This window comes from Orycteropus afer, unplaced genomic scaffold (genome assembly GCF_000298275.1).
Source record: "Orycteropus afer afer isolate SDZICR_OR568_19922 unplaced genomic scaffold, OryAfe1.0 scaffold00247, whole genome shotgun sequence".
NCBI lineage: Eukaryota > Metazoa > Chordata > Mammalia > Tubulidentata > Orycteropodidae > Orycteropus > Orycteropus afer.
The window spans coordinates 3,011,046-3,062,315 of record NW_006921834.1 but is presented as its reverse complement, the minus strand read 5'-3'; the positions used below and the strand labels follow the sequence as shown (position 1 = coordinate 3,062,315).

Genomic DNA, 51,270 nt, shown 5'->3' with positions numbered 1-51,270 from the left:
GATTTACAGCCTTGGGAACCCTATAGGGCAATTTAACTGTGTTCTACAGGATCACTATGAGTTGGAATCTACTCTACAACAATGCTTTTAGTGCAAGAAAAAGCGAGAAGCCTTTTCAATAATTTGAAAGCAGCACGTGCAGCACATGAAGGTAATTGTGATGAAGATTTTGTTGGAAGTAGGGTTGGTTCAGTCTTTCAGAGTGAAATTTACATAACAGTGAAGGGCCAGTAGGAATTGTCCATAAGTCAGCCGTTCCTATCTGCCTGAAGTTAACAAGCACCTCAGGTGAATCTTATACATGACTGGCATGTTTAGAAGCCTTCCTACTCTGAGTCCTTCAGATACTGCCTTAGTTCAGACCTCATCAAGTACCACCTGCCCCAGGATAACTGCCACTGAATGATCTCTAAGTTCTTCCTCCTTCCCCCAACCCATTCTCCACCTAGTCAGGAAAAGGATCTTTTTAAAACAAATTGACCAGTGTAGCCTTCCAACTCTTTGGTAGTTCAATGCTTTGCTCCCTCTTCCCCTCCCAGCCTCACCTCCCACTGCTTTGGTGTTCAGGCCACAAAATACTGAAGCCCCACACCAAGCTACATCAGGTTTTGAGCCATGGGACCTAATGATAATGGCTAACTCTTATGGAAAGCTTACTTACCTGCTTCTGAAAGGTCACAGCCTTAAAAACTCTATGGAGCAATTTTACTCTGCACACAAGGGGTTGCTATGAGTTAGAACAAACTTGAAGTCCAAGCTTTTCTTCCATGGCACCTATGAGTGAGTTCATGCCACCAACGTTTAGGTTAGTGTTGTTGTTGTTATGTGCCGTGGAGTCGGACCCGACTCACAGCGACCCCTCCTTGGGTTTCTGAGGCAGTATCACTACGGAAGTAGATTGCCCCATCTTCCTAGTAGTTCAATGCAAATTGTGCCACCCTGACTAAGGCATGGTGTTGTTAGGATTCCCCTGATGCCCTGGCTAATAGGTTCCAGCTCCACCCCTGGCCCGTACACTGCCTGGAAGGGGCTTTACATCATCAATTTCTGGCATCTAAGTCTTACTTTCTCCAGGAAGTCTCCCTGTTTCACCACGCTGTGAATTAATGCCCCTCTAGGAGCTCTGGTGGCCTAATGCCTAAGGCATTTGACTGCTAACCAGAATGCTGGTGGTTCAAACCCACCAACAACTCTTTGGAAGAAAGATTAGGCAATCTACTTCCGTAGAGATACCGCTTCGCAAACCCAATGAGGTGTCGCTACGAGTTGAATCGACTCCACGGTTTTTTTTTTTTTTTTTTTTTTGGTTTGGGCTGCCACAGCCCCGTATGCTTCCTCTGTCACGGCTTATACTCCTCGACCATGGAATCCCAGGGCCTCCAACAGCACCTGGCACGCAGATAGGTGCTTGGTGAGTTGAACCACTGCTCTCCCCACCCCGGAGGATCGTTTTTAGGGACATAACATACACTACTACCTATCTACGTAAATTTTTGAACAAACTGAGGCTCAGAAAATGGAAATCACAATGAGATGCAGGCTCCAAATCCTCAACACATCCCAAGAGACCTCATAGATTGTTATGCAAATTATAGTCCAACGGAGGCCAGACACACAGTTGAATGTCCTTTGGAAGATGGGAGGGCTTTCGCCTACAAGCCGGGACTTTGCTTCTGAATGACCCAGAACGAAGGCCCGGGGTTCTCGGAGCGTTTGAGCGCTCTCGCCTGGACAGAATTGCGGTCCTATAGGGACCAGCATTGGCTCACCGAAGGCTAAGTTAAGGGCCATTTAAAGCGGAAAGGAAGGGGTTACGGCCACAGCGCCCCCTCCCTCTTCCCGACCTCCTTCCCGGACATCACGTGGCGCGTGGCTGGGAGTGGGGCGGGGGCTCGGGCGGCAGGAGGAGGGGGTCCGGGTGGGGAACCGGGCTGAGGGGAGGAACGCAGAAGGTAAGGGAAAGCGCTGGGCGCTGCGGCGTAACCATGACGACTAAGCCCGAGGCGTCGCGTGAAGTCACCAGGACAAGATTAGCCCAGGGTCACGTGAGCGGCAACGGCGGGGGTGGGGGAGGGGGAAAGGGGTGGTGGGTGGTTGGAGGCTGCGCCTGGGCCCCACCCGTGACTGGCCCAAGTGGCTGGTTGCTGGGATGCGAGGGGGCATCGTAGCTGTGAACCTCGACCCCAGCGGTCGGCCCCATCTACAGCCCTCCCGCCCCGACACCCAGATCATATGCAGACCTATCTCCGGCTGGGGAGCCCAGAGGGAGAGCGATTGGTGTGGGCGGGAGGGGACTTGTGAGGCAGGCACTGGGGTGCAGTGCCACATAGACGGATAGCAGAGTTAGGGAGATAGGACCCAGAGGGAGAGCCGGCAGCGACGCACAGAGACTGGGACAGTGAAACCCAGAAAAAGTCAAGCCCGAGGATGGATTAAAAACTGGTTTTAAAAAACACAGGGCACTAAGAAGAGTTGAAAGGGTGCTGAAAAACAGATCATCCCTCCGTTACCAATTCGTTTTCTGTCTAGAAGTCCAGCTTTGAGTAGGTACAACACCTGGCTTTGTAAGAAAAAATTCAGCCTTCATTTGGCAACTAGGAGGTTTAGGCATAGAGAGGGGTGACATGCTTAGAGACACCTGAAGCCTGAAGCCGGGCCTCCCTCTAGGTTTCCCCAGAGACCTCTTTGGTATCCAGGGCCAGCAGCTGGGGACAGAAGCCATTTCACCTGTTTGTCTTTTGGGGCAGTGGGAGTAGCTGAAGAGGTAGGAATGGGACCAAGGAAAAGAGGGCATCCAACCAGGTTTAACCCACCACCACCACCACCACCCCTGTTCTCAGGCTAAAGACAACTGTTCCCAGATTGACCTGAGAAGTAAGGGGCCACAGAAGCTGAGTCTAGGGAGCAATACTAAACTGGAGATTCCTCTCCCCCAGCACACACACACTCTGTTTCCTTTATCCCTGACCTGCCAGCTGTATCCCACTGCTCCCTGGCTGGGCCTTGGTGCCAGGGCTTTGGTGGGGATAGCACTGCTAGAAGCCCCTGGCCCAGACATTCGGTCACCCTAGGGGAGAGAAGCTGTCTCCCAGACCATCAATTATGCAGAGGGTGGGGGAAGGGCAGCAATGTGACAGGAGGGGATGAATATTTCTTGTCAGTCATTCTGTTAACCATATTTACCAAGTGCTTACTATGCAGAGCTCTTTCTGGGGGGAGAGGCTCTTTGTTTACCCTGGAAGACCCTACTTCAATTTCCCCATCACCTAAATCAGCACAGGGCATGAGATGGCCCGTGCCCATGAGCCCCATCCTTGATGCCAAACTCCTTTGACTAGAATTCAGCTACAACATTGTTTTGCTAGTGGTTTCCAAAGTGCCCCATCAGAAGGCTGCAGGGGTGAAGTGAGGACAGGTGTCACCCACCATTTTCCTAGGTTCTGCCTGAGATGTTTGGGGGCCTATGGCAAGGGAACCCTTTGAATTCTGTCTCACTCCTGTCCTGAGAGCAGAATCTCGGTGCCAAGCTGCTGGTCTGGCTGTCTCAGGGGCTCAGTTCAGAAGCCAGGCCATCTGTCTAAATCTTGGGCTCTCAGGGCTCAGCACTCGGCAGGCCTAGACCTCATTTGCCACTCAGGAAAAGCTACCTGTTCTCTCTTGAGTGGGGCAGGAAGGGGGGACTTCAAAGGGAAAGGAAACTCAAGGCTTTGGAATCCTACCTCCCACCTCTGTAGGTTTTAAGACTTTAGGAAGATACAGGACTCTGACCCTTGATGGCCATGCCTCCTATCCACTTGCCTTCAACTTGGTTTTGTTTTGATTTTGACAGGGTCCCTGGTGCTGGCCTCAGAGCTCTTCTAAGATGGAAAAGAACTACAGCTTTTCCCAGTGCCCTCAGGAGGGGGAAATGCCTTCCCCTGAGAACCTGGGGAAACCAGGAGATCACCCCTAAGTCCAGGTCCCCAGCCTCCTCCATGTCAAGCCCTGAGATCCTAGCAGTCACCACATCTTCCTTTCAGGAGGGCAGGCAGGGAAGGGACTTGAGGCAGGTGAAAAGGGCAGTACTACTTAGGAAAAAGAGCCAGCTTTGGATTTAGACACCAGGGCCACTAGATCCCCAGCTTTTCCACTAATTAGTTGCAGTACGATAACCTCTCTGACACACCCAGCCCTACCTTATCAGGTGGTGCAAGTGAAGTAGGATGATGTAGGGAGTGCAGTGAGCGTGCTGCCTGGCTCCTTGCTCTGCCTTCCTGGTTGGCTGGACACCAGGTCTGTCTTTGTGGATCCTGAAGAGGCCATCTCTTCTGCCTGACCAGATAAAGGGAGACTTGGTCTCCAGCCTTCTAGTACCCCAGGACAAATCTCGACTCCAGGTTCCAGTGCGACCAGGTCACAATAACAGTGGTGTGCTGGAGCCCCCAACAAGTCCTCTCCCAGATCCTCAGTCCTCCCTCTGCAAGTCTTGCCGTTCTACCTCCTCTGGTCTGAGGGGAAGGCCTGATCCTCTACACTCCATCCTTGCCTCCTGGAATTTTCTCTCGGTAGCAGCTCCACCACTAAGACCTTCACCTTGATCACGTGCCCAGAATCACCCTCAGCCTCACCCACTAAGGTTTGAGGGGAAAAGGAGGATAAGAGCAAGGCATGATGGGCCAGGCCATTCACGTGGGTCCTTCCTACTCAGGACCTCAGGTGGACCTGGAAGAAGTTTAGCGTATTTTAACAAGAAGTTCCTGACCTGAGTGTGCATATAAAAAGATCTGGAAGGACAGCTACCAAGGTGTAACAGTATCTAAGGTGGCATTATGGGTGTTTTTATTTTCTTGTTTTGGATAATTGTATTTTTAAAATATTTCACTCATAAGCTTGAATTGCTTTTTAAATAAATGTATCTTAAATGGAAAAAGAGACAAAAAATACAGCATGCTTATCCACTCCTGGCATTTAGCTGAGGACAATGGTGCTTTAGAGGGAAGGTAGCTGGTGTGGTGGGAAAGAGACCAGGCTTAGAAATTAGGGAGGCTTGGGTTGAAAGCTTTTCTGTGATCTTTGCCAGCTGGGTGACCTTGAGTAAGAGACTTCTTAACTTCCATTTCATTATCTCTAAATGGGGACAGTGGTACCTCTCTCATATGGCAATAATGCAGTATAAGATGTGGTGGGTAAAAACACAAGCTCTGAGTTAGACAGACCTGAGTTCAAATCCTAGCTCTGGCCACATATTAATTTTATGACTCTAAACAAATGACTTTGATGATAACAATACTTAACTCTTCAGCTTGTTATGAGCATTACTGAAATGATCCATATAAAGTTCTTTGTCCACACTCGGCACATAGGAAGCTCCCAATAAACATTAACTGTGTGGAAAGTGTCTAACACATAGTAGTGGGTTCTTTATTTATCCTAGTCCTTCTGGGAGCAGATGATCCCCATGGTCCAGCCTCTGGAGTCACCCAGCCCTTCATGAAGCCCCTGTGTCCCCTGATGGGATCATCTCAACACTGTCCTGCTGCCCAGCAGGAGCTCCTGAAGGGGCCAATTCCCGGAGCCTTTCTTTTCCCTAGACCCTGGGAGGGAGAACTACACAGGGTGAGCCGTTAGGAGCGTCCACGGTGGTGGGTACCAGAACTTAGGCAAAGGCAGACTGTCACATTATCACCACGCAAGGAAGGTCTGGAGAACAGCAATTGATTTTTAGAGAGCTTCTGCCATTCCCAGCTGTAAGGAAGCCTAGGAAATCCTGAGCCACTTCCTTAACTTGAACTCCCTGGCTCCCCTGCCCTTAACTGGGTTTAATTAGGGGGATGAGTATTTGGTTGTGTTTTCATGTGTGAGAGTTGGGGTATCAATCTGTTGGTCTCTGCATGAATTACCTCGGTCCTCAGTGAATGCATGAATGGCAGGCTTGAGAGGGCAGATACTTTTTTTCACCCTTAAATACAGGATACAAGGGAGCAGGGGAGTAGGGCCTTAAAGCCCAGGGAAACTTAAAGAAGGACTTTCTGAATCACTTCTGCTTGGCTCAGCTTGGTATGATTCTCTAGCTGAAAATCATACTCCCAGATAATTGAAGTTCATCCTAAGAGGTGGAAGGGAATTCATGTTTAGAAGGAGTAGTTGCCTGTGACTCTTGAGGGCCACGGATGGGGTGAAGAGACCTCATGTGCATGCCCTCCTGGTTGAAGGCCACTCACCTATTCTCAAGAGGTAGGTATATTGGCTAACAGGTGGGACCCCCTCAGTCATAAGGGAGACTCAGTATTTCCTTACTCTGTCTATAGAGTTTCTGACCCCTTGTCTTCTCTCCCCACAGTCAAGGCCATAGTTATCAGAGTCTCAACTCTGTGGAAAGGCTTCTTGCTTATTTTTAACCCAAGGAGTCTGAGGAGTGTGTGGGGAAAGGGAGGAGGTTCTTCACGGACCTGAGCTGGGGGAATGGGTTAGGGTAGGCAGAGAAGATGGAAAAGAAAAAGAAAGCCACATATGGATGGGGGAGGGGAGGATGTAACATCTGGATGGAGAAGGTGAATGCCACAGCTGGAGGGGATCACAGAAGGGGTGGGGGGCTAATGCCTGAGCATCCAGGAACAGGTGCATTCTGACTACAGTCTTCAGGACTAGCCTGGTGTGTGTGTGTGTGTGTGTGTGTGTGTGTAGTGGGGGGGTGGGTACAGCAGGCCTTGCCCTTCCTTCCTTCCTTCCCTGGAGGAAGCCCAAACTCTCCCTCCTTCTCTCTCTCCCTTCTTGAGAATGAGTGGGAAGAGAGGAAATGTTCTCTTGCCCTCTGTCCTTTAAGTCTGTCCCCCACTCACCCCTTCCCCTCCTCCCCCTGCAATACAGTGATTTCCAGCTCGGGAAGCCCTTCCTCTCTAAGCTGGGCCCTGGCGTCCCTCTGTTCTGTCCCCCTCCTTCCCATCCCCACAGGCAACGGGTCCAGGTACCCGGTTCCCCAATCCCCACAACCTCAGCATCCCCACGCCACCCCCTCCCCCACACCACATCTGCATCCCGACCTTCCCTCCGCACCCGGATCCCAGGACCCGGGCCCATCCCAGCCCCCCACCCCTCACAACTCGGCCAGGCTCTCACCTCGGGGGCTCGGCGGCCGCAGCACAAAAGGCGGCGCTGCTGCAGCTCCGCTCCGGATGCTGCTCCCGCCTCCTCCTCCTTCTCCTCCTCCTTTCCTCCTCCCCCCCGCTGCCCTCGACCGGACCCAGGTCGCTGTCACAGGGAGGTTCGTGCAGTGTTCGGGAGCACAGGTATCAGCCCCAGCTTTTTGCCCCCCCCCCCCCCCCGACCCCTAGCCCAGTCCCTAGTCGGCTCGAACTCCCGCTCCTTTCAGGGCCCCCGCCCCTGGCCCCCCGGGACGGACACGCCCTGAGCTGGGGATGCTGCGCTGGAGCCGTCGGCCTCTTAAAGGAGCCCGCTGCTGCCATCCGGCGCTCTCCAGGCTCGTCCCTGGCCTGTCTGCGCCTTGCGCCTCCCTGCTGCTAGTGTTCTGTGGCGGTCCTACCCTGGGCCTTATGCTGATTCCGTGGGAGCCCCCATAACCACTCTTAGAAACTCCCTTCCATACCCTGAGACAACAGCCCCTCAGATGGTACCCCATGCGCTCTGGCATTCCTCGCCTGTCATACCGATCTTGTCAGCTTTCCTTCCCGGAATTGTCATCACTCCAATTCCACCTAACGCCGTGCTCCTCAGCTTTAGGCCCCCTCCCTCTCAATGATCATTCCAAGATTCCCTTTAACCGTCCAACCCTGGCTCAGGCTTCCCTAACATCTTCTTAGGACATTCATTAGCATCAGACACTTTTCGTGATTTCTGTCTCCAAGGTCACAAGATTTCCCCTGTATCTCTTAGCCTAGTGGTTACAACACTTAAAAAACAAAACAAAAAAAAACACTTTGGGGAGTGACATATGGACCTCTGGGGAAAATACATGTTCTGTTCTGCACTCAGATCAGTTTTAAGTCGAATCCCCTCTTGCTTTGCTTCATTTGAGAAACCCAAGCTCCACGACAGAGTCCTTCTCATCCTGTCTCATCCGACAGCCTGATTCTCAGACCTCTGAGGATTTCCTAGCCATTTAAAGAGAGGGTAATTAGGGCTACTCCAAAAAGCCTTTGGAAGTGGGGTGATGGGGTGATGAAAGACAACTTCTATGAAAAAGAGCAGGTTCTGAAAGACAGAAGACCGAGAGCCAGGAGGCCAAGAGGTGAAGTAGAAAGTTCAGAGAGGAACTTGGACGTACAACAGTCCCAGCGCCCTGGTGTGGAGAGGACAGCCCCCCTCCCGCGTCCAGGTTAAGGCCCACCTTCCCAGACTGCAAAGAGCAAGAATCCGGCAGCAGCCTCGCCGCCGCACCAATCATAGCCTTTCCTTAAGAAAAAGACGGGGTCAAGAGGGGGTGGTGCGAGACTCTTCCTTTGTTCCCGCCCTTCTAGGCAAAGTAACCAATCCCAATCTGCCTAAGGAAGGAAACGCAACCGGGGATAACCAATCACGTCCCGAATCTTCTCGTGCATGTTAGACCCTGCCCCTTCAACTGCGACAAATGTGGCACGGCAACTCCTGGGTATTGTAGTTCTCTCGGAATTCAAACTGCCCCATTTTAGAATTAGCCCTTACCGCCCCGCCCCAGCCGCTTCCACTCCCTGGTGCGCACGTCCACAGCTTCACAGTACGAGGGGAAAGGAAACACAGAAGGATTCAGGACGATGTTTAAAAAACAAAAAACTCTGTGGTCGCTAGCGACAGAGAAGGGAACTGTTCCTCCCAGAAGACGGTGCAGGTTGCCAGGGCGAACCACGCGAAGGGTTGTGGGGCGGATAGCTGCCTTCCAGATGGAGACGCATGAAGTAGGGTGGGCGGGAGACTCCATATCCCAGCATGCTCCGCGGCAGGCCCTACCGGCCGCGACTCGGGGCTTGGCCCCGGCCTTAGCTCGTCGGCGGTGTATTGGGGCGCGTGGAGACTGCAGTCACAGTGGCGCCCGCGGGGACGGAGGAGGGAATGAGTGAAGAGGAGCAAGGCTCCGGGACTATCACGGGCTGCGGGCTGCCCAGGTGAGGCGCTTCGTAAGGAGCACTGGAGGGCGAAAAGCGTGGCGGAGTGTGGAGTAGGGTAGCGGCGCGGCCCCAGCATGCAATTGGCCTGAGTGTTGTTCCCGGCAAGCACTGGGGCAGTGGGCAGTGATTCCCGGCATGCATTTGGTAGTGGCCCCTGCTTCCAGCTCCAAATAGTTTGGAGTTGTCCCGTTTCCCAGACTGCCTTGGGGCACTGGGCTTCATGCCCCCGACATTCAGTGCATTTGGTGGGTACTGGGTTTCTGGCCTGCACTGTGACAGGGGACATGCATTTCCAACCTACAGTGGGGTACAGAATCCCTGCCTTAATTCAGATAGGAACTGTCTATTCCCTTTCTGCCCTGGGGCAATGCCCTGCTGCCTAGCCTGCACCTCTACTTCACATTGAATCTAGCCAGTGGCTGCTGTATCGCCAGGGTACCCTGGACCCTGTGTTCCTATAATGTGCCTGGGTCTGGTATGACAGTGCTTGGCCAGGTGGGTGGAGGGAGGGAAGGTGTGATGTGGGTCTGTGCCCCTCCCCCCAGTATAGAGCAAATGCTGGCCGCCAACCCGGGCAAGACCCCGATCAGCCTTCTGCAGGAGTATGGGACCAGAATAGGGAAGACGCCCGTGTACGACCTTCTCAAAGCCGAGGGCCAAGCCCACCAGCCTAATTTCACCTTCCGGGTCACCGTTGGCAACACCAGCTGCACTGGTGAGGAAGGCTTGGGCAGCCTGGCTGGGGTGTACATTCACAGGGCCCTATGGCTTTGCCTTTTGGGGTTTATTCACAGTCCTCTTTCCCAGGGCCAGTGAGGGAAAGAGAAATTTCAGGGGAGAATTCACCGACTGGATTGGGAGAACAGGCTGTGAGGAGGTAGAATAGGACTTGGGAGAGTTAGAGGAGAGAGTAGGACTGCCACAATGATCTGGCAGATTATCCTTGAGGAAGAAGTAGGAGGAGATAAACTGCAGTAAGGATTTGGGGTAGGGTGTGCACTCTGTGCTGGGCTAACCCAGGTGTTTGACCAAGTTGCCATTTAATCTTCACTCTAACTCAGTGACGTAGGTGGTAGATCTCTGTGTTGAATATAAGGAAAACGAGCCTCAAAGAGGTTAAATGATTGGTGCAAGTTCACACGACAGAGTGACAGAGCCCAGCTTTGATTCTAGAACCTACCCTCTTTCTCCTTTTTCAGCTAGCTCTACTTATTGAGGGAAAACAAAGTGCAGAGAAAGACCCTGTAACCAAAATGTTTGAACTTAAGACATTCTGCTTGGCATGGCTTTTGACTCCTGCCTGGGAGCTAGTAGATGGATAAGGGCCCTTCCTTCCAGCAGTTAGTGTAACACTTCTAGTCTTGGGCAGGAAGAGGTTGGTCCAAAGGGGTTAGTTTATTTCTTGTGGCTGTGAGGAGAGAGGCTGGATGTGCTGGTGGCTGCTCTTCTGTCCTCCTGGTGATCTCCAATATTGTTCCACCCCCTCTCTCAGGGCAGGGCCCCAGCAAGAAGGCAGCCAAGCACAAGGCAGCTGAGGTGGCCCTCAAACACCTCAAAGGGGGGAGCATGCTGGAGCCGGCCTTGGAGGACAGCAGGTGAGGGAGGAATAGCCGAGGCATCCTAGAGGTTCTTCCAGGAACCCAGGCCCCAGCCCCACTCTCTCTACCCAGTAGACCACCCTGCCTGGCCTCTTCCTGAGTGTTTGCTGTGGACCTGAGCAGAGTGCTTTCAGAGCTGCTGCAGTGAGGGATTCTGCAGGGAGTGGCCAGTCCCATGGAGGGATTGTGGCTGTGGTTTGGGCCTGGGTTAGGGAGGCAGAGGGGTGGAGGCTGAGCCTGAAGGGAATTGTGCCTCACCATGCCTTCTCTTTCTTCTCTTTCCCTCTTCCACACCCACGCTGGAGTTTGTTGCTTCTAGCATTCTCTGGTAGGAAGAGACCCCCTCTCCCTTTCCTCAGTCTTTTTGATTCACTCTTTTGACAGCAAACAATCCCAGAAGGAAGAGCTGTTGGTTGAACTTCCCTGAGCCTTTAGCTCAAGGGGGAGAGGTTCGCTTAGGGGATGGGCAGGTCAGGAGGACCTGGGTCCCCCACCCTCCATCCCTTCTACACACAAATGTGAATCAAAGGCTCCCTTCCCCTCGGGAAGTTCTTTTTCTCCCCTAGACTCTTCACTGCCTGAGGACGTTCCAGTTTTTACTGCTGCATCGGCTGCTACTCCTGTTCTGACTGCTGTCCCAACCAGGTATCTTGTGTACCCTAAATGCTTAAGGTGAGGGAGGAAGGGATCCTGACTTCCAGCGCCCAGCCTTTGGACCTAGGCTGGTCAGGGCATGAGGAAGTCTGAGAGTAAACACAGGATAGACTAGTTGGGACCAGAGCTTGAAGAATTTGTACTAGCTAGTAAGCTCTCGGGACAGGAAGTAATTTAGGATTTTTAAACAGCCATAATGGTGGTGTTGGACTCTGTTTAAGGGTCTCGCAGGCCCCATTTTTTTCTGGGTTGACCACATGATGATTCCATGTCTGAGTCCCATCAGTTACTTCCCAGGACTGGATATATAACCCCTCTTCCACTGGTGAGATGCTAAACTTACAGAATGGGAACGGTGCTGGGAATCAGAGGAGGCCTCAATGGTGGGAGGTGGAAGCAGACGAGAGCAGGAGGGAGGAAGGCTAGACATTTGGATAAACAGTTGCCTGCCTAGTGGGAAATAGGATAGAGCTTAGCCACAGAAGGAGCCATCTCCCTCAGCTTTGGTCCTGGGCCTTTTTCCTTCAGGAGCCCCCCCATGGAGGTGCAGTCCCCTGTCTCCCCTCAGCAGTCTGAGTGCAACCCTGTTGGTGCTCTGCAGGTGTGCCCCATCCTTATTTCTTGTGCATGTATGTCTTCCTTTGAACCAGGGTTGTGAGGAAAGCTTCTGTGTTTGGGAGGGGTGTTTGCCCTCTACTGGAGGCTTTTTCTAGCCCCCTTTATTCCTCATATAATCTACAGCCTGAAGCTCCCAGGGCAGGAGAGAGAATTATCAGCATGGATACGAAGGAGTCTTTTCTTACTCAACCTTTGTGCATCACTGTTTCTCTACCCCTTCCAAGGAGCTGGTGGTGCAGAAAGGCTGGCGATTGCCTGAGTACACAGTGACCCAGGAGTCTGGGCCAGCCCACCGCAAAGAGTTTACCATGACCTGCCGAGTGGAGCGTTTCATTGAGATTGGTAACTGGGCAGAAGGGGGTTCTTGAGCTACTATCCCCAGCACACCAGTCCTGGCCACTGGGCAGCTCTCAGCCTCATTGCACAACCCCAGCTTATCTTGCTTCTTAAGTCCTGGGCTCAGTGTCTTCCTCATAGCTTCTTGTACCCTATTCGTCCCTCTCTCTTTGGGTCAACCAATGAAGTACATAAGCAGGTCCTCAGCGCCTCTTTCCAGTTGACATCCCTGTGAGGGGACCCTCCAAGTATGCACTGGGTGGAAAGTATTGGCCCTGTTGGGAATGATAATCTGGCACCCTCTCCCCACATGCAGGCAGTGGCACTTCCAAAAAGCTGGCAAAGCGTAATGCAGCGGCCAAAATGCTGCTTCGAGTGCATACAGTGCCTCTGGATGCCCGCGATGGGAATGAGGCAGAGCCTGATGATGACCACTTCTCCATTGTGAGTGGCTTGTGTGGGCCAGGTGCTGTGGGCCTTCCTCCATGCCAGGGCATGGTACTAGGGACTTGGGTCTGTAACTCAGGAGTGAGCCTCTCCAGCCCAAGGCCTGCTCCTGCCTTATCTCCGGCCAGAACCAGGGTTCACGGTGCTCTCAGCCTCAACTTGTCCGCCAACCCAGTAAGTGCTGTGGGGGAGCTAGCCCAAGGCCCTGTGGGCTTCTGTTGCTGGAATGAGGAAGGCGCCCTGGCCATCTAGTCTAGGGGCTAGTAGTTGTGGGGACCACTAAGGGACTGATGGGGAGGTAAGATGGAACAAGCACTCTGGTCTTTCCTTTCCTTGGATTTTGAATGACCCACAGCTGCTGGCTACATCATTCTCATTGTCTCCACCTTGTCAGGGAGTGGGCTCCCGCCTGGATGGACTTCGGAACCGGGGCCCAGGCTGTACCTGGGATTCTCTGCGGAATTCCATGGGAGAGAAGATCCTGTCCCTTCGCGGCTGTTCCCTGGGCTCGCTTGGTGCCCTGGGCCCTGCCTGCTGCAGTGTCCTCAGTGAGCTCTCTGAGGAGCAAGCCTTCCATGTCAGCTACCTGGATATTGGTATGGCTTTTTGGGGGTCAGGAGTTGGGATTGGGAACCAGATCCGAGCAAACCTGGCTGGGTATAAGGGAGTTGGCAGGAAATGAAGAGAATGTAAAGGCACACCACTCTGGTTCTGCCTCAACACCCAGCACTGCCTCCTTCCTCTTTTTTGCAGAGGAGTTAAGCCTGAGTGGGCTCTGCCAGTGCCTGGTAGAACTATCCACACAGCCGGCCACTGTGTGTCATGGCTCTGCAACCACCCGGGAGGCTGCTCGTGGCGAGGCTGCTCGCCGTGCCCTGCAGTATCTCAAGATCATGGCAGGCAGCAAGTGAAGCCCCAGCTGGACTCACAGAGGTGCACCCTTTGCCCCCTGCTCTTCCTGACCCCTGGCCTGTGTATCTGTACCCAGCTCTGGTGCCCTCTGGAGGTGCCCTCTCTACCTCTGACACAGACTGCCTGCCTTGAGGCTGAGGAGAGCACAGGGCAAGGAACCAGGGACCATAGGGCCACAGCCTACCTGGGATCCCTCCTCATTTTATTGGTGACGATGAGTGGAAAGGAAATTGAGGCTCTCCCTGGGATCCCAGAATAAACATGCTGCTCCTTGGATTCTTAAACCTTGGTCTCTTTCCCCAAGTGCTGATGGCCGAGGATAATGGTTAGCACCAGATCATTTCCTGTGTGTCGTCTTTTTGCTCCTTGGTTTACCCTGTCTCTGCCCCCCAACACATCCTCCTGTTTCCTGGTGGCAGGAGGTGGTATGCAGTAATGTCTCGGAACCCCTGTCTGCTGCATTCCTGGTGAGTTTGTTTTGGTGGAGATGAAGGGGGCTCCCTCCCAGCCTGTTAATCATAGACACTTAGATTTAGAAGCCAGAGTCTTTATTTGGGGAAAACATGGCACTTTTGGGTATGGATCTTGCATGCAAACATATCAGGGCATGAAAAGTCACTTCTTCCCAAAGCGTTGGGGGGCAGCAAGGCTCCAGAACTGGGAGCTGAGCCCCTCCCCAGCCCGGGGACTCAGCCGTTCATTGCTCCAGGATCCCCGGGTATTTCTGCCAAACCTTAGAAGAGATTCATCCTCAGATGTAGGTCTTCCCAGTCACTGCCCTTCTGTAGCCCCATTCCCTTTTCCCTTCTTCTGCCCGTCTTTTCCATCTCCATCATGCCCAGCTGTCCCTTTCAGACTCACCTTTGGGGCTGAAATAGGAAGCCTGGGCTCCGGCCAGGTGTCTCTATGGCCTGGAGCAGGGAGCGCAAGAGTGACCTAGGGGTGTGGTGTCTGTTGTCTTCCTCCTGTGGCATGGGCATCAGGGGTGGAAGATGGGTAAATGCTTTAGACATTTAAGTCTCAAGGGGAAGGGAGTGGCTTACAAGGAAGTTGCAGGGGGCTGAGGAGCCATTTTCTCAGATGTGAGGACCCAGTGAAGACACTGGTAGCCTGAAAGGTATTTGAACCTGGAGTGCAAGTCTCAAGCTGGGGTAGAAGAAAATGGCGAAGGGGATAGGGGTGGAGGATCGCACTTACCACTAAGGTCCGGTCTCCTTTATCCTGGCTGCCTGGTCCTTCAGCATGGCCCCAGTCACTTACTAGCAGCAGAAACACCAGCAGCACGGCTGCCCGCCTGGAATCCATGCTACCATCCGCCTTCCTACAGCCACACCCGCCTCTTATACCTGCTGTCCCCCCATGTCTCCCGCCCACAGCTGCCTGAGGGGGAGTCTAGAGTAGGCAATGGAAATGCACGGTTCCATTAAGAGCCACCTGGGACCCCCTCCCGCGGCCCTCCTGGGACTCCCTGCTCTCAGCCTCCTGCCCCTAGCCCCTAAGCCTGGAGTTACAGATATTATTAGATGCATAAATCCTGTCTCCAGAGCTCAAGAAGAATCATTAATTGCAGATGCTTTGTCACAGTCAGGCCCTGGGGGGACTTATAAGAACCCCCCCAATCCCTCAACAGGTTGGAGAGCGCCAATTGATCACCTCCCCTCTTGTAACTTCTGGAATAAAACAGAAAGTGCTATCAGGAGGGGCTAGGTATTAAGTCCTGGAACAGAAGGTGAGAGGGAAAAGCCACAAACAACTGGGTGAGGGCGAGACTAGACTGGCCAAGATGACCCCCGCCTGTCCCTGGATGGCTTCAAATCTTTACAGATAGACCCCCATCTTCACTTGACAGTGCTGCTTAGGACCTGCGTCATCTTCCTCTGCAGCTGAAGCACTGCTGCCACCCTGTGGTCTCATTCCTTTAATGCCAGGTGTAGCCGTTTTCTTTCTCTAGAGTAAACGTCGAAATCAAACCCATAGCCATCAAGTCGGTTTAGACTCAGTGGCTCTATAGGACAGAGTAGAACTGCCCCATTGGGTTCCCTAGGCTGTAATCCTATGGAAACAGACCACCATGTCATTGTCCTGCAGAGTGGCTGGTGGTTTCGAGCCATCAGCCTTTTGGTGAGCAGGCTAGGGTTTTAACTACTGTGCCACTAGAACACCTTTTTCTGGAATAAAACTTTTGAAAGAAGTTTAGGAGGATAAACTTATGAGGATGGGATGGGGTGGGGTGGAGGTCCTCAGGCTCTGCCTCCAGAGTCTGAGTCATCTGGCAGCATACTGTCAGATTGGGTGACTTTGTTCTGCTTTAGGCAAACTCAGAACCACTACTCAGGAAGGGGTCCTTCAGTTTCCTTCTTAATACTGTCTACTTACACTATCTTTTCCTCAGCACCCTCACCAATGTGGTCCTCTAGCTTATTCTGGAGTCTTTGAATCAGCCTGACCTCAGGCAACCAATATAACCTCTCTAAACTTAAGTTTACTCACCTAAAACATGGGAACATTAAAAGGAATTACTTCCTAGGGCTATGGTGAGGATTAAATTACTTTTTGTCATTCATTCAGCACAGGATCTGTCATGGAGCGAGTGTCCTCACAATGTTAGCTGTGATTATCCTCACACACCCCAGTCCCGGGGAATTTATCGTTTCCTGAGAGTCTTCAGACAGTTTTATCTTTGTGCCAAGCTGGATTCAGTCTCCTGCTGAGACCACCAGACGTCTCAGTTTGTCCCACTGCATCACAGAAACATCTCTAATCTCTTTCATGTCTGAGACCACTTCATATGTTTGAAGACAATTCATTCTTCCATTCTCTTTTTTGCTCAAGGGGAAACATCCCCCTCTTTAAAGCATGGCACCTAGAAACCAATTTATACTGTTGTTGTTGTTATGTGCCTTTGAGTCGGACCTGACTCAGAGCGACCCCTCCTTGGGTTTCCGAGGCAGTATCACTATGAAAGTAGATTGCCCCATCTTCCTTCCCAGGAGTGGCTGGTGGGTTTGAACCGCCAGCCTTCTGGTTAGCAGTCAAGTGCCTTAGTAAGCACTATGCTACCAGAGCTCCCAATTTATACTTTAAGATTTGTTTATTAGGGCAGGTTTTGCTCTGGATGTGATGTTCTAGATACTATTTATTAATGCAGCCTAAGCTAAGGTGAGCCTTTTTGTAAGCTTGTCTCAAAGCTAGTGTCAAGCATGGAACTTGACACTTACCATCATTACATGACACCACATCTTGTAACCGACTCCCCCCCCAACTGACTGCTTCTTAAAAGGCAATATGGAGTCCATGCACAGACAGTTCTGGGACATATATGTTACATCACATCTTGTTCTTTTAACTTTTTGTGATATGGACCAAAGTTTAGAGCAAATTCATTTTCCATTCAGTAGTTCATACACATCTTGTTTCATGTCATGAACTGAAATCTCCACAGTGTAACAGTTCTCTTCTCACTTCGTCCCTGTGGTTACCTTTTCCCTGTGTTGTCCTTTCCTATGCATCCCTACCGTCTTAGCTTTCTGCCTGTGCCAGTGCTGCCTTTCTGATCTCCCATGGTTGATTGTTCTAAAGGGTACACCTCCTTGGTGTAACTGTTCATCTTGTAGGCCTACTGTTTGCCTGAAGTTAAGCCATGGGAGTGAGTTCATTTCCAGGCCTGAAGGGTGACTAGGGGCCATAGTCTTGGCAGTTTCACCAGTCTCCATCAGATCAGTAAACCTGGTCTTTTTTTTTTTTTAATGCTTTTGAGTATTGTTCCACATTTTTCTCTCACTCGTAACCACAATCTCCTGTTTTGATTCCTGTTTGAGTGGTTATTAACTGTTCTTTCTGACAGTGGTACAGAGGAGCAGGGTTGCAAGGATAGGTGAAGCATTGGAAAAAGTGGCTCGGGGGCAGACTGAAGTCCGCTTTAATCCTAGCTCTTGCACTTCCCTGACTTGGGTAAATGTCTTGGACTAAACCTCAGTTCATCATCACTAAAATTAGGCAACTACTGTTATCAAGAGGTTGTGAACAGAAAATGACTTAATACAGAAGAGCAGAGCAGGTACTCTAATGATCTCCACCCTGCTGCTCCTCTTGGTATTTCCCGATCACCAATTACAAGTGTGTCTGAACTGAAGCTGCATTAAGAAAGGGGCTGGTCTCATCACTTTTTAAATAATTTCTTTCCTACTGTGAAACCCTCAGAGGCACCTGCTACCTCTTTTGTCAGATTCTTCGGCCTGGCTCATGGTCCTCATTTGTCATGGTAATTGTAAAGGAATACGCAGATGCATCAAATTATTAGTGATTTCCCCTACACCTTTTTACTTCCCACAGTCCTTGGTTTTTCCTGTAAACTCTCTCTTACAGGCTTCTAAATACATTCCACCTCTCATTTCCAGAACCACCTCTTCCCAATATCCATAGAACTCAGAGCTTCACTTTTTGTTTATGTGTGCATTCCAGTCCTTGTCTCCTGTCAGGCTGGAAACTTCTTGAAGGTAGGTCTTGTTTTGTTGTTGTTGTTGGGAGGTGTGTAGGGACCAAACACTGAATGCTAAGAGGGCACTTTCCTTCAGACACTCTCCCATCCCCATAAAGCACACATTAGTTCTCTGCTGAGTGCTCCCCCAACACTGGGGAGCCTCTTGTCTCAGGGGCAGTGTGCAGAACTGAGCTCTGGCTCCATATCTTCTGTCATGCTACACAATTTACAGAAATCATCCACCTTATCTAAGTTGTATCTTCCCCGTATAAAAAGTAGAGATAGAAGATCCCACTCCTATCCTTAAAATAGAGGGAGGAAGATCACGACATGAAAGCCCAATGAGATCCTAGAAGGAGTGGGCAATGGGACTTGTGGAGAGTACTGAAGCATCAGACATAACCATGGTTCTCTCGATAGTTTAATGTTATATTTGCAGCATAAATAAGGCACAATATATGTCAGGGCAGGGGAGGGAGGGAGAAGGCCTGGCTAGGGGGATAACTGCTATGTGGCAAGGGGAAGGAAGGGACAGTCGGGGAGAATAGAGCGAAGCCCCTGCCTCAGCCCTGTCCCAGGAGATTGTGAGAGCCTGCTCACAGGGATCATGCGTTCTTGGGTGGAGGAGAGAAGGGAAAAGACGGTTTGTAACAAAATAGCTTGTAGCACTGCATCCTCCCACCCATCAAAGTCAACCACTGGGGACTTGGGAGACCCATACCCAAAGTTGAGTTCCTTGATGAGATAGAGGGATATTGCTACATGTCAAAGATATATAGATGAACAAAGATATAATCATAGATACACACTGCTTTCTTTTAAACAGATACTGTGTCAGGATGCTGCAGCCTCCACTGTTTGGGCTGGAGGTTCATCTCCTCCCTGCCTGAAGAGGGGTGTGTGTGTGTGTGTGTGTGTGTGTGTTACATGACAGCTAAAGCTCCAGCCAGTCCTTAATGTAATAAAGAACATGAAGAGACCAGTCTGTCAGGGAACGCTGGACCACCTCTGTCCAGACCAACCCAGGGACAGGTTTCAGGGATAAGACTGGAAAAAAGACAAACTTAGATTTTGAGATGAGTGATGTGGTTGGTTTATTTTAATGGGAATGGGGGGGGGGAGGCTGGAGGAAATGAAAAAATATGGTAGTGCTAAGACAGAGGATGGTGTTTAACATATCCTTAACACCCTGTAAGAATTCTCCTGCTTGTCCCTAAAGCAATGGTTCTCAAACTTTAGTGGGATTAAAATCACTTGGAGTGCTTGTTAAAACCTACTCTAAGAATTTCTGATTCAGTAGGTCTGGGATGGGCCTGATAATGTGCATTTCTCACAAGTTCCCAGATGATGGTGATGCTGCTGGTTCTGGACCACATTCAGAGAATCACTTCCCTAAGGTAAAACCAATGAAACTGGTGCTCAGAACCACTTTTTGCACCTAAAACATCACTCACCTGTAGCTAACACTGGTGAGAGAGATCCCTGTGTTACCAGCCCCCTACCCTCATTTAAAAAAAAAAAAAAAATTATAAGCCCTAGTAGCTACAAAGGAGCTCTGGTGGCGTAGTGCCTAAGGCCTTTGACTGCTAACCAGAAGGCTGGTGGTTCAAACCTACCAGCCACTCCTCAAAAGGAAGATTGGGCAATCTACTTCCACAGTGATACCACCTTGGAAACCCAAGGAGGGGTTCCAATGAGTCAGATTTTACTCATTGGCAGTGAGTTTTTTTTAAAAAAAGTAGCTACAATACAAACCTGTTCCTATAAAGGACACAAGCTACCTTAATCTGCCCTACTCTCCCTGACCCTTTTTTCATTCTGGGGTAGGACTTTACCCCAAGAGAGATGAATGAACTAGTGCAGAGGGTGGCAATGTGGGCAAGCAGCCACCTATGCCCATTCCTGCTGGGTCATCACATTGGGGTGGATGGGTAGGTATATATGTCTGTATGCACATCACATGCAAACAGAAAGAGTTATCAGTTCTATACTGTGAGAGGGATGATAAGGGTTGTGGAAAACTGTAGTGGGGTGGGGGGTCCTCTATCTGCCTTAGCATCCTTGCCTCACTTGTTCCCCCTCTCTTCCCCACTCAATCAAAAGTCTACAAAAAGCACAGCGTATCAAAAAGACCTACGTGAGATGGCTAGGAGAACTGGAATCAAAACAGACTGGTTATGAAACTAAAAAAAAAAACAAAAAACTACATTTCTTTCCTGTGTATATAATGTACAATATTTATGGAAAATAATGATTTTGGTATGAGAAGGAAGTTAATGAAAGAAAGGGGGGAATTTTGGTGGGGGAGAGCTGTCTCAGGCTAGCACCTTTAAGAAACTTTTCAGTATAGAGCAAGCGAGCCTCAGAAACCAGAGGAAGACTTTACTGGTATTTGCTTTAGTGGATCAGGCATGGTTGGTTAAGCACCTCATTTATCAGGCTGGGTGCTGCTGGGGGCAGTGAATCAAGAAAGGCGCCAAGAACAACAGAATGGGGATAGGGAAGGCAGCAAGGTGAAGTTCAGTTAGCCCTACTCCTCTTTTAGCACCACCCAGAGCATATGGTCTAGAGGTCAGGGCCAAGGAAAGGAGTAGAGGCTGAAAGCAGCACACTCGGGGTATACAACCAACAATGAAAGAGTAAGAAAAGGAAGTACTACTCTTTCTAGTCTTCCCTAGTAGTGTGGGAGGCTCTCTCAGACTTTTCAATTCTAAGCAAACTTTCTTTTAATGGAGTAAGGCAGAATTCTAGCAGATCAGACAACCTGGTTATTACCCCTTTCTCTATTGCTTTGGGTATCTAGTAACTGTTATCTTTGGAGCGAGATGGGAGGTGTGACTCCTATATTCACTCAGAAGCATCCTATGACATCTACACTCCCAGCTCCTTTCTGGAAGTTTCTCCCCTTAAGAATAGCCCTTACGAAGGACTAAGTGACACTCTCCATGAGGCTTGGTTCTGGTCTACATGAGTCTGGAAAGCAAAGATGAAGGAAAAATGATCACATGTCTGGTAGCAATAACAAGATAAGTGATGTCCTTCTTGACTATAGGAGATTTCAGGGTAAGCAATTGTTCTGTGTTCTTAGTGAGACCAAGGACTAACTAAAGGGCTGCCTGGGGGGTGGGGGGTAATGGCCTGTCCTTTCCTTGCTTCACTACTAAGGTTCTAGCAATGTCCCTCATTCAGGTTCCCAATACTAACTTCCCACTGATGAAAATGCAGTAAGGACTCAAGAGACTTAGATTTGAGGGGTAAGAAACTAAGCAAGACCTACATAAATTAGCCACCCATCACAGGGACAGACTGGGAGGACTCAAACTCCTTGAAGGCCAAGCAGTGAGGCAGGACATGTGTGCAGTGACAAACTGATTCTTAACTTGACTGAAGGAGGAACACTTGACTGAAAGAGTAACAAAAATAGTCAAGGGTCTTATGAAGGCTCCTTAGGAGCCATAAACTCAGTCAAGCTTTAGGGCAAGGCTGCTAGTGGGAAATCAAAGACAATAAAAAATTAAACAAAATTCTAAAGCAGGAGAAAATCCCAGGGAGCAGTTGTCTAAAAGGAAAAGTCCTGAGCTCAAGTTATGGCTGTGAATTTTCAAAGGCAAGTGAAGTCCCTGGAGGTGGTAACTTGCATCCTGACCATCTGTCATGACATTTGCTATTCTGAGTCACCTCAGGGGCTGTCCTTGGTGGCAGAGGATGAGAAAACTTGTTTTCTCTCCTTTTTCTTTATCAGGTGTGGCTTGTTCAGTACTGGATCTGAAAAGCAGGAGGGGAAATTTAAAACTAATGCAGCAGAACATGTCACCTGACTGGTTCACCAGTATATCATGTTGAGGAGATGGAAACCTTTTAGCTTAGAACACGTTCCCATTCTCCTATGGTAGCCATTTTTGGAAGACAAAATGGGGAAGGAAGCTGGTGGTTATCGTGTATTACGTTTGAGACAGAGGTAGGCAAGATGGAGAAAAGGACATTTTTGGCTTGGACAGATGGCAGAAGGTAGCTCCAGGACAACTGGAAGGTTTCACACTGAAGGGCTATTAAAGCTGACCTATCTATCCACAGGCCTCTGGCGTTGGCTTGCTTCCTATGGCTCTGGTAGAAATTGCATAGTTCAGAGCCAAGGGAGGATGAGCAGTTTTATGGGGAAGAAAGAAGGATAGAAGATAAATTTCTCCCCCTTTTCAGCAAGAATGGCTGGTAGTAGCAGTCACCAGTTTCCCAGGCAGGCCAGATCTTTCATTGAGTCCAGACTCCTTTGCTGCACTCCTCCTCTCCCCTACTTCCCCCCATCCAATGTTACTGTCAAGAACTCCCACTCAGGACCTTGGCTGTGATTCCTCAGAGTCCTAGGGCTTGGAGTATGGAGAACCAATGCATCTAAGGAGCAGAGAGCAAAAAGAACTGAAAAAAGTATGCAAGATCTCATGAAATAGAAAGAAGGTGGATCCAGAGGGTGTTAGAGATTTGTGAATACAGGACCCTGGATCAGAAAAGAAGACAAGTGTGTGAGGCTGAGAGATGGGGAAAGAGTGAGGGAGTACAGAGTCTCCAATACTTGACAGTTGCTTGTGAACTACTTATAGAAGACAGGGAGCGGCAGTAATGTGGACAGGGGAATGAGAGGCAGGAGCAGAAAGATGACCAAAAGGAATATAGGAATATGAATATATATATATACACACACACACACACACATACACACACACATATATGTATGTATGTGTGTGTGTATATATATATATATATATGTAGTAAACTCTCATAAAACATAAAATCATCAATTAATCTGGTAACCTGATGGAACTTCAACTACACTGTTCCTGTCTGGCCTGATCAGAACTGAAAGTGGACAGGGGCCAGAATCAGCCACTCACATTTAGGGCTCTTTCCCTTTCCATTACCAAGTAATATCTAATAAGGCCACAAGAGGAGGTTGTCAAGGCTTAGTGGGGAGGTGGGAGAGGTCCCACCACTAGATTAGGTAAGTTAAAAAACAAAATGAAGTACCCAAATAGCTCTGGAAATAGATGAAAAAGGGACTACATTGGAACTCTTGCATTTTGTTTGCCTGGTGGTAGGTGAGGAGAAGGACTAATGTTTATATAAGAGCAGGAAAATACTGCTATTTCATACATCAAACGTAACCTTAGATTCTCCATAAGTCAATGTTTAAATTAGAATTTAAGAAGGGAAAAGAGGGATAAATAAGCAGCTACAGGGAGAGAAAGTACTGAGTCCACAGAATGGCTAGGGATGAGTCAGTGGGTGATATGCCATCAAATCTAGCTTCCCTCTATCTAGCAGGAAGTGGCATGCTGGTAAGAAACAAGAAGGTAATAGCCATAGCTTAGTGGGAAGAGAGGGAACTGAGAAACCCCAAACCCAGAAGTGCAAGGGTTAGTGTTAAAAGAGGGTACACGTGCATGGGGCAGGGCTGATTGTTCGGACCATTTGGAAAGGCCTTTGGCTGTGGGTACATCAGAAACCCCACACTTGGGGGATAATCTATGTGGCTCTGGGGCAGGGTGGCCCCTAGTACAGGTGTCAAACGGACATGACCGTGTCGCTGAAGAAAAAAGCCCCACATCTGTCCATTACTCACAACACACAATTTCCCTCCATATTCTCATGTCCAAGGCAGATGGAAGGGGTAAGATGACATCTCTCTTGGCTCTTGGGCGGGCGAGCTCTGACTGGGGACCTCTCCACCAGGGAAGGCATCATCTGCCCGCAGACTGGGACTGTGGGGTCATGATCACATGCGACTGTATCGGCATGCTCAGTTCTGTCCTTTGGCTGGCCATCTGAGTGAGGACCGAGGTGGCCACAGCTTCAGCAGCAGAGCGAACACTGAGGCCATTGCTAGGGGCTGTTGCTGAGCTGTGCTGAATCACAGGGGCTGGCGAACCCGTCGGCTCTGAGCTTTCCTTGGGACTTTCTGTCAGGAAGGAGGGCAAAGAGCAGAGATCGAGTGGTTAGAAAACAGAATGGGGAAAGAAGCAGGATTACCTTTTGCTAAAATTCTAAAGGAGCCCAAAGGAAAATAAAGATGATCTTTTTCCTGGGGGGCAGATGAACCAGAATCCTGGCTTATCTAAGGGCTAGGAAATGGGAACTTGTGAGAAGGGAAGCAAGAGCTAAGCCAAAATTAACCTATCTATCCTAATAAATGCCAGAAGAACAAATCTGTCTTGGAAGACTTACAGCCAGAATGCTCCTTAGATGTCAGAATGGCCAGACTTCGTCTCTTCTACTTTGGTCATGTTATCCATGTTATCAGAAGGGATCAGTCCCTGAGGATAACATGCCTGATAAAGTAGAGGGTTAGTGAAAAAGGGAAGACCCTAAACAAGGTAGATTGACATAGTGACTGCAATGATGGGCTCAAGCATGGCAAGAACTCTAAGGTTGGTGCAGGACTGGGCAGTGTTTTGTTTGGTTGTATATGGAGTCGCTTTAAGTTAGAACGAACTCAACGGTACCTAACAACAACATGTTAAGGAAAAAGGAGCCCTGGTGGCACAGAAGGAGCTCTGGTGGGGCAGTGGTTAAAGCATCTGGCTGCTAATCAAAAGGTCGGCGGTTCGAACCTACCAGCCATTCCATGGGAGAAAGATGTGGCAATCTGCTTCCGTAAAGATTTATAGTCTTAGAAACCCTGTAGGACAGTTCTATTCTCTCTGTCCCATACGGTCTCTATGAATCAAAAGAGACTCGGCAGCAATGGTTTATTTATTTATTTACTGAGATTCTAATGAAACAAATCCCAGTGTTAATTCTTTGTCCAGCTTATAGGTCTCTGCATAGTCCATTACTCCTGTTTGGAACATTCTTCCTCTTTTTTAAGCTTTCAAAGATATAAAACAGATATCTCTTTAGCTATCCTCTCTAATTCCCATAGCAATTAAACCATTACTTTTTGTTTCTTTAGTATTCAAACTATTCTTTGACAATAGTTTACACCACATGTAAGCCTGAGAAATATCAAGCTACAATCAAATGAAGCTATGGCTGCTCAGTCCTTGAGCAAAGTTAACTCTACAAACAAGTAAGAGGCCTGTTAGATACTCCTGACTATCACTTAGTTAGGTACTGATGATTTAAAATGTTTATTATGAATTACACCACTACACCTAAACTGACAATAACATTTTATTAATAGATACAACTATCTGAGCTGTATAAAAAAGTAATTCCATATTGCTCATTAATCACAATTAATGAGCTTCTGATGAATGCATGAGTCTTCTTTCGGGATTCAAATATTACCTTCTCTGTGAAGCATTCTTTGTTACACTCAGGCAATTAGCTTTGTGGTTTTAGAACATAAGTTCATTTATTCATCAAACATTTACTGAGCATCGTCCATATGCCAGGTATGAAAGAACAATACAGGAACCCTGTCTTCTGGAAGCTTTCGGTCTAGGAAGTCTCTGACTGCAGCATTGGTAGTTACCTCATTCACTGGTTACATGTTTAATTTACTATAACTCTCTGAGTCTCTCAGGGGGTAGGGACAGTATCTTATTAATCTTGGAACTCATCTTTGTTTCAAGTATCTACCATAACATCTGTACTACATAACCAAAACCAAAACCAAATCCACTGCCATCAAGTCAATTCCAACTCATAGCGACCCTTACTGGGCTTCCGAGGTGGTAAATTTTTATGGAAGTAGATGGCCCCGTCTTCCTTCCATGGAGTGGCTGGTGGGTTTGAACCAGCAATCTTCTGGTTAGCAGTCAAATACCTTGAGCACTGTGCCACCAGAGCTCCTTCTATACTACATCAAACCAAAAACCCACTGTGCCATCGAGTTGAATCTGACTCACAGCGACCCCCACTGGGTTTCTGAGGTGGTAAATCTTTACGGAAGGTGATTGTCCAGTCTTCCTTCCGTGGAGTGGCTGGTGGGTTTGAACCACCAACCTTCTGGGTACCAGTCAGATGCCTTAGGCACCACACCACCAGAGCTCCTTTCTATACTTATATAGAACCAAACCAAACTCATTGCTGTGGAGTTGTATCCAACTCATGGTGACCCCTCCTTGGGTTTCTGAGGTGGTATCACTACGGAAGTGGATTGCCCAACCTTCCTTCCAAGGAGTGTCTGGTGGGTTTGAACCGCCAGCCTTCTGGCTAGCAGTCAAATGCCTTAGGCACTACACTACCAGAGCTCTTTCTATACTACACAGAAGGAAGTAAATACATCTTTGCTGTAACAAACATGTAAAGTTCAATAGACTGACTAGTCACCTGTTGGAGTTCTTATAGGGAATGAGTAGAAAATTTACTGTATATAGATTATATACTGACAAATACTCAGTCCTTGTCCTCTTGGGCCCATCAACCAGATGTGAGATAGTTCATCACTAAATTGCTTTAGATATTTTCTTCTCTTGGTTTCCAGAACACCATACTCAGCTGGTTTTCCTCCTACCTTTCTGGTTGCTCATCTTTAGTCTCTGTTGACAAAAGATCTTTTGTCTCTTTGATATCTAAATGATAGAGTATCCAAGGGCTCAGTCCTGGGACTTCTCTTTTTCTATCTATACTTTCCACCTTGGGGACATCATCTAATTTCATGCCTTGAAGAAATAAATACATGCTCCTGACTCCCAAAGTATTATCCTCAGCCTTTCCTCTAAACTATGGACCCATAAAACTAACTGCCTCCTTGTTATCTCCAGCTACATGTTCAGCTTCTAAAACTCCATTTGTCTAAAAACTAAATTCCTGATATACCTCCCAAACCATTTTTTCTTCTACACATCTCACCATTTCAATTAATGGCAACTCGATTCTTACAGTTTCTCAGGCTAAAAACTTTGGTGCACTTAGTCCTAAAAGTGACATCTTTGCCTTTTAACACTTAAAAGAGGTCTTTTGCAGTAGACTTACCTTTTCTCTTTCCCTTTACCAATAAACTTCATTGAAGGTTTGGGGATGAAATAGGGAGGGATCCACACTAGGGACCCTTGCCCTTTTGTTTTTTTAAAAAAACTAACTTTGGTGTAATATTCTTCTTTTTCTGGCCCTTCATCAAACCCTGTCACTTTAACTTCAAAATATATTCTGAAGTCAACCATTTCTCACCACTTTCACTACCACCATTCTGGTCAAGGAGGTTCCATCATCTCTTTCCTGTGTTATTGCAGTAGCTCCTAAGTGGACTGTCTGCTTCTGCCCTTGTACCTGGAAGTCTCAAAGTGATCCTGCTCAAATGTAAGTCAGACCATTCATGTCACTCTTCTGCTGAAAACCTTCTAATGGCCCCCAATGTAGAATAAAAGCTGAGATTTTTACTATGATCCAGGAGGTCCTACATGAAATGTTCTCATTACCTCTCCTACCTCAGTGCCAACTACTCTCCGTCCCTTATTCTCCATTCCAGCCACACTAGCCTCCTTGATGATCCTGGAATTTGTGAGGCATGTTCCTACCTTGGGTCTACATGTGCTACTCTAGCCTACAATACTTTCTTCCCCTAAAAATGCATAGCTAGCTTCCCTCATTTCCTTTGTGTCTTTATCCAAAAGCTACTTCATCTAAAATTTCAACACCGCTGCTTTTTCTCCCTAGCATTTACTATCATCCAAAATACCATATATTTTACCTAATTACTATCATCTAACATACTATATATTTTACTTATTTATCTTGTTTATTGTCTTTTTCTCCTACTAAAATATAAGCTCCTCAAGGGTAGGAATTTTAATCTAATCTATATGATTCCCTGTTATATCCCCAGCATGTGAAACTGCCTCACACAGAACAGGCACTCAATAAATATCTGTTTAACAAATGAATGTGCCCTGAAGTGCATATTAAAATTTAAATACAGATGTTTAAAACTGGTGATGTGGTTACTTTTTTCTATGGGAACACATCTCTGAAATGATAAAGACAGTCAGTGGAAAAATAATTCAATATACCAAAATTTGATAGCCAATATTTTTATCAATTTATTTAATTTGCAAAGAAAAATTACCACTTACTTTTACTGTTCATAAGGAAATTAATAACTAATTATAATTTCAGAATTGTGCTTGACCAGAGCACAACTGTGTGGCCATCTTTTTCTATCACTACTTTATGTGTACTCATAAATTACAAACTGAAACACTATCAGCCAATCATTAAAAAGATAAAATCCCAGTGTTTTACAAATTTCACTACTTTTGTATCATTTGCTATTTATATCCTCTCTGAGCCAAGATAGTGTCTATGGAATCAGAAAGATCTGGATGTAATTTTGGCTCTATCACTTTATCAGCTGTGTAACTTCAGGCAAGTGACATAATCTGAGCATAGTTTTCTCATCTATAACCCCTCCTTGGATTGCCGAGGCAGTATCTCTATGGAAGTAGATTGCCCAATCTTCCTTCCGAGGTGTGGGTGGTGGGTTTGAACCACCAGCCTTCTGGTTAGCAGCCAAATGCCTTAGGTGGTGAGAAATGGTTGACTTCAGAAAATATTTTGAAGTTAAAGTGACAGGGTTTGATGAAGGGCCATAAAAAAAAAATTAAGTAGTTTTCTCACTCCGTGAGAGAATTAGAAAGATGGCAGAATGTCTAACACAAAGTATGTACCCAATAAATATTGCTACATTTCATCTTCAACTATGAAATTAGGATAACTCAATAAAATTTAAAAAAAATTCTTTTTTTACAGGATTGGTTGCTCCACAAAAGCTGCTCACTCATCTGTCAGAACTTCACAGAACATTCAGGATAGGGTTATGAAATTAAAAGCAGTTGAGATACTCAGCACATTCAGCTAACCTTCTGGCTAACCCTATTTAGGATGTGAGCCACTCACCTAGATAGCCTTGGGTCTTTTTCTGTAGTGCAGTGACTGGGCAGTCTTTATGAGCTAACAGCAGCTGTTTCAACTGAGCCACTTCATTGCGTAGTAATGTGACTTCATTCTGATGAGGTAGTGAAGAAAAGAGTATCAAGAAAATTCATCCTCCACTCTCAGACCCCCCGTGGCTGTCTCTAAAGAAAGGACAGAATGCTGCCTGAATTTTCTTCCTTCAATATGGGAAAGACTCTTGATCCAGCAAGGCTTCAGACAGCCCAGGACCAGAATAGTCATGAATTCAAGGACAGCTGATGAAAAGCAAAGTTTTATAATAAAAAAATGATTACTATTTAGGATAAATATTATTATATAAAAATTAATAATGAATGTCCTTTGGCTAAGAAAACCTACTTCTAGCAATCTATTACACAGAACTATCTATTCAAGTGAATACAATGTCTACTGAAATACTGCTATCCTATCAAAAAATTAGTAATAATCTAAATATCTATACTTTAAAATATAAGCACACTATAGAATATACTTCTACACAGCTATTAAAAATAATAAGGTAGACTTCTATACACATGGCTAGATCTCCAGAAGATTCTGTTAAGACATTTGTGTTAAAATAAACAACACAATCCTGGGACTCCCCTATCAAAACTATAAACGAAATAAAAAAAAAAATAGAAAAAACATGTATGTCTGAAAGACACACACCAAACTTACTATCTACATGGAAGAGAATGAGACTGGGAAAGTAAACTGAAGACTTTATTTTTATTCTATCTATTTTTTATCAGTAGGCATATATTTCATGTAATTCCTCTGGAATTGAATAAATATTTTAATAAATAAGCAGTAAGGGAAAATAATATTCAGAGAATGGATTATTATCGTCCTACTTGTACTTTAGTGCCTTTTTCTTTTCTTTTTATTTTTTTAAGACTCAATGAAAAGAGGATACTTTAGACTGAGAATAAATCTGCATTAATTCCCATGAAGTTGGAAATTAAGCTGCATTATCTGGGGCAAAAACATTTCCATTTCGGTGTCCCAGACTCCAGTCAGACTCTGATGACATAAAAGAGTGCCCTGAGTACTTAAACAGATTCCCTTCATCCAAATGGGTCTATTCTACGAGCAGATTTTGGGACAGAAGGTAAGTAGTACCCTTCCCAATTCCTAGGGAAGAGATTTCAACTCTGACTGTTAGAGATTCTTTCTGCTTATCTCCTGGCACATCTTCTGGATCTATTCTAGTGATAGAACTTTCACCTTCTATATAATGTCCCACTTTTTTTCTGATTTAATCCTACTTTTCATACTCAGCAATCCCAGTAACCATCTAGGACCCACTCACACTCAGCTGAATGTTCTGGGAAGTGAGTTCTTCTGCTTTCTTCTCTAGGGACGACACCCACAGCTTCCGCTTCTGGCGGCAACGGGAGGCTGCAGCTCGGTTGCGCTCCAGAAAGCGCTGACGCCGTTCATCTGGATCTTCATCCACAGTGCGCCGCCGTCTCCCCCCGGTACTAGGGGTGGGCTGGGCTGGTGAGACCTGTTGCCCAGGAAGGAAGAGGAGTTACTTGATGGAAACGTCAATCTTTTCCAAACTAAACCTGACATTATTAGCTAGACTAGTGAGATGGGGGAGCTCTAGTGGCGTAGTGTCTAAGGCATCTGACTGCTAACCAGAAGGCTAGCGGTTCAAACCCTCCAGCCACTCTTCGGAAGGACCATCAGGCAATCTACTTCCATAGAGATACTGCCTAGGAAACCCAAGGAGGGGTCGCTATGAGTCGGATTCAACTCATCAGCAGTGTGTGTGTGTTTCGTGAGATCTAGTAACAATCTGGCAAAGCGCTGTACTAGTCTCTGGTAACCATATCAAGTCTCATTACTATTCTGCCTCCTCATTCTGCCTCTCATTTCCTTCCAGTCTTCTCAGCCCCTTACTTAGACAAACTAGAGTTCAGTTGGAAAATCTGATTATTTCTGAGATGGACAGACAGACAAAATGAAACGAGGATCACTTTTTGTTTCTCAACAATAGAAATCTTGTAGACAGGAAAACTGGTGTCAGGGGAACTTTTAGGGAGACTCTGAAATAAAAGTTGGAGGATCACAGATTTGGATAAACAATGTATATAAATAACTATATGCTAGAACAGGTGTCAGAAAAGGAGAAAAAAAGTTTTTATTCACCTCACTACCAGTAAGATATGGGATATTATGAGGAGATAGGGATTAGTATATTCTTTTTATTTATAATCAGTTATTAATCATTCCCAGCAAATCATCCCCTTCATATGTCTATGAAGTGGGGAGTGTACCCAAGACCATGTTTAGGGTTGGCAGACAATGGTCCTATAAGTGTATTTGTATGATCTGAATTTCCAGGTGTATAGTAGAGCTGACAAGTGACAAGGTTGTAGTCACTTCTTGGTCACAGCCAGCTACCAAAAGGGACCGAGTAGATGAACCTGTGGGCTCGGGACTATAGTCACAGGGGACACCAAGCTCAATTGGCATAACATACTATACAAAACATTGTTTCACCTCCTACTTTGGCAAGTAGCAACTGGGATCTTAAAAGTCTGCAAGCTGCCATCTAGATGTAATGATGGGTCTCTCCTCATCCAGCACAAAGAAGAATGAAAAAAACCAAAGATTCATGGAAAGAATTAGTCCTAGCGACTGGCACACCATGCGATCCACAGCCTATATGACTATGAGACCAGAAGAACTAGATGGTGCCTAGCTACCAATGTCAACCACTCAGAGGGGGATCTATGTAGGAGATCCTGGATAGAGAGGGAGAACAATGTGGAACAAAACTCAAAAGCATTTGGAAAAAAAAAAAAGGGTGACCAGGTTTGTTGGTCTGATAGAGCCTGGTGGAACCACTGAGACTATGGCCCCTAGCTGCCCTTCAGGTCTAGAACTGAACTCACACCTGTGGCTTCCAGCCAAGCAAAAGACAGGCATAGGAGGTGAACATTTACCTGAGGTAAATACACTCCTTGTAGAGAACAATCATGGGAGAAAGAAGGGCTGTTTATGCATAGGGAGACAGCTCAGGGGGCAGAGGTGCATGGAGGGATGGACACAGGGAAGAGGTGACTATTGGGAGGAAGTGGGAGGGGAGCTGTTGCATTGTGGTGAATTGTGGTCAATGTCATGAAACAAAGTATATGTGAACTGCTGTACGGAACGTGAATTTGCGCTGTAAATTTTCACCCAAATCCAAAAAAAAAAAAAAATCATCCCCTTCAGGCTGAGGTCCTCTGTCATTAAGGTACTTTTGGATCATCTTCCCTTCCCATTAGCTGGTATGTGTTCATGGAATACAAACCAATTTCATAACAGCATCTAAAAATTGAATTGTAGAAAGGTCAACCATCTGTAGAAAAGAAACTAATGTAAAAGAGCACCGAAAATAAATTCTTCTTGGATCTGTTGCTATTAGGCCCCAAATGCCAGAATTCACATCAACAGCATGAGAATAACCTGAAGAGTTTATACAAAATAGTCATGTTCTCCACTCCAGGTGGAAGCATGTACTCCATGCCACTGAATCATATTCTCTAGGGATAGGACAGAGGCATATGATCTACATGACTGTTCTCCATTAATACAGATAATCAAGAGATGGTTTTATTCACTCAGACCATTACTGTTTCCCCTAAAAGAAAAAAACAGAGTAAAATTTAAACTCTATTTAATGAGCTAGAGGCTTGACTCATTCTTCTCATTGTACTAAAAGTAGAGGATTTTTTCAAGAAATTTAATTCTCCTGAGAATGTGAACTTTCTCTCAGTGCTGACCTCACTGGAACACATGTAAAGATTAGTGCTTTAGATGGAAAATGGAGAAAAGGAAAGGATAGGTTCCTAGCCTCCCACAGATAGCTAGGTAACTCATCTAGCAAATGGAGGTGAAAGAACAGATCAAAGGAAAAAAAGGGGGTGGGGGACTGAAAAGGAAAAGAATTAGTGGTAACTAAGAAGGAAGCCATGCCATTTCCTCAAGAAGGAATGCAGCACAGGTCAAAGTAGCTTTACTATCTCCAGGGACTGGCATCAGTAGGGGGTTTTAGGAGGGAGAGTGGGTAGGCCCAGCATCTAACAAAAAAACTCAAAGGCTTCTGGTGTTGTTGGCCAAGCTTTAAGGCACCATATGGCCACTAAATGTTTGGACATGTGGTGGTAACTGATGAAGCAGGTGGTGACATCAGGAAAAGAGGGGCTGGGCAAAGGCTGTAACTCTAGAAACCAATCTCAGGTTGTTGTCACCTGTCCAGTGCAGACAATCTGAAAACTGAGGCCTATTTAGTTTCCAAAGCAACTTGTTAAAACTGAGACCTCCTCTACAACAGTTCTGCATTGTTGAGTCTGTTTGTATATAAGTGTAACATACAGATAGATGAAGTACTGTCAAAAAGGACCAAAGTAGCAGGAAGATACCCAGAAAGCTGAAATCTATTCTTCCCTAATTTTTCTGCTCCTTGAAAAAGAGGTATGACACAAAGGGTAACAGTGACACAGCTTGTTCCCCCAAGGGCCCAAGTGACCTGTGGCTGTGCAGGCGATGGGGCATCAGGGTGCTGGATGAGGATCTGGCTTTGCTCTGGACGGGCTGTCACCATGGTGCTGGCAGTACCCACCACCATTCCACAACCACCATTGATGGAGGAGACTTGATGGGTTAGAGTGGCTTTTAGTCTCTGTGGAGAAAGATATAGAAAAAATAGCTTGTTAAGAGTGAGATTCTGTCAAGGGTGACAAGAGTGGGCTTGTATTTTACCACTGACCTTATAGATAGCTAAAATTCCCACACCAATTTTCCCTTAAAAGAAAAATGACAGGGAGAGAGAATGCACCTGGATCCCTAAAATGTCTCTGTTCCCTGGCTATCATCCTGGGCACAGTTGGGGTGGGGGGTGTTGTTGAAGCAATAGAGTCCAGATGAAAGCTCTCTCCTGGAACCTGGCCAGGTGCTGGTTACACAGCTATTCACCTCTTGGCCAGCTCCCCTGCCTGCCCACCCACCCCTCCATCTGTCACCCTGGAACTGAAATGGCAAGTGTTCCAATCCAAACAATCTGTGCTGCTTCTTTTCATTGCCATATCTATGTACTAGGCTTTATAGTGGGGGAGAGAAGACAGAAGTCATGAATCAGGGTTTTTTCCAGACTTCACAGTAAAGTGTCCTTAGTTGAAATTCCCAGAAGGTTTCTTTACTCAGCTCATTTGAAAAATCTAGGCTGATAGCACTTTTTTTCAGAAGGGCCAACATTACTCAAGGCTGGGATACACTCACCATCTTGGCTTCTGATTGCATGGGGTGACCAGAAGGAGAAACAGAACCACTGCTGTTAACTGGTGGGCCAGGGATACCAGGAATGTTGGGTACCATGGACACAGGTCTGGCCAGCTAGATCAAGAGAAAGAAGAAAACACAGAAGGGGTCATACTACTATAGGGTAGGGGGTCAGCTTTCCAAAATGAAGTGCTTTTTAAACTGGCACGTCAGGGCTTTTTTTGTGCAACCTGCCCATAGGGCATGCAGGGAAAGCCTAGGAAACACCTCACACTAAGGAGCATCACAGGGCAGGGGATCTAATCCTTCAGTGCTGTGACAATTTCTGTGGGAAAGACTAAGGCTCTATCTTGAGGAAGTTATTGGTGATTTAGGAGATACTAAGTGACAAGTAAAATCAACTAATCAGTGGGCTTGCAATATCAATTCCTAGACCAGGAGTTAATTGTCCAGATGAGTCTTTGTCTAGTGTTCTATAGTACTAGATTGGCAGAGGTTAGTTAAGAGTTTGGGCAGACTGCCATGCTTAACTAATACAGATCAGAGTCCATATCTCCCTGGGATATATCTGTGTTTATGAGCATTCATTCAGGTGGAAGAGAGAGAGATTCATGTGATGGTAGGGTTGGCTGCTCCAACTATAGAGCTCACCGATATAACAGAAGGCATCTGTACCGGAGGCCCTGGCAGCACAGGCATGGTCTGTCCATTAGCAAGATGCATGACGAGAGGGAGGGAGCCAGTGGGAGACCTAGAGAAGACATGAAGTAAAATGCTCATAAAACAGACTCCTTCCTATGGATCTTCCTCCTGTAATTGTTGCAGATTTTCCAACCTTTTCTAGTTAGGGAAGGAATAGGGTAGCATTGTGACAATGCAAATCTGATACCCTCAGAAAAGCGGGAAAAGCAAGGAATGCTACTTATGTTGCTTTATATATAGATGGAGAAAAATGGCAAGATAGTTAAAGCTTGCAAATTAAGAAATACCATTTAACTCAAGTGGGTGAGAGGCTAATCCTACTTAGAGTTTAGAACAATTAAATAAACATCTCTACTACTGGGACGTACAAATTTTGTCTTGCCTTAGGTAAGGGGCAATTAGAACAAAGAAGTTATTTTGCAAAGATGAATTATGTCATCTGACAGCCAAATCGGAGTAAGTTTTTCTTGTTACTTTTCATGATTTACTTTCCGTGCCCCAAAAAAACAGCTGTCCTTTTTCATTTTCTCTAGTAGGTTTGGAGAGCAATGAGCTCTTAGAGGCTAAATCCTGACAACAACCTCTTAACCCATAGATACCTGGAGATAGGATTTCAAGCCATCCCATCAGGAAATCAGTATGGGCCATGCTAGGAATGAAGACAAACAGACAAACAAAATTGGAGGTCACAAAGGCCAAGAACCCCAACAGGGACCAAGGAGAATACCAGATTCAAAGAAAAAGACTTAGGTTACAGCCCCTCATACAGTTGTTGTTGTTGTTTGCCGTCGAGTCGGCCCCGACTCATAGCGACCCCTCCTTGGGTTTCCGAGGCAGTATCACTACGGAAGTAGGATTGCCCAACCTTCCTTCCGAGGAGTGGCTGGTGGGTTTGAACCGCCAGCCTTCTGGTGAGCAGTCAAGTGCCTTAGGCACTATGCTACCAGAGCTCCTCCTCATATAGTAGTACCCTAATAAATGTCTATATGAGTGAGGCTAAGAACTAAATATACTTCTTTGTGTGGCTTCCACCATTGTGATGAATTTCCTGAAGTTTTAAGGATTCTTCTTTGTATATCAAGAAGTCATAGTAAACCCCAAAATTAAGGAAATATTATCCCCAAATAAATATTTGCTTGTCTACTAAAAAGGTAAAGGAAATTCTGTTTATTGGGGAAAGAAAAATGATTTTCAGAGACAGTCTCAGTGATTCCGCTTCCTTGGGTATTCAAAAATCTGGACTCCTGCTTTATCAAACAATTTCATAAAGTAGAAAGAGATTCAGGCTTCAGTGTTCCCCTGCTCTCTTTACTTACCCCAGTTGCCTGTTGGATGGTGGAGCCTGTGTGATGACAGAGGTTGGCGAGGGAAGGGTTGGGTGAAGAGGATCATAGCCCAAGTGGAGAGGCAGGGAGCCAGGGCGTACGATGGTGGGCGTTGGGGTAGAGATCACAACAGGCTTTGAGGCAACCTCCTGAGGAGAAGAAACCAAGAGATCACAAAAGGCTTTATGGGGATGCTTATAGGGAAATAAATAGCTGATAAAATCCAGTATAAATTTAATGAAAAGAGTACTAGAGCTACTCATGTAAATCATGATCTAATTCCATCAGATCATGGACCTATACCTCACTCACCCAATCAGCAGGAATTTGGATTAAGATCTCTTGGCTAGCTCCCTTTTAGGGCTGATGGCTACATGAATGAGATGACAGTTGAAATGTAACTTGAAATCTTTGGAGAAGCACTGTAGAACTATATAAATTTTAAGGACTATTATAATTCTGTTCATCCTAGATGCTCACACCCTACACCTGATGCCTGAGTATCCTCTGATCTGCAGTAGGAAAGGCAGTATACTGGTGATAAAGGCAACTCAGTATCTCCTATAGACTCTTTGAAAAAAAAAAAAGCATGGAAGTTTGAATAATGATCACATTGGAATAAAACAAACTGCTTTCCACTGCTAACCTGTTAGAAGCTTAGATTGCTAGTGGCCACACTGACCCTGAAAAGCAACCCCAGACAATCTAGGAGCTGGCTGCTGGTGAAAAGGGGAGATAATGAATAAGATGGTTGTAATGTTTATGGAAGGGGTAGTTTTGAGAGAAGTTATCAAACCAAATTTGATAAAGGAAAGTGAGATGAAGTACTATCTACAGTGAGTGGAAGTTAAAAATAACAGCCACTAGTAGAGGGGCAGGGATTAGAAAAGGAACATGAGGAAGCCCCTGACTGAGGTTTTGATAATATCTGTTTCTTGACTTGGGTGCTTGTTACATAATGTGTTAATTATGTGAAAATTTATTCAGCTGTATACTTATATAATTTATGTTCTTTTCTATATGTGTGTTATATAATTCAATATCTTTATTAAAAAATAGTACTTCATAAAAATTTCCTTTAAATATAATAATAATCAGAATCCTGGTAGATACTCCCTTTGAATCACTGGACAACTTCCTCCTTGACTTTTTTTCTAAAATTGTTTAACATCTAATTTATGAATATATGAACTTTTCTTTTTCACTTTTTAACTGAGGTATAATATACACAGAGTGCACTAATCTAAAGGATATAACTAAGTGACTTTACTTATATAAAATCAAAATATAGACCATTTCTATCACCTCAGAAGTTCTCCTGTGTTCTTTCCTAATCCATACCCTCTCCTCAACAGGAGGTAACCTAATGTTCTGAGTTCTCTCATCATCAATTATAGTTTTGCTTCTTCTTGAACCTCATGTAAATGCAATCACACAGTATGTACTTTTGTGTTTAGCTTGTTGTTGTTCAATAAAATGTATGGGAGATTCATCCACATTGCTGTGTACTAGTGAGGTTCATCCTTTTTAAATGTCATAGAGTATTCTGTTTTAGAAATATACCACAATTCATACATTTTTTTGTTGATGGATGTTTGGACATTTTCAATTTTTTTAGTTATGAATGCAATTGCTATAAGCATTCTTAAATACTTCTTCAGTACTGATTTCTCTTCCATATAAATGTAGAAATGGAATTGCTGGGTCAGTGAATTGGTGTAATTCATATAAATTTTTAAAATAGCTAACATTCCTTTAAACATAGTCAATCCTCAAGTATGATACACTACTTATACAACTAATGAATCAAAACTTAGTCTATCAATTAATATTTGGGATGATTCTTGGTAGAGATTCCTACCTTCTCCTTGAGTGGCGGAGAACAGGGACTAGAGGCAGGGCTGTCAGGTGGGGATGAGTCTACCTCTACTGGCTCTTCTTCTTTGATTTTGATATCTGGTGTGGAAGGTAGAGACATGTCAAGGGGCCCAGCAGCAGCCTGTTAAAGAAGAGAAATGAGTAGAATTCAACCCCATGGTTTTCAGGTTGAATGTCATTCTTTCCAGTTATAAGATGAGAGAATAAGCTTCTAAGAGGCAAAGTCTTGTTTGACCCAATGACTTGCATTGAACTGCAGGTCAAAGAAATGGGGAGCTTTTTTTTTTTTTCCTCCCAATTGAAGGAAGGTTGGGCAATCCTACTTCCGCAGTGACACTGCCTCGAAAACCCAAGGAGGCGTCGCTATGAGTCAGGGCTGACTTGACGGCAAATAACAACAACAACAATTGTGATTTGGGTGAAAGTTTACAGAGCAAATTCATTTTCCATGTAACAGTTCGTACACATTTTGTTTCATGACACTGACTGCAATCCCCATAATGCAACGGCTCTCTTCCCACTTCCATCCTCTGGTTACCTTTTCCCTGTGTTCTTCCCTAGGTATTACCCCTCTGTGAGCTACATCCCAGTGCAAATACTGTCCTTCTGCTCTCCCATGGTTGATTGTTCTAAGGAGTGTACCTACCTGGTGTAAATGTTCACTTTACACACTGTCTATTGTTTGGCTAGAAGCCACAGGAGTGAGTTTATTCCTGGCCCGAAGGGTGACTAGGGGACATAATCTCAGGAGTTTCACCAGGCTCTATCAGACCAGTAAGCTTGGTCTTCTTTATGATTTTGAGTTTTGTCCCACACATTTCTCCCACTCTATCCAGCATCCCCTAGTTTGATCCCTTCCAGGGTGAGTGGTTGACAGTGGTAGCTGGGTACCATCTAGATCTTCTGGTCTCAGGATCATATAGGCTGAGGTTCACATGATCCATCAGTCCCTTAGACTAACTGTTTTCATGCATCTTTGGTTTTCTTTATTCTTCTTTGTGTGGAGCCTATGTTTTATGTAAAACTGACCAAATAATTCTAATTTTTCTGGGCTTTAGTTTCCCTAATTATAAAATGAAGTTAGTTTCTCTAACTACAACCTGCTTACCTCTAAAAGGAAAAAAATATCATTTAAATTTATGCCAATACGACCATATATTTTGATACATTCCTTTTAAGGAAAGTAAAATGATTTCTTGAGACACATTCCTGCCCATTCCCAACCAGTGCTGGTGGCTGCTAGAGGGGTGTGAATACCTTCTCTGCCAACAAGAATGATGACACTGCCTAATTACCTGAAGCAAACAAAGACAAACTGGCTATTAAAGTCCTGCAAACAAGATAGGAATCGTCTTTTCTGGGGATTTCCCATAGCTGATGGTGCTCTCACCCCAAGATCTGGTACCAGCAGCTAGGAGTTTCAGGCAATAAGGTTTTGGGGTAACAAAAAAAAGGAAAGGCTGACCAGCTGATCAGTTTAAAAAAAAAAAAAAAATATATATATATATATATGTGTGTGTGTGTGTGTGTGTGTGTGTATATATATATATATAAATAAATAAATAAAACTTGGTCTTAGGAGCAACACTGAAGGAAACTAGAAAGGAAAGAGAGTACTTTTTATAATCAACTTGCAGAACAGTAGAGCCATAAACGCTTTGTAGGAACAATAAAGCATCTCAGATAATGGACCTGACACTGCACCATGATAGGAGGGTTGGTGTTGGAGTTCAGTTTTGTGATAAATTGGATTCTTTGTTCTATTCTTCTCATTATCAGAGGTTTCTTGGTAAAAAGAGGATCTTATTTCCAACTCTTCTCTTGCTACTTTAATCCCTAGAAACCTTCTCACTAGCTGAGTTAAAGTAAAGATACTTTGGTGTCTACTCGGAAGGAAGATGGGGCAATCTACTTCCATAGTGATACTGCCTCAGAAAAGCAAGGAGGGGTCACTATGAGTTGGGTCTGACTCCACAGCACATAACAACAACAACAAACATTAGAGAAGGTGGTAATGGTTCTTCCTCTCCAGTCTGATAGGGGTGAGTGACACCAAAGAAGGTTTCATTTCTGCCCTCATTTTCTCCTATATTGCTAAAGTATCAGGCTCAATGTAGGTAATGCTGGGATCTTGTAAGTCAGAGGAGTAGTAAAGGAAAATGGCCTCTAAATAAATACAACCATGGGTTTAAAACCCCCTTGGGGCATCTCCAAGAAAAGCTGTGGTTCAGAAAAGTTTCAAGCTCATTAAACACTCCTGGAAGCAATCTTCTACTGAGTCTGTGCTTCTCATCAAAGGGAGGTAAAGACCACCTCCATACAAGCAGGAAGAAACACCAAGGGATGCCCACTGAGGAAAGGCCCGGTCAATTATCAATCAGCCTCCCAGACTGATAAACTGAGCTAAAGTGGCAGTGGAAAGACTTCAACCTTTTAAACCAAATCCAACCCACTGCCACCGAGTTGATCTGACTCATAGTGATCCTCTAAGACAGAGTAGAACTGCCCCATAGGTGTCCTAAGGAAGCAGACTGCCTCATTCTTCTTCCACAGAATGGCTGGTTGGTTCAAACTATAGACTTTTTGGTTAACAGCTGAATGCTTAAACCACTGCACCACCAGAGAGCCTTTTAAAGGGATGTTATTTTCTTGAATTTCCCTGCAAAGCATTTGATATAAAATCCTTCACTTCTTGGTGGAAACAATTTGATTAATTTCTTTGCTTTAGGGCAGGAGGAAAATGGTAGGAGAGGTGAAGTGGGGAGGTTATAAAATAAAATTATACTATTTAGGTTGATGAGAGTCCTGGGTCTCTAAAGAAAAAACAGTAATGAGGAGACTGGCTAGTTCTGCCATTTCAAAGTAGAACTACAAATACATGCCACTGAGTTTCTCCACTTTCTGACAGTTTCATGAGGAAGATAGCATGAAAAGCAGCACACAGAAAGTTACAGAACTTGGGAAAGAACTCTAAAGATAAGGACATTTTTAAAATCTTGTATTTTTATAACTGAAGCTAAATGAAAAAGTCACGTACAAGCGTCTTGATTTACCTGTTATCTCTATCTTAGAAGGAAAAGAACTTGCTTGGAAAAATTTTTTATGTGCCATCTTTTCTCTGTTCTGATGAGATACTATGCCTTCTTGCACCATGAAATTATGGGAGGTATATGTATAAATGTACATATGTTTTGGGCTGTGGATTTTGGAGAGTTTTCTATTATAGAATACAGACATGATTTTAAATAGTGACTAAAAACCTAAAATTCTAATTCTAAAGAAGAGTAAATTTTGATCTTTCCAATTTCCTTTTCCCCCAAAATTCTTCTACTCTGTGTGAACTAGCCACTTTCAGTTCTACTTATTAAACTATTTTCTCTGGTCTTCCCAACTAAGGGATTGTCTAGGGATCTGAAATATAAAAAGCTAAAATCGGAATATTAGTACCTCAGGATTAGAAGCAATTTGCAGTATTTAAATCCTATATAGTATCTCCACTAAATGCCCTACCTATAATTGAACACATTTTGTGATAGCATCTATCCAGTGGTCCTACTTTTACCTTTGGGCCATATAAAATAAGTCTAACCCCTCTTCTCCATGAACACGCTTCGAATATTTCAAGATCACAATTTTGTTCACTCTAAATTTTATCTTTTCTAGGCAAAACATCCTCAATTCCTTTAAACATTCCTGAAGTGATATAATTTCTAATTTTTTCACCATCCTGGTTCATCTTCTTTGAAAGGTATTAATTTATCAACATTCTTCTTTAAGCCTGTGTCTTGGATATCACTTCAAAACTACTTGAAGACAAGAACCACACGCTGCTTATCTTGAGCCTCAAGTGCTGACTGGATGAAAACAGTCCAGGTGAAGACTGATCAGCTCAGAAAAGTTATCTAACGAAATCAATTTTCTACTCTTTTAACATCGTCAACATGTTCAATATGAATACTGAAATACAGAAATATATTTTTTAAGTAAGTTAGTTTAATGTGCCACTGGAAGGGCAGGAAGACTCATAGCTAGTGAAGGCAGGCTTATACTTATCAAATCATTTGGGTCCTCATGGACCCGGGAAGATAACTAGTATTAGTAGATATTCTGGTTCTACTGAATCAAAGCTCAGTGGAGCTCCCAAATTAAGAGAGACTAGGAAGACCTACTTCCAAAAATCAGCCAGTGAAAACCCTCTGAATCAGATGGTCCTGTGGTATACAGGGTCACCATGAGTCAAGCCAACTTATAAGTGGCTAACAACAACAAAAATCTGGTTCTATAGAACAAAGCCCATAATTTTGTCTTTAACCACTTAAGCAAATCATCCCACGACACAACAAAAATAGTCTAGGTCTGAACATCACCAGTTTTTCAGCAAAAGTTTCATCTCTTGCCTTTTTCTCATCATCATCTGAAGCTTTCTTGAATTCATGTTCAAAGGAGCTAGCTAGTTCATTGAAGAGCCCCACCTCCTCACAGTTCTTTAGGAATCTAGTCGGAGTAGGAGTTTGATCTGTAGACATGAAAAAAAAAAAAAGAAACTTTTAGTTTTGATCTGAAATTAAAACCTGAGAGTTCATAGAGTACCAGTTCCTGCTGCGACCCTGGCTTGCCTGTCAGAGGAGCACTATACTCTGTGGGGTCTGCAATAGCTGGTTTTCTGGGGAGCACATTGGCCGGCTTTTCTTCTAGGTGGACTTAAACTTCTAATCTTTGCTTAGTAGCCAGCACACTAACCATGTGCAGTGCACCCAGGTACTCCTGAGTTTATAGAGCATGCATTTTTATTTTTCTGTATGGAGAAAGACAGTCTCTGTGTTAGGGCAAATTTGTTTTATGGAGTTCTAGTAGATGAGCTCTGGTGGCATAGTGCCTAAGGCATTTGACTACTAATCAGAAGGCTGACAGTTCAAACCCACCAGACACTCCTCGGAAGGAAAATGGGCAATCTACCTCTTTAGTGATACCGCCTTGGAAACCCAGGGAGGGGTCACTATGAGTAGGATCTGACTCTATGGCAGTGAGGTTTTTTTTTTTTTTCTCCAGTAGGTGAAAAGCCTGGTAAAGTGCTTGGCTGCTAACCAAAGGGTCAGTGGTTCAAACCCACCAGCTTCTCTGTGGGAGAAAGATATGACAGTCTGCTTCCATAAAGATTTACAGTCTTGGAAACCCTATGGGGCAATTCTACTCTGTCCTATAGGGTTGCTATGAGTAGGAATCAGAATTGACTCCATGGCAGTAAGTTTGTTTTTTTGGTTAGTAGGTGAAGGCTAATGCTAGGCCACCAGAGGGTGTCTGTGTTGTGTTGCCTCGAGGCCAGCAGGGGGAAGACAGAACAGTGTTTTGTTGTGTGAATGAAAGACTACCCAGGTACCCACCTTTCTCTCCCAGATGCTGGTTTTACTCCTCCCTCCCCCAAAAGCAAACCAAACAAACAAACAAAAAATCACTGACCAAGGTGGAGCTTTATGAAACCTCAATTAAAATTACGTAGTTGAGTGACATTTTCTCTTTAAACTTACTCCCTCCTAAGTCTGAAAGTCTGAGCAGGTATAAGCAGATGGGTATTAAAATCTGATGAGAAGAAAATGAGGATCAGATGGTTGGATTTGCTTGCTGAAGTTACCAAATATGAAATGGTGCCTTGTCTTTCAGAGGCCACTGAGGTAAGGGTCTGTTACCTTCTGAAGACATTCCAGGCAAATGTACACACTGGAGAACAAGACCATGAACTAGGAAAGGAAACTACAAACAATGGAGCTCATTTCACAGAGACCCCAGCCCAGAGCAAACTCCTGAAACCAGGATATTTGGACACAGATTTACCAGCCAAAATATCCCCTGCAAGAGCTGCTCAAGTCTTTCCTCAACACAGCGTCTCTGTCCTTGAAAAGAGGCTCTTGGTAACCCATGGGAACTTTTCAAAGCAACTTGAATTTTAGATTTGCCTCCCTCTCTTTACATCCTGCTTTTCTAGTTTTTCTCTCTTATGTAAGTTGAGTCTTGTTCTCTGATCTTAACTCTACTATCATAATGATTTTCCTTGACATGCTAGTCAACTCAGGGATTCACCTCAAACCTCAAACCACACTAGAGTGAATTAGAGAAACAGAACAATGTCCAAATGATATTTTAAAAGAGTGAAACCTGGGCTTAGGATTGCTCCTTCTAGCATGATCAACTGGAACAGTCTAGTGGGATTTTAAAAAATTTTTTTAAAAAAACCTCTTCTGAGAGTGTTTGGAAAAGTTACCTCTATTTCCCCAAAATAGTCTTAAAAGGTTCTCTGGCAGCTTCAGTTAGCCAATGATAGAGCCACTTTCCCTCTGTCCCTAGGTGAATAGAAGTAATATCCTTTATGCTTACAGAGTGCTTCAGTAAAAGTACACATAACAGCACAACTCAAGTGGAGCAGGAAGGGGGCAGGTAAGGGCGTGATTATAGCAAAAGGGAACCTGTTTGGATCTCAGATCTGACGTTCATATGCGGTTCTCCTGCACCCTATTGTTCATATTCACTTTGGGTTTTAATTTCAAAAGCTCCCACGTACTAAATTTAATTTCTGACCTTCTACGTAGCTTCTAACCTCTAACTGGGGTGTGTGTGAAAAAACAGCCTGAAAATGTATAAGAAAATTCTGAGCCTATTTGATTCGTAAGAAATAAACAAGTGTTTACTGAACAAACATATACAAAAACAAACAAGTGTTTACTATGTGTTTTATACTATAATGCATGTACTTGAGTATATCTGGAGGAGAAAAGGGGAAGAAGTATAGGAGTCTTTCCCACCTATAAGACATGGTTCCTGCCCTACAGAATTAAGAGAATGTTTTCTAGTTGGGGAAATTAATATACATAATCAACATCGTAGTACACAAAAAACAAGTGTCATGTACAGTAAAGAACAAAACTATTGTAGAAGTGAAATAAAGACAAATTAAGGTGGCCCAAATGGTTTGTGAGGCTGGAAGTTTTGCCACCGATATTTCAAGTATCAGCAGGGTCAGTGATGGTGGACAGGTGTCAGTGGAGCTTCCAGACTAAGGCAAACTGGAAAGAAAGACAAGGCTATTCACTTCTGAAAAAAATTGGCCACTGAAAATCTTATGAATAGCAGTGAACATTGTCTGATATATTACTGGAAAGGACCAGAGAGTGTTTAACTCTGTTGTACATAGGGCCACTATGAGTCAGAGCCAGCTCAATGGCACCTAATAACAACAACAACAAGTGGTTTGTGTTCAACTGCCAGACAAAATGTTAGTGGGTTCAAACCCACTCAGCTTTACTATGAAAGGCTTGGCGATCTGCTTCCATTAAGATTACAGCCAAGAAAACCCTACGAAGCCGTTCTACTCTGTAACACATGGGGCCATCATGAGTCAGAATCAACAAGAAGAAGTTAGGAAAGGTTTTAAGAAGTGGGACTTAAGCTGGGCCTTAAATAATGGCATTAGATATCAGAGAGAAGAGAATTTTTGGTAGGTAAAAGGAGGAAGACACAGAAACAGGATATGGACACCATGTATAGATGAAGAGACAAAAGTATGACCAGATAAAAAAGATAATCATTAGGTAGAGAAGTTGTATATAAAACTGGATGAGTACCATGTAACTAGAACTCCACGAGTAAACAGCCTAGTATGAGTCGGGTCCAACTCAACAGCACACAACAACAACAACAGGAAGATTTGGGGCAGGGGAATGGAATTTAAGAGAGACTGGTTTTTCAATAATATACAAGATGGATTAGAATGAGGAAAGACTACTGGAGGTAAGTTATAGATGTGGTGCAATTACTTAGTATGGCTCTTCTAGCCATGGTCTTTGTGATGAATGGGACTATACAAATGTGATGTGCTTGTGGCCCATCAAGGGAATTGGATAGCTTGCTAATGATGTAAATAAGGTACATGGTACCCTTTTGTGGGACGGACTATGCAAATAAGGTGTATGGTACTCTAATGTGGGGATTAGTCTCTAGGCTTAAAATGAGCTATCCCAGGAGCTTAAAGGGGAAGATTTCATGACCATCAAGAAAGAAGAGCCAGGAAAGGAGTGCATTCTTTGGACCTGCGATCCCTGTGGTCAGACTACGAAAAGAGACAGCGCAGCAAAGGCAGCAGAACCAACAGAACCAAGAGATCAACACAAGATAGAGCAGTGGGCTTCCCAGCCCACGTGGCAAGAAAGTTGAGTGCTTTCAAGCAGAAGGCTGGCTGGTAGAGTGGAGTGGATCTATCAGCATAGCTAAAAGAGCTTTGTAACACCTGACCAACCATAGCAGAGGCCAGGCTGAGAGGCTGAGGGTCAAAGAGAGGTGCTTGCGGCCATGATCAAGGGAAGGCTGTCCTGATTGAAGAACTGTATCCCGAGAGCATTCCTGAACCTGAATTGTAACCTGTTACTTGCCTGATAAACCCCATAATCATGAGTACCATCTGTGAGTTCTGTGTGGCCACTGCAACTAATTATTGAAACCAGCAGAGAAGTAGAGAGTGCTGTAGATGTCAGAATTAGTAAAAAGGTTGGAGGATGGAAGCATGTCTGACTTCCACATCACAGGAATTAGCCTTGGGCTGATGCTGCTGATGGTGATTCTGTCTCCCCCTTATGAAGGTAGAGGAGGTTGGAAGCCATCCCTATATCAATTTTCAAAGAAGAGTACGGAATAACTCAAGCATAATGCGAGTGGTGCCAAGAAGAACAAGAAAGAATAGAACAGAGAATCTGAAGAAAGAGATTTGAGAATGCTGCTACCAGTGAGTAACAAAGGAGGTAAGTTCAGTCTTATCGACATGTAGAATTTGAAACAACAAAAAGCCAACTAAAATAATCAATAAAGGGTTCTAAAACATGTAAGCTACCAGATCTTTAGAGACGTGAGAATTACCAGTCTACAGAGTAGACAAAGTCATGTGCAGTGGGACAAGTACTCCAGAAAAGAATGCAAAGAAGAACAGGAAAACACTTTTTTCCCCCCTTAGGACTGTCCTCACCTTCCCTGGAGACTAAGCATAAGATCTTTGCCCATTTGGAATAACTTTTCTATTTTGGTAACCTTGCTCCAAATTTACCTTTTTTATAAATGTTCTCTGATTAATTCTGCCTAGTATTTATATTGTTTGTATCATTCACTTTCCAGTATACAAACGAGTACTTTGCAAATACAAAAATATTTTCTATGTATATATGCTCTGGCTTATTAATTCCTCCTCAGAAAGAAGACTTGGCAATCTACTTCCATAGAGATACTGCCTCAGAAACTCAAGGAGGGGTCATTATGAGTCAAATCGACTCGACAGCAGTGAGTTTGGTTTTGGTTTGGATATTAATTTAAGTATGTGTTATCTACGTACCTACACACTATCCACCCTTCCCTAAGACTTTTGTAAGGATTATCAATGTCAATGTCCCCTACTCATGTTCTTTTCCCAGGGATTACACATCTATAAACTAGCAAAGTACACACAGTCGATATTCAATAAATTTGCTGAATTAATACAGGGTAGAAAACCCGCAAGAGCAAGTCTCTTTCTTCATGTGTAGAGTATGGAGAAGAGTTTTTCTCTCCTTCTCCACAGAGTAGCATTTTAGTTAGTAATTCTTAAGTGAAATTGTTGTTAACTGATAGAATAACTACCAACTAAATCCCTTAAGGAGCTCTGGTAGCATAGTGCTTAAGGCACTTGACTGTTCACCAGAAGGCTGCCACTCCTTGGAAGGAAGGTTGGGCAATCCTACTTCTGTAGTGATACTGCCTCGGAAGCCCAAGGAGGGGTCGCTATGAGTCGGGGCCGACTCGACGGCAAACAACAACCACCACCACCAAATCCCTTAATGATTAAATATTAAGTTAAACTTCTGGTTGAAAACTTGGGCCAAATCAGAACTTCTCAAGGTATCAGAAAAAAAAAAAAAAACCACCTTAATTTGTATGTCTGTCTAGCTGAAACTGGTACAAGAGAACTGCTGCATGGTTTTGAGAGCATTTGCTGACATTATTCCCCTAAGAGTGGTACTTGTAAGCAAAACAGTACCTAAAACAACTTGTGAGATGTTCCAGGTCACCCAAATTGGCTTAGAAAAGTCCCACTGGCTAAATTGTTTTGAGCTTTGGAAATGTGCCCTCAACGGTGTCTGGGTTCAGGAGGAATGTTGAATTTACAAACAATCTGCTTGTTCAGGAAAACTGACACCCAGTGGATGAGAAGCAGCCAGTTTTCTCGCCTTCTTTTGTTTACCTCCTCATTATGGGCAGGAAGAAATGTCAAAGGTATCTTTCATCTGTATACCTTCCAAAGTCTTAATAAAAAGGCAGCAAGGAAGGAATAGGAAAAAAAACTAAAACAAAACCTCAGCACACCTACCCTCAAAATCTGCAGAACTCGATATTGTATTAAAAACACAGAGTAGAGGGCACAATAGAAACTTGGGAGCTTTTAGTTCTTTTTATCTTATTAAATGTAGATCACATAAGGGCTCTTAATGGGAGAAGGGGAGTATAGCTCCCAGTACATCTGGTCCCTGGTATTAATCTTAACTGTCTTGTGATACCAAGGCACATGGCTTTTGGGGAAGCAAATACCTGCAATGATGACTGAGTCAGTTCGGGCTGGGCCAAATTTCAATGTCATCTCATGCTTGTGTTTATGAACTGCCAGGTGGTCCTCGTTTGTAAATCTCTGAAATGAAACAGAAATGGAGATGTGAAAAAAAAAAAATAAAAAATAAGCAATACAATACCCATTTAAATGTCCTCCCAAACATCCTGTGATAAGGTTGGTCCCTGGGAAAAGGGACTGGAGAGGAAATGGAAAGGAGAAAAACTGGAAGTGATGAAAAAGGAGAGGAGATGGGAGGGAAAAAAAAGAGAGAGAGGGGGAGAAAAAGAAATGCTAAAAAGCATGGAGGAGAGCAGAGGGGGAAGACCATAGCACCAACTGCTCGGTAATATCAAGTCCAAACGAGCAAGTGGACAGATTGTTGGTGAAGTGGGGTCTAGGCAGGAGGCTCCAAATGAAAAAAACATTAAGGCAAACTCGTAACGAACAAGGGGAAAATAATTTTTAATAATAATAATAAAGAGAGAAGGGAAAGGCTCAGCACTCATTGGTCATCACAAAATAGGAAATTCAGAATGAAGCTCTCCACGGTGGGGCTGAATTGGGCTATTTTATGAGGGGGCTAGCAGGGAGATAAATTATGCAGGATTAGGAGAACCATTTAACTTCCTGGCCCCAACAGTGCTGCAGCAGGCGCCTACGCGGCTATTTGGCTCAGAGTTTTAATGAGCCAGGACGGAGCTGTAGAGGACGGAGGCCCAATGGCCAGCAGTAATAGCACACACCAGCTCCATCGGCCAAATGCTGTCTCCCCTCATCGGGCAGCCCGCCTGGGTTCCATCAGCCATAAAGGGACCAGTACAATGCTGCTGGCTATATAATGGTAGAATAAAAATGCAAGCAAACGAGTTTTTTTTTTTCTTTTTTTCCCAGGGTGGGGAGGAGCCTGTAGGCAGGATGAGGGAAGGGAAAAGGATTTTGTTTGGGGTTTTGGGTGAAAGGACAATGAAAAGGTGAGGCTAGGTCTGCTCCAGTTTATGACTAAGTAAGACAGGGCTACTGAACATGTTCCTGCCTCTATATTAAAAGAGTGAGATGAAAAACAATTCAAAAGAATTATATCCTCAAAATTCTCTTTGAGAATGGCTGGCTGTGTTCCTTCATTAAAACACGCCTGCAACACACTAACAGCCTAGATGCTGCAGTTTTCCATAGCTCCTTCAGAAGTTCTATCTGTAGTTTTGTTTCTAAAAATAGTGATTGGTTAGTTTCTTCTTTTTACTTTTTTCACTAGATAGTATTTCTCACTGAGCACTACTATACCTTCAGCCTTCTCTACAACATTTCTTGATTGGGCTGCTTTTTTTTTTTTTTTTCTCTCAACTTTGCTCTGAGCTCTATGAAAAGGAAAGTCAGTGTTAAGATTAAAAATTCCTTCTAGGCTGAAGGGTAGAGGGGCTTTTCAATTAAAAATATGAAGAAATGGTTTCCAATGGATGTAGTACAAAACTGAATAAAGTGTGGAAATACTTAGCTAAGATAAGAACTTTGATTTTCTCTATTAATGGTTAACCCAGGCATTAATGTTTTCTCTTTTTTAAAACTTTTTATTGTGATTTGGGTGAAAGTTTACAAAGCAAGATTAGTTTTACAACACTAACATTTTCAATCACAGATTCTTTTCCTAAGGAAAGAAGAGTGGAGGTGAGGGGAAAGGAAAGGCTATCTAGTGCTGCAGAAATACCACAAGTGGGTGGCTTTAACAAACAGAAATTATTTTCTCACAATTTAGGAGGCTAGAAGGCTGAATTCAGGGTGCCAGTTCCAGGGGAAGCCTTTCTCTCTGGAGGAAAATCCTGGGTTCTCTGACATTGTGCTTCTGGGTGATGGAAGCTTAGGCTTCAGTTCCACATTCTAGAACCACTGGGATGGCAACTCTGCTCCCCTGGCTTCTTTGCTTCCCTGTTTCTCTTAGTCCATATGAGTGGTCACCCTACTCCCCCAGCTCCAGCAGGCCTCATTCTTCTGCCCCTCAGGCATGGCAGCCTGCCCCTTCAGCTTGGGCAGCAACTCAATCTCCCTGGCACACTTTAATGGCAGCCCCATACTCCAGAACCAGTTGGTTAAGGTCTGACTCTTTGAAACCTAGGAGGCTGTGGCCCCACCTTTTGAGATCCAGGAGACTGGAGTGCTACTCTTTGGAACTGACAAAGCCCTGCTTCTCATGCTCCTTCCAACATTTCTGCTAATCTCTAAGACTTGATGGCACGTAACAACAACCACCACCACCTTCCAATATACATATGAACATAACTCAGACAAGTTCTTTGCCACACATAAAAAGTAATGCCCTTCCTTCACTGTCCAATCACATCCATCATTTTCTTTTAAAGCCTCACCAGAAGCACATTTAACATCCACATTTCTTGCAACATTCTGTTGCTGGTACCATATGTATGCAGTCTCTAAGAGACTCTCTATAGAGCTACAGAGATCTTCTCTATAGCTTTCCTCACTTCCTTCTGAG

General features: G+C 44.9%; 3 protein-coding genes across 3 annotated transcripts; 1 reads left to right on the top strand and 2 right to left on the bottom strand.

Annotated features, from left to right (window-relative positions):
• Positions 1 to 9,021: 9,021 nt before the first annotated feature.
• Positions 9,022 to 13,641, top strand: TARBP2 (TARBP2 subunit of RISC loading complex). The gene is made up of 9 exons (XM_007949502.2): positions 9,022 to 9,074; positions 9,623 to 9,792; positions 10,570 to 10,672; positions 11,225 to 11,320; positions 11,858 to 11,930; positions 12,172 to 12,289; positions 12,600 to 12,727; positions 13,125 to 13,326; positions 13,484 to 13,641. Exons 1-9 carry the CDS (start codon positions 9,022 to 9,024, stop codon positions 13,639 to 13,641), a joined length of 1,101 nt encoding a protein of 366 aa, XP_007947693.1.
• Positions 13,642 to 14,257: 616 nt separating this feature from the next.
• Positions 14,258 to 14,947, bottom strand: NPFF (neuropeptide FF-amide peptide precursor). Its single transcript, XM_042782141.1, has 3 exons — positions 14,840 to 14,947; positions 14,504 to 14,607; positions 14,258 to 14,375 (listed from the first exon to the last, which is right to left on the bottom strand). The coding sequence occupies exons 1-3, from the start codon at positions 14,945 to 14,947 to the stop codon at positions 14,258 to 14,260; spliced, it is 330 nt and encodes a 109-aa protein (XP_042638075.1).
• Positions 14,948 to 23,854: 8,907 nt separating this feature from the next.
• LOC103204333 (cyclic AMP-dependent transcription factor ATF-7) lies at positions 23,855 to 48,857 on the bottom strand. The gene is made up of 10 exons (XM_007949499.2): positions 48,767 to 48,857; positions 42,571 to 42,689; positions 38,157 to 38,294; positions 36,287 to 36,444; positions 34,920 to 35,019; positions 34,269 to 34,382; positions 33,520 to 33,672; positions 30,307 to 30,504; positions 28,956 to 29,064; positions 23,855 to 24,072 (listed from the first exon to the last, which is right to left on the bottom strand). The coding sequence occupies exons 1-10, from the start codon at positions 48,813 to 48,815 to the stop codon at positions 23,855 to 23,857; spliced, it is 1,356 nt and encodes a 451-aa protein (XP_007947690.2). The 5' UTR covers positions 48,816 to 48,857.
• Positions 48,858 to 51,270: the final 2,413 nt, after the last annotated feature.

Bases quoted from the DNA above. Each gene is read 5' to 3' on its own strand.
- TARBP2 (XM_007949502.2), top strand. From the start codon at position 9,022: ATGAGTGAAGAGGAGCAAGGCTCCGGGACTATCACGGGCTGCGGGCTG. The intron at 9,075-9,622 runs GTGAGGCGCTTC...CCCTCCCCCCAG, and splicing joins ACGGGCTGCGGGCTGCCCAG to TATAGAGCAAATGCTGGCCG. The intron at 13,327-13,483 runs GTATGGCTTTTT...TCTTTTTTGCAG, and splicing joins TGTCAGCTACCTGGATATTG to AGGAGTTAAGCCTGAGTGGG.
- NPFF (XM_042782141.1), bottom strand. From the start codon at position 14,947: ATGGATTCCAGGCGGGCAGCCGTGCTGCTGGTGTTTCTGCTGCTAGTA. The intron at 14,608-14,839 runs GTAAGTGCGATC...CCCATGCCACAG, and splicing joins AAGGAGACCGGACCTTAGTG to GAGGAAGACAACAGACACCA. The intron at 14,376-14,503 runs GTGAGTCTGAAA...ATCTCTTCTAAG, and splicing joins TTCCTATTTCAGCCCCAAAG to GTTTGGCAGAAATACCCGGG.
- LOC103204333 (XM_007949499.2), bottom strand. From the start codon at position 48,815: ATGACATTGAAATTTGGCCCAGCCCGAACTGACTCAGTCATCATTGCA. The intron at 36,445-38,156 runs GTAGGAATCTCT...TCTTCTCCTCAG, and splicing joins CTCCGCCACTCAAGGAGAAG to GAGGTTGCCTCAAAGCCTGT. The intron at 34,383-34,919 runs GTGAGCTCTATA...CTCTTGATCTAG, and splicing joins AGATGCCTTCTGTTATATCG to CTGGCCAGACCTGTGTCCAT.